Here is a 54,180-nt window from a genome sequence, read left to right as displayed (position 1 = left end):
AAAATTTGCAATATTGTGTTGAACTTGTAAGTTTTTTTGTGTAATGAAATGATGTTAGTTGAATTCGCTTGTGCAATGAAGTTGCATTCGTTTGCATTTGTGTAGTGAAGAATTTGCAAGGCTTCTCTTATCTTATTTGGTTTTGTATCTTGGGATTCCCTATATTCTATACATTTAGTGTCTACATATACACATAAATCAACTAAAAGAGAACCAATATTGCTAAATGAACAGTGATCCATAAGTGCATAATCATTAATCAAAATAGTTGCCAAAATAATTACATAACTAAACACCACAAAATAAAATGCAGTCACAACTGTAAATTCATTTTCTTAAATATAAGGGAACTAAATAGAGAAAGTAGATGGGATCCCTAAAGTGGATTGCATTGTCTATCAACCAACAAAACATAATATGAACATTGCATTACCAACAAAAATCTACCAAAAGTAGTTAGACAGCATTAGCGCTCTCTTGGCTCAAATATGCAGCCTTAGACCTAGTCTCCATTTGTTTAATTCTCCTCACCTGTTCAAGTTGGCTTGAGGTCAAAGCTTGTTTACCCTTCCATTTCACACCACATGTTGGTATATGCCCAAGATCTCTAGTGACAACTGCTGAAGACTTCACATTTCTAAATCTTTCACTAGGCATTCCAAGCCGTTCAAATAAATATAGATAATCTTAATTTTTGATTAAATAAAAATAATAAGGCTATGATATTTAAGTGTAAAAATAGAAAAAACTTACATTAATAATAGTAGCACCACCTTGTGTGTGTAGTACACCCATTCCAACCATTCTTCTTCTGCTAGTAAAACAATCCTAAAAATACAACAAAATATTCAGTAAAACAACTTATTTAAAACATGTAAATAAAGTAAATAAAGAAAACTATATCACCTTTTCTATTGAACATCTTGGTCTACCACTCCCTCTTCCAGTTGGAACATTAGGTGTTGCTCTGGTGCAACATCAAGTATTGCTCTTGGGCCAGCAATCTGAGTTGATGTTGGTGCAGCAATAGGGCCTGAAGGAGGTCTTGAACTTGGTCCAGCAGCAGGGCCAGTGGGAGGTCTTGAACTTGAACTAGCAGCAGGTGCAAGAGTTGGTCCAGCAACAGGTCTTAAATCAGAAGCAGGTGCACTTGAACCAGAAGCAGGTGCACCAAGAGAACACTTTCTTTTGTTGTGACCTTTGTTATGACAAGTGCTGCATGACATTTCAATTCCTCTTTTGGATAATTTTTTAGTTTTAATGGTTTCACCTTGCTCTTTCTTTCTTTTCTTGCCAGGTCTTTCAAGAATCTTTCTATCACGAGGTGGTATGACATAGATGTTTTGTGATTCTGGCCAAATTTTTAGATTCATAACTAGCTGAATGAAGTAGTTGTATGTATTCATGTATGTTTCTTTGTTATACCAATGAGAAATGTAATTGAGTGGGTCTAATTTTCTATGGTGAAGAACAACTATTGCATGAGGACATGGTATGCCTTTCAACATCCAAGCTCGACAACTACTGTTTGCCTTTGAATATCTGCAACATGTTTGTATTGTCCATGAAGTACCTCATACCCTGCATCTGAATTCCATTCAATGCCGCATTTCATAGGCTTAGCTGTGTTTTCTTGTAGAACCTTCATTGCCATTGGAGAAATGTCATAGATCCAAGTATTGCAAAACTCTCTCATCCGCCCTATACTTTTCATTATTATCACTCTAATTTCTTCAAGCATTGTAATTATAGTCTTATTCCTTGCTGCTAATATCCATGGGTTGAAACATTCAGCCATGTTATTGTCTACAACATCACATTTTTAGGTAAAACTGAAGTAAAGCTTGCTTCATCTTTCGGAATTATAATACAACAAGTGATCAACTATGTTATTACCCAACTTTTTCATGTAGTTAATGTTATCTTTTAACTCAGCCTCAAAAGTAGACTTTGCACACCTCCAGAAACATTTCTTTCTCTCAATACCTCTTCATCTCTGTGACTAATTAGCAAGAATGTGTCTAGCACACATTCTATGCTCAACATTTGGCAAATGATCAAGTATGACAATTTCAACGCCCTATATAAGAAAATTCAAGTTATGAAACTAAGAAACTAGGACATTCATAAATAAAGACATGAAATAAATTAAAAAATAAAGAAATGTTCTAACCTTTTGCATATCTGATATGACTGTGATGTCTATACCATCTCCTGACTGAAGATCTTCCTTTATAAGTTTGACAAAGTAAGCCCAAGTAAACTTATTTTCGACTTCAACTACCACCCAAGCCAGTGACAGTATTGATTGTTCCTATTCTTACAAACAACAACCAATAATTGACCTCTAGATATTCCCTTTAGAAAACAACCATCCAAATCAATTCACTTCCTACACTCAGCCAAGAAAGACTTCTTCATTGCATCAAAACATATGTAGAAGCCTTGAAATATTTTTCTATCATTTTCAAATGTTTCCTCATGAAGCTTGAATACACATGTACTCCTGGATTAGTTCTTAGCAACTCATCTTTGTAGTCCAAAATCCTCCCAAACTCCAGAACATGCTCACTCATTAGCTCTTGTAATACATTTTTTTTTGCTCTCCTACACACTGTTCTTCCAACATATAAATCCAATTCTTTCTTAATAAGCCCTTGAAGCTCAAAGATTCTAATGTCAGGTTGTTCCTTTATCCTTTCACTATAGTGACTAGATAAGAACTTGCTATTAAAAAGTTTGTTCCTATTAGTAGGATCACATTTGTGAACTGGATTGTATGGCTTTACAACAAAACTGTTTGTCCTAGAATCAAAGCTAGCAAATAAAACTTAAGGACAACCAATTGTACACCTAACCCTTACCCTTGTTGGTTCATTAATATGCATTTCAATTTTAACATGTTCAACACCATCATATTTGGTAACAACAGATCTAAATTCATTAACACTTTCAAATACAAGACTCAATTCCCAAACTATTTTCTATGAAGATGCATCAAATACAACTCTATTCACCTTTTTTCTCCTTTTGGCTTAACTCTCTCTCTTTGTAGAACCTCCTCCCCTACATCATCACTAAAAGCATCTGGATATGTTTCAAAATTAGCACCTTCATCTAAGGAATAATAAGTCTAAGAGTGGGCAACAGATCAGAACGAACCGGTACTGGACCGAAATAGGACGTGTTGACCGATTCATTGATCGGTACTGGGATGAACCGGATCAGAATTATCGAGACGGATACTCGGTTCCATTACGTCCCACTATATATCAGGAGGGAATCGGAATGAACTGGAATGGAACAGAACGGACCAGAATGGAACGAGACGGGATAAACGGGATGACACATCTAGTTATTTCAAAAATGATTTTGGATTACGAAAATATGAATATTTTTTTATTTTTCTAAGTTTAAATTAATAGTTTTTAAATTTATAATGTATATTTTTTTCTTAAGTTTATTTTAAAAATATTTTTTAAAAATTTTTTACTTATTAAGTTTGCAAGTTAAGTCTAATAAAATTTTCAAGATTTATATCTTTTGAAGTTTATACTTTATAAGTTATTACTTATTATTCATTAATATTTATAATTTATAAATTATATTTATAACTTTTTTATTATAATCTTCTGAAGTTATATAAGTTATTACTTATTATTCATTAATATTTATAATATATAAGACTTGTGTCTTGTAATCTTTTGAAGTTTATACTTTATAAGTTATTATTTATTATTTTATTAATATTCATAATTTATAATTTAAATTTATAACTTGTATCTTGTAATATAAATCAATTAAATTTGTAACAAATTACAATTTCAATTTACAACTATTAGTAGAGTACATAGTTTACGCAGCCACCTTCTAGGAAGGGTTCTATTTCAACTAAGTCTCGAATGTAATACTAATAGTTGTATAGTTCCGTAAAATCCTCTTTCTAACTCAGCTATAGATTGATTGTAATCAACTTCTGGTCTTGGTAAAGCTCGTTGACGATCTTGAAGTTCGATGCCATCATCACTACCATATCTAATAGCGGAATTTATGAAAAGTTCAAATTGACTATCTAACTTTGGAAGTCCTTGATTTCTCCGCTCAACATTTATCTAATCTCTAAATAACACTGATATCTCCAATCTGTCTACTGCTAACGAATATCTGTAGTCTCCAATTTGAAATCTTGCCGCGCTGAAAGCTGCCTCCGAAGCTACTGATGATCCTTGAATTGCAAGCACATCTTTTACCATCCTACTAAGTTTTGGAAATTGAGTTCCACGAGTCCTTCACCAGTTCAATAGTTGTGGTATACCTTCATCGTTTGTAATATCATCGAATACTGTTCAAGATACTTAACAAATTCACATTTATTAGAAGAGTCAAGACCAAGTTTATGTTTCATTCCTCCATGAGCACCTACTTGAGGCATAGACGTTTGAGGAGTTTCAACATTATCTAAGGAAGAATATTTATCATACATTTCTTTAGCAAAAAAATTTATATTATTTTAACATGTTACCAAATCAGGTTCTTCTTCAGGTTGAATATCTAAATTCTGATAAATGCATTCAATTAAAGCTTTTGCACCATATTCTTTATATTCGGGGTTGAAAAGAATTGCAGTTAAATAAATTTGAGGGATAGGAAAAAAGTATTTCTTAAATTTTGTAATCATAACTTCAATAGCAGAGGTAAATAAAGTATATGTTTTATATTCAGAAAAGATAGATAAAATTTCACATATGTGTATTAAAATTTCAGAAATAGTAGGATAATTATTCTAGAAATTTTTTATTAACATCATAAAATGATTTCAAAAATATTCTAAGTTCATTTACTTCATCCCAGTCACTATTATTAAGTTTTGATTCAGGATAAGCATTATGATTATTAAATAGCGTAGTAATAGGTTACTTATATGCATAAGCAACTTCAAGCATATCATAAAAGGAATTCCATCTAGTTTTTACATGCTTCAGAACTTTTCTAAACGGAAGTTTAAATGCATTACAAAGTTCTTTAAATTGATTAATTCTACCACTACTATTCATATAAAAAATATAAAAACAAGCATTATCAATTTTATCACAACTATTTTCAAATAATTTCACACCGTCTCTAACTACCAAATTTAATATACGCGTAGCACATCTAACATGAAAAACATATTTACTAATCGGACAAAGTCTAGGTTCTAACATATTAATAGCATTTAAATTAGCAAAAGCATTATCTAAAGTAATACTAATGACTTTATCGGAAAGACCAAAAAAATCTAAAATTTTCAACACGGTAATAGCAATATACATTTCATTTTTTTCTTTTGACAAATTTTATAACCAATAATTTTTTTTTGTAAATTTCAATTATAACCAATCCAATGCGCAATAACAGTTAAATAATCAAAACCATTAGGAATATGTCCCATATCAGTAGTAATAGCAACTCTACAATCCATTAGTTCAAAATAGGCACGTAAATATTGACAATGTCTTTCTTGAAATTTAAAAATATCTCTTTTTACCATGTTTCTTGATAAACCTTTAAAACTAGGATTTTATGTTTCACGAATATATGCAATAAAACCCGGATGTTCTTCAAAACTAAAAGGTAAACCACAAAAAATAACCATTTTAGCAAAGTATTTATGATCACGATCTTTGTTATAGGTTCGATGTGTAAGAGGACCACTTGCGTTCAAAGTATTTAATTCACGTTGAACCATATTTGATCCTCTAGCCGATGCTTCAACACTAGAATTTTCACCAACTTCTAGAGAAGACATACATGCAAATCACTCTTTACTATGCTTGTTAACCAAATGATTTTTTAGTCCCCCGTTGAACCTCCACTCCCACCAGATGTATATTTAAAATGTTGTTTACAAATATTACATATACTAAAAGTTTTTTCTTCATTCAAATAACAGAATTTCCACACATGTGATTTTAAAGAACGTTGTACCTTGATCTTACCTCTAGTTGGAATAATAGGGGGATTTTAAAGAAAGTTGTACCTTGGTCTTACCTCTAGTTGGAATAATAGGGGGAACGAGTAGTTCCAACCAGAGGTGGAACTTCAGTGCCTGTACTATTGAGATCGGGACGAGTCTGTGTATCATCTAAATCTACTTCTTCATCTAAATTTATTTGTTCATCAATTTCCACTTCTTCATTTTCTTGATTAATACCAAAATGTCTTTCATAGAGTTCATAGGGAATTATAGGAGTATCCGAATTAATATTTATTAGACAGGGACGGAAAAAACTAGATTCATTCACATGGGTAAATTCATCCGTATTCATTCTAACCAGAGGATTTTTAGATTTAGAAGAACTAGCACCTTTATTAGTATTTTTAACTAAATTTTTTATTGATTCTACTAGACCTTTTTTACTTCCACTTTTTTTAGAAGAATCCATGATATAAAATTATAAATTATAAAATACGGAACTTAACAAAAACGAATAATATAATAAAAATAAATTACAAATTACAAATAATAAATACAAAAAATAAGTATAAGATTAGAGAGTGGAACGAAGTTACCAAATGTTTGTGTAAGAATAAACAATTATAATGAAAATTAAAATATTGATGTCGAAACTTGAAATCTTAAGAAGAATCCTCTTTCAAAATACACCAAATGACCAAATCACCAAATGATATTAAGAATTTAGAACTTGAATATTGAAAGTCCGAAATTTTGAGAAAGATAATCTGTAATCGTTAAAACTTAGAAATTTGAATGGAAATATATATTCTCAAACTTATGTATGTATATATAGTTTTTAGAAATCGTTTGTGAATTGTAAAATAAAAAATATAGCCGTTTGAATTTTGACCGTTTCATAAATGGTTGTTGGCCTATTGGAAAAGAGGATAGGTCGATGGGAAATGGGACTCGAGAGGGAGTAGGACACAACTTTATTAAAAGCTGCTTGGGGCAGAGGGGAGGTGACAAATTTTAATTAAAGCTGCTAGGGAAGGTAGGGGAGTGCTGTAGGGGTACTAGGGGTAGTAGGGGCGGGTACTGGGTAAGTGGGTTGTGGGTAGTATAAATATTAATTAAATATAATTTATATAAAATATAAATTATAAATTATAAATTAATCAACATATATTAATTAAATCGGACCGAAACTGGAATGAATCGGTATAAACCGATACCGGTGTATTACGATTCTGTTTCGTTCCATGTACCGGTTCAGAATGTCCCGTCCCATTCCGTGTGCAATCAAAACGGGACGAACCGGTACGATATCGAAATGGTACCGATACGTCCCATTCTGTTGCCCAGTCTTAAATAAGGCTCTTCATCAGCTAACTTTCCTTCTAAACCACATGTAGATTCATTATACCCAGCATCTAACCCTTTTTTTCCTGTTCCTAACTTGATATGATCAGGATACAATTGAGCTTTTTCTCCTCTTTTCGTTCTCTTTTTTTTTTTACTATTTTCCTCCTTAAAACTTCTTAGCTCATCGTCACTCCCATTAAATTTCCTCCATGTAATGATTCTCTATCTGAATCTTGGCATTAAAAGAATGACTATGATCAAAAATTGGATCGGAGAAAGAATGGACAGGGTCAAATGTTGTATTAGTAGAAGGATGTATTAGGGTTGAAGTTAGATGAGCAGGAGGAATATTTGGAGCAGTGAAAAAATGTACAGGAGAAGATGTATTTAGATTAGCATGTGCAGGAGCATGGACATGTGCAGGGGCAGGGGTAGGGACAGGCTTTGAGGCATTTTCTTGGGCCTAAAGTGTTAGTTCTAATTCAACATCAAAAGATGTATTAGGCCCAATGTTTTGTGATGCTCCATCACCTACTACACTTTCCCCATATTCCAATGGAAGTGGGACCAAAATTGGTTCAGCAACAAAGTGACATACAAAACACTCCAATATATTTCCACGACTTAAACACTCACCAATTAAATAGTATCATAGTCGGATTTTATTTCTAAGATAGCGAGACTTCTAGGAAGTTTCACATACACCACAGGTTGTCCAGGTTCATACCGCTCTAGGAAGTTTCACATACACCACAGATTGTCCAGGTTCATACCGCTCTGTATAAAAAGATGAACAAAGCGAAAGAAGCAACAAAGAGTGATAAAAATTAAAGAATAATATACTACATGAATACTAACAAACGCTACTAAATAAGGAGAAGATGAGTAGAGTAGACTAGCCCCGGCCTTTCCTACGAAAAGTATGACAACACTTAGCTATCTGCTTCCCTTCTACCCTAATTCTTGACCTTCCAACCTTCCTCTCTAGGATCATAACTACTTCCTTCATATCTTCAGTAAGCTGAAAAAATATTATGTTTTGTCCAATCATATCCACCTTAGTTATTCTTCAGCCTCTCTCCACCTCTCCTAAAACCTGCTATAGCCAACCTCTCACCCTCCTTATTAGTGCACTTGTGCACCTTCTCTTCACAGGTTGGTACCATCTCAGTCTCGCTTTCTCATGCTCATCTTGTCCACCACAGAAGTCACTCACCTTGTCCTGTATAACTTCATTCTTAATTATATCTCTCCTTGACTCCTCGTATGTCACACATCTATCTGCGCATCCTCATCTCTACTATCTTCGTCTTTTGGATGTGAGTGTTCTTGACTAGCAGTCTTCCCCATACAATTCCATATGAGTGCAACTAATGATGAGTTTAATCTTATTATACATACACATTTAAATTTTTCCCTCCATGTATATACATCATTCTAGCCAAAGACAATAGGTCCATAAGACAACTTGCAGCCACTGTTAGTTCTGTTAGAAACGATTTCAACTCATCAATGAGCCAAGTGTTGAAATTCCTAGGAGAGTATGTGAACCCGATGACAGTAATAGTTCTCTGAATCCAATAATCATGAAGTAGTAAGTATAAAATTTTCAGTATTTCTCTTTCCATATCCTTGATATTAGGTACCTCAAACACAATCTGCACCACCTACGTATGACGAGAACCAGAACCTTCATTATTTCTATCGTTCAAACCTGCAAGATGTGTTTTCAATTTCTCAATCAATCTGCACATGCCAAAAGTACCATGTCCACCTAGCAATAATAGTTCTGCATAGTTCTTTAACTACAAGCATCACACTTGCATAGTATTTCAAATTCTAATAGGAAATGTAGCACACAACAAATAGTCTGTCTATTCAAAACAACGTTCCACCATAAATTCCATAAAGACACAAGGGATCACCACAGATATTTCTATCACCAATTCTGCAGTAAAAGAAAAACTACTTCTGGAGGAAAGAATGTAAGGAAGGCATGCAAGCATACATCTCATTGAATAAAAGAGAGAATACCCACGGAATCAGTGGCTAGACCAGGATTTAATACAACCCGATTCAATAAAGTTAATTAGAACATGTGAGCTAAAGCGATTTTTTAACCCTCTTTGTCCCTTGCTAGAATTTTTCTCATGTCAAGGGAATTTAAGATTTCAACAGCTTCTACATAACCAAACATCTTGTTCCAACACTATTTGGATAGTATAACAAAAAAACTTGTTTTAGCTTCTCCAAGCTAGCTCCGCCACTGCGTGCAATATTCTTCCATCTCACAACAAGGAAAAGAAATGGACTAAAATATAAACAGAAGAGGAAACAAGATAATTCTATCCATAGCTTTTAATGCTTAAGAAAGAGAGCGTTCCTGAGTTGCAGCGATCATTTTCACAAGCATTGATTGCGATTATTATTTATTTAAAAGCCTAACAGTAGCCAAGAGAAAAAAAGGCTTTTGAGATGTCCTGTATCAATTCCTTGTGTAATCTACTTATTTAGGGATTACAGAATTTGATAAGAATGAGGAAGATGACTACAAGTAACTTGATGACCTCAATCGGCAGTTGACATGGTTCTCTGACACAAAAAGATGGATGAAATTGATAGGACCACCAAATAAGTGCCTTCCCTGAGTCAAGAAAATTGATCTGAAGAGCATACTCAGCAAACAGTTATTCTAACAGGTATCTACTGCCCACCTGCCCCGCCATGGTCTGTTGCTTAGCTCTTCCATCTGAAACAAACTAGGCAGGTACCTTTTCAAAGCAAATGATGCAGAAACATAAGATATATGAATAACTAGCATAATACAGAGCTAAAGTAGTGCCTCTTGCAATCAATCATGTCAGTCACACAGGTTACTGGATGACAGACAACAGATCAAGCTGTCAAAGAAAGGAGATAAGGAAAGAAACAGATCAATGTGGCGAATCGTGCCCAATGCTTTCACATAAAAGAGTTTACCTTTTCTCCCAATATGCCTTGGAGCTTCCTAAGTTTCTGTTGCCACTTGATCAGTCTCATGTTCACCCTGTGCTTACATGAATCAATAGCTTATCAGGTCTAGAGGACGGTGAATATCGTGATAATTTTATCAGAAAAGGAGACATGAGTTGCTGATAGTTTTGAACTACGAGGAAATGCCTAATGAATTTCACTTCCACAAGTCCTTTCAAAATCATAGATACCTATGCAGATCTCTAGCACCAGAATATCTTTATTTTATCAGTAAAAGTAGAAGATATGATGTACCTGATTTGAACTCTGTTTCAACATAAGTACTATCCTTCACCTATATTTTTAATGAACCTGACTATCTTAACCCATTCTCAAGTGGCGAATTTTCTTTGCCAGCAAGTTAAAACTTACAACTAATATGAAGCTATGAACTAGTATCATTTTAAGCATGAGATCAAACCTCTTGAACTTCTTATCTTAATCAAATGCAATAATAAGATTCTACTTCATTATCTTATTAGTATATCTTGACAGAAGAAATCTCAGGATAAAATATCATAAGAAAAAATTTATCAAAACTATAGTTCAATAAAAAAGATAAGAAATAGCAATATTTGCTCTTTTTCTTACAGAAAAAAAAAAGTTTAATTAGAACTCATAATGGGTCTTCAAGGAACCACAATTAAGTTCTTGTTCACATTGAAATATCTTTATGGACACTGTATCACAAACAATTTTATATCCCTAGCACCAAAAGGGAATGAAAGAAAGAAAAAAACAGGAACTCAGATGAAGCTTAGAAGTTTGACTGTAGACATCCATAAATAATTTTCTTCAGAAGAAAAGCAAATTTGCATCAGCTGATAAAGATGCAAATATTACATATATGCGCACAATTTCTGGGCTTATTGGTGGAACCAATTTGTCAGATAAAAATCACAAGTAGAATAAGCAAGTCTTCAGGAACGATCATATGATAAAAAAATTGTATTGATCTCCAGAGAGAACAATGAGGTATATCCATATGATTTTGAAATACTCATGACAACAAAGAAGAATCAGTAAAATATTTGAATTACATACAAAAGTATGGTTCACATGTAGGTTAAAATCCAATCACCAGTAGTCACCACAAGAACAAGTGCCGTTCTTGAATCGATGAAACCTGCTGGCATCCCTAATAACAATTTCTCGTTTAGTAATCATGGCTATCAACTTAATTGCATTGTGGCAATTGTTGCAAATCCTATGACTCTGAACAAGTTGCAGTGAGGTTGAACTGGATGTGCTTATGAGCCCAAAAGATATTGCCAACTTTTCACTGTGATAATGTGGTGATTTTTGTTCCTGTTCATCTACGTCGGGTAGTAAGGTTTTCCCCCCCGTAACATAGCCATACTTAGAGATCTCCAGCATAAGCTCATCCACTTTTTCATATATCTCCTTGGTTTGCACATGGCACTTATCTCCAGACAGAAAGACATGGGGTTGCTTCTTTATTTCTATCCATGTGCATGCAGGCTTTATTCTGAGTCCTTTTCTCTTCAATGTTTGAACAACTGCTGCAGCTTCATCTTGCTTGCCTGAGCTGTTATAGATATTCAAAAGCATCACATAGTTGCTGAGTTTTTCTGGTTCCATCCCGTAAAGTTTCTCAGCTGCAAATTTTCCTAGCTCAAAATTCTTGTGGACTCTACAGGCTGTCAGTAAGGCCGCCCACATATTTATAGTAGGTCTAAAAGGAGCATCTCTGATTAATGCAAAAGCTTCATCTAAAAGCCCTTCTCTACCCAACAATTCAATCATACATGCATAGTGCATTGCACGAGGCTTCACCTTGTAATCTCTACTCATTGATTCAAATATTTCCCACCCATAATCTGATAAACCTGAATAGCGACATGCAGATAAAACAGCCAAGAAAGTAACATGATTTGGCATCATTCCTTCGTGAACCATACGCTCAAATAGTTCAACAGCCTCAATCCCTCGGCCGTGATTACCATATCCACCAATTAAGGCATTCCAAGAAATAACGTTCTTTTGGGGCATCCCCTCAAAAACATTACGAGCATCTTCTATCCTCCCCCATTTGATATAGAAATCCACTAATGCTGTATTAGCAACTATATCTAATCCAAATCCATGTCGAACTAGCCCTGCATGAGCTTGTTTAGCATGCTCCAGTGAAGCTAATCTCGTGCAAACTCTAATAATGATTGAAAATGTGAAGTGATCCATTTTGACACCAGCATCTCGCATCTCATAGTACAAACATAAAGCCTCCTCACTATAGCCATGGAGAGCGTAACCAGCAATAATCGTATTCCATCCTACTGTGGTCTTCTCTGGCATATTATCGAAAACAAACTGAGCATCCTCTATGCTACCGCACTTGCTATACATATCAATTAAAGCACAAGATATAAAACGATTGTCGCCTTCCCCCATTTTCAAAGCACAAGAATGCAATTGCTGTCCCAAAGAAATAACCTCTAATCCAGAAGATGCTCGAATCATTGTCGCAAATATCCGAGGATCAGCAGCAGAATTCTCTTCCCACATCATAAAAAACAACCTAAATGCCTCCAAATAATCCCCCAAATCAACTAGCCCTCCAACCATTGTATTCCAAGAAATCGAGTTCCTCTCGGGCATTTCATCAAATATGCTACGTGCATCTAACATCATCTTACATTTGACATGCATCATTAAAACCCTGTTCCATAAGTACTGGTCTAATACCAATCCAGAACTAACCATATGATTATGCACCCGCTTAACCCCTCTAATCGATCTTAACCCAATACAGGCAGTTACCAAAGCATCATACGTGCTACTATCTAACTGACAATCACCTTCACACTCCAACAGCTCAAAAAAATCAAGAGCCTCATGATACCTCTTATGAAAAACTAGCTTCTCTATTTGAGCACTAATCCCTGAACCTGGATCCCCAATCTGATTTACTTTTGAATTGGTTTCTTCACTTAAATTTTCCTCCCTCTTGGAAGGTTTCATCATGGGTCTTGGCTTTATAAACCCATGTTCAGAAAGAGAACTTCTAATCTGAGAAAACACATTTCTATACCTTTTCTTGCTGAATAAGGAGAAATTCCCAGAAAGGACAAGTCTTTCCTGCAGAACATGTGGGTCTGTCAAGAAGGCCGCATACCTACAACTACTCCGTAGCTGATCCAGCGGCAATGATATGTCCATGTTCAAGATCATACAACACCAAAAGCTGACGAGGGTGTTTTAAAAAATCAATTATAGATACAGTTACCTCCAATTCTTGAGAAATTGAGCATCAATCAATCATCCCTGGCTGGCGTGAAAAAACTCTCAGTCAGTTCAGTGACAATGGTGAAATTGATGAATTTGCTAATCTCCAGAACGGATACCGCAAGAATGTTGAAATGAAACGGAAACCTTATAAGTTAGTTGTTTTCGGTATTTCCAAAGAAGGAAATCGATATTCGCAGCTTTGGAAAATCCGCCTTTGGGACGTTGGGTAGTTGATAGTTGGTATCTAACCTCTCCATGCTTTTTCAAACTTTGGGCTTAGTGAGGACCAAATGATTGGGCTCATTAAAATGCCCCATTTCAAGAAAATTGGGCTAACTTACATAAATCTTATTAGTTTATGAGTTGATTATTTGGATACACTCCAATTCACAATATTATTTAGGTATCTTATTAGTTTTTGGGATCTCCAGTTATGTAGAGATACATGTATCTCGGATACATATGGTCATATTTAAGTGTAATTTGTTCTAAATATATTGTAATCAAGTGAATTCTCATGTATATGGGATACATAGCAAATCTCGCTCGCCTTCATCGCCTTTCTCCCATCCTGCTCATCACTCTCTCATGTATTTGATATCTCACGTACATATGAATCACTTCAGATATATGTATCTAGTTTCTCTCTCTATTTTTGTGTATCTATTAACAAAAAGGGAAAAATTACATGAATTAACACATTTTCAAAATAATTACTGATTTTAGTGATACTTTTTGTTTATTACCATTTATAGCAATATTGTAATAAATCTGTAATATGTATTAAAAGTAAATTATGTATGCAATATATTTGAATTATAATTGTTTTTGAAACATATTACGTTTGTTTGGTAAAAAATTATCACATTATATTATATGTGTATTAAAATGTGTGATAAATGTATTATCCATTATTAAAACTTGTATTATATTTGAATAATAAATTTATCTTTGTAATATGTATTAAACTTGTATTATAAATGAATTAAAAGTGGTCAAGTGAAAAAAAAATGTTATTGCTATAAATGATAAATATTTTTTTATTATAGTATATTTATGTAAGTTTTACATGTATCAAAGTGTAAGTTACATAGAAAACTCTTCGTAGTAAGATATAAAATATTTTAAAAGCATATATGATAATAATATATATTGTACGGAAGCATGTCTAATCGTCATATTTTTTCAGAGAAAATTTAACAAAAAGCGGCACTTTGGTATCTAATTATCATACAAGTAATACATTTGTTGATTATCAAACATAACAATTTTTTTCCTTAAGCAGGACCAAGCATGTCGTCGCTAGAAGCAAAACCCTCATTTTTTCTAGAGAATCCTAAGTAGAGCAACTAGCAATAGATTTTTTAACTAAAAAAAAAATTGTTTCACATGTAGGATAAGTATTGAGAAGTTTTCATAACTCAATCATAAAATGATGTAATCATCAAAGATTTGAGCTTTCTAAAGATTTTTTCAAAATTGAACATCAATTGCAACGATTCAACATATGACTCATTGGAATAAGATGTAGATGAACAACACTCCCACCCCATCTCCATTCGTATGGGAAGCTTTTTCCTATACAACTCGAGAAAAATGATTGATTCATAATTTTATCTAGATTTGTCAAAAAGGACCGACCCAATTCCATCGGGCCGAAGCCTACGGCCAAGAAATTTGAAGGGCCTAAAAATGTTCAACACAACCCAATTCTAGAATGACTGAGGGCTGGGGCGGACTAAGAATGGTCAACGGACCGGAATCGGTTCATTGGACCGGAACGAATCGGTACCGGAACGGAACCTGTTGACCGGTACCGGGATGAACCGGATCGGAATTACCGGAATGAATAATTGGTTCTGTCCCGTTTCACTATATACCAAGATGGAACCGGAACGGATCGGGATGGAACGGGACGGGATAAACGGAACGATATTTTTTGGGATTACGAAAATATAATTATTTTTTTATTTTTCTAAGTATAAATTAATAGTTTTTAAATTTATACTATAATTATTTACTTAAGTTTATTTTAAAGATATTTTATTTTATTTTTTTGTTGTTAAGTTTGCAAGTAAAGTTTAATAAAGTTTTCAAAATTTAAATCTTTTCAAGTTTATACTTTATAAGTTATTACTTATATTCATTAATATTTATTTTATAAGTTATATTTATAACTTGTGTCTTGTAAATATTAAATAAATAAAATTTGTAATTTTTTAAAAAATAAATTGAAATAAGGATAAAACAATTACAAAAATTAAAAAATATCAATTTAATTTATTTAAATTTGTAACAAATTACAATTTCAATTTACAACTATTAGTAGGGTACATAGTTTACACATCCACCTTCTAGGAAGGGTTCTGTTTCAACTAAGTCTCGAATGTAATACTAATAGTTGTATAGTCCCGTAAATCCTCTTTCTAACTCAGCTATGAATTGATTGTAATCAACTTCTGGTCTTGGTAAAGCTCGTTGACGATCTTGAAGTTCGATGTCATCATCACTACCACATCCAATAGCTGAATCTATGAAAAGTTCAAATTGACTTTCTAACATTGGAAGTCCTTGATTTCTACGCTCACCATTTATCCAGTCTCTAAATAACACTGATATCTCCAAGCTGTCTCCTGCTAACGAATATCTGTGGTCTCCAATTTGAAATCTTACCGCGCTGAAAGCTGCCTCCGAAGCTACTGATGATCCTTAAATTACAAGCACATCTTTCACCATCCTACTAAGTTTTGGGAATTGAGTTCCACGATTCCTCCACCAGTTCAATAGTTGCGGTATACCTTCATTGTTTGTAATATCATCCGTACCCTGTTCAAGATATTTAACAAATTCACATTTATTAGAAGAGTCACGACCAAGTTTATGTTTCACTCGTCCATGAGCACCTACTTGATTCATAGACGTTTGAGGATTTTCAACATTATCTAAGAAAGAATATTTATCATACATTTCTTTAGCAAAGAATTTTATACTATTTTGACATGTTACCAAACCAGGTTCTTCTTCAGGTTGAATATCTAAATTCTGATAAATGCATAGCTTTTGAACCATATTCTTTATATTCGGGGTTGAAAAGAATTGCAGTTAAATAAATTTGAGGAATATGAAAAAAAATATTTCTTAAATTTTGTAATCATAACTTCAATAGCAGAGGTAAATAAATTATTTATTTTATAATCAGAAAAGATAGATGAAATTTCACATATGTGTATTAAAATTTCAGAAATAGTAGGATAATATATTCCAGAAATTTTTTTTAGTAGCATCATAAAATGATTTCAAAAATATTCTAAGTTCATTTACTTCATCCTAATCACTATCATTAAGTTTTAATTCAGGATAAGCATTATGATTATAAAATAGCGTAGTAATAGGTTGCCTATATGCATAAGCAACTTCAAGCATATCATAAAAGCAATTCCATCTAGTTTTTACATGCTTTGGAACTTTTCTAAACGGATGTTTAAATGCATTACAAAGTTCTTTAAATTGATTAATTCTACTACTACTATTCATATGAAAAATGTAAAAACAAGCATTATCAATTTTATCACAACTACTTTCAAATAATTTCACACCGTCACTAAAAATCAAATTTAATATATGCGCGGAACATCTAACATGAAAAACATATTTACTAATAGGACAAAGTCTAGGTTCTAGCATATTAATAGCATTTAAATTAGCAGAAGCATTATCTAAAGTAATACTAACGACTTTATCACAAAGAACGAAAAAATCTAAAATTTCCAACACAGTAGTAGCAATATAAATTCCGGGTTTTTTTTGACAAATTTTATAACCATAATTCTTTTTTGTAAATTCCAATTATTAATCGATCCAATGCGCAGTAACAGTTAAATAATCAAAACCATTAGGACTACGACCCATATCAGTAGTAATAGCAACTCTATAATCCATTAGTTCAAAATAGGCACGTAAATATTGACAATGTTTTTCTTGAAATTCAAAAATATATCTTTTTACCATGCTTCTTGATAAACCTTTATAACTAGGATTATATGTTTCACGAATATATGCAATAAAATTTGGATGTTCTCCAAAATTAAAAGGTGAACCACAAACAACAACCATTTTAGCAAAGTTTTCACGATCACGATCCTTGTTATAGGTTTGATGTGTAAGAGGACCACTTGGGTTCGAAGAATTTAATTCACTTTGAACCATGTTTGATCCTCTAGCCGATGCTTCAACACTACAATTTTCAACAACTTCAAGAGAAGACATATATGCAAACCACTCTTTACTATGCTTGTTAATCAAATATTTTTTTAATCGCCCCATTGAACCTCCAGTCCCTCAGATGTGTATTTAAAATGTCGTTTACAAATATTACATATACTAAAAATTTTTTCTTCATTCAAATAACAAAATTTTCACACATGTGATTTTAAATAACGTTGTACCTTGGTCTTACCTCTAGTTGGAATAATAGGGGGACAAGTAGTTCCAACCGGAGGTGGAGCTTCAGCACCTATACTACTGAGGTCGGGGCTAGTCGGTGTATCATCTAAATCTACTTCATCTAAATTTAATTGTTCATCCATTTCCACTTCTTCATTTTCTTGATTAATACCATAATGTATTTCATAGAGTTCATGGGGAATCGTAGGAGTATCTGAATTAATATTTATAGGATCGACGGGAAAAACTAGTTTCATTCACATGCGTAAATTCATCTGTATTCATTCTAACAAGAGGAATTTTAGATTTAGAAGAGATAGCACCTTTATTAATTTTTTTAACTAAATTTTTTACTGATTCTACTAGACCTTTTTTATTTTCACTTTTTTTTAGAAGACTCCACGATATAAAATTATAAATTACAAAATATGAAATTTAACAAGAACGAATAATATAATAAGAACAACTTACAAAGTACAAATAATAAATACAAAAAATAAATATAAGATTAGAGAGTGAAACGAAATTATCAAACGTTTGTGTAAGAACAAACAATTATAATGAAAATTAAAATATTGATGTTGAAACTTGAAATCTGAAGAAGAATCCTCTTTCAAAATACAGCAAATGACCAAATCACCAAATGATATTAAGAATTTAGAACTGAATTAAATATTGTAAATTTGAAATTTTATAATTTATATCCGTAATCGCTAAATCTTATAAATATGAATGGAAATATATATTCTCTTAAACTTATGTTTGTAACTTTGTTTATATAACTTTTACAAATCAATTCTGATTTATAAAACAAAAAAAAATAGCCGTTTTAATTTTTCCGTTTTAAAATGACCGTTGGGAAAAGGGAAGGCCAAATGGGGGGGTTGCAATCGCTGGATTGGAAAGGGGGGCAAGGGGCTGCAACTTTTGATAAAGCTGCAGGACAGCGGGGGCGGGCAGTCGGGCAGGACGCAGGGCAGCTTTTAATGCCAAGTGTTAGGGAAAGGGAGGGTGTGGTGGGTAATTAATTTTAATATATAGAAATTATATAAAATATAAAATATAAAATATAATTTATAAAAAATATAAATATAAATTATATAAAATATAAAATATAAAAAATAGAAATCACGGTTCCGTCTCGTTCGGTGTACCGGTTCAGACTATCCCGTACCCGTAGGCAATCGAAACGGGACGAACCAAAACGAACCAAAATGGTACCGGTACGTCCCGTTCCATTGACCAGTCCTAGGGCGGACTAGCCTTTTTTTATTTATTTTTCTTTTCAAACTTATTATTTTATACCATCAAGACATTGAGAAGATTTTCAAATCAAATATGACAAACAATGATGTTGTTTCAAGAACACTAATAAAAAATCTAGTGTAATTACTGTGTATCTCACATTCCAGATATGCGAGCGAGATATATAAGAATCTCACAAGCAAGATGTGAGGGAAGCGAGGGCGTGAGATTTGTCTATGTATCTAGATACATGCGAATCTACTTGGATAAAGTGTATGTAGAACAAATTAACCTAATTTTGAGTCTATATTTTTCGAGACACATGTATCTAGACGTACCAAAACCTCATAAGATTCACAATACTACAACATAGTGTGTACGTAAGTGATTAGATTATTACTAGTGAGATTATTGTAAGTTACCCTTAAAATAAGTTTTGGCCTATAGATCGACCCCGACCGCACCTTGATCAAATCTCAAGGGCCAAGGACTTATATGAGTCGGGCATATAAGCACTAATTTTAAATGGGTTTGAAAAATTCTATCTCAACCATACACCAATAATGAGTTAGGTCGGACTGGCCCCATTGGCTAAGTCCATTCTGACAGTTCTATTTTGTCTCTACGTGAAATTCTATCTAAGAAATGACAATTGGATCTGTATTATGATAACAACAAATAAAGATGTAAACTACGAGTGATAAAGTGTATTAGTCCAACTACGAGGCTATATAAACAATATATGGTTCTAAATTAGTAGTTAATCGTACCAGAGATGTTTTATAAAATGTTTTAAAATTAATAAGGCACGTCCATAACTTCACTCTAAAATGGAATAGGTGATTTGAATTCGATTATTCAAACTCTTATCCAAGTTAGGGTTCAAAATCAGTCAAAAATTGCATTTGAAACTTGAATAATGAAATTGATTCAATTGAGCAAAAAATGAGTGATTATTAAGTTGAAGATTTATGAACTATACGTTCAGAAATTTGATTACACAAATATTTTAATCATTCATTCGTTATTTTAGAGTTTACTAAGTTCAAAAAATAGCAATCAGAACAATGTTGATTCACATCTCGCCAATGGAATATGAAAAATGTTTATATCAATCACATTATAAATGGTATGGTTATCAAAAAAATTATGATTCATATGAAGACGTTATTGCTACAATTTCAAAGCTACTAAAAAATAACGATACTTGTTTAAGTTAAGAAATCAAATACATTGTGACAGATAATTGTATACTTATGGAGAAAGTGAAGGTCTTTTTTTAAAAAAAAAAATGATAAATGGCAGATTGAATGTATAGAGATATACATGTGAACATTTAATTTGTTATAACATCATATCCTAGCACATGAGGCCCCATCAACTTTTGATGAAGCAATAACGATAGAAGAAAGAGGGACATTTTATAATTTCATATCAATAATAAAAAAAGAGGTAAGAGACAAAAAGGATAAAGAAGATCTACAAGTTAAGATGGTGCACCTAAGTCATTGCTTAAAGAATTTAATTTAGAGTAGCTAATAAATCGGTTCCGAAACTTAAAGGGTACAAAATATTAACAAAAATTCCAAAACGGTATATAAAATTTTATATTAATCAAAACGGTAAAATCGCTGCAGGTGCAGCGACTTACCTCACCTGAAAAAGTAAAATCGCTGCTGAGGCAGCGATTTTGCAAAAGTTTTTTTTTAATAAAAAATTGAAATCGTTGCCTAAGCAGCGATTTCAAAATTTTGCTTCTTACAAATCGCTGCCTTGGCAGCGATTTCATATTACTTTTTAATTATATTTTTTTTAAAAAAATAAGGTATATCGCTGCCAGTGCAGCGATTTATAAAAAAATATTATAATATAAATCGCTGCCAGTGCAGCGATTTATAAAATAAAAAAAAAATTATAATATAAATCGCTGCCAATGCAGCGATTTATAACCAAAAAAAAATTCTTTTTGATAAATCGTTGTCGTGGCAGCAATTTATTTTATAAAAAAAAAATTTATTTTTATAAATCGCTGCCTTGACAGCGATTTTTTTTTTTTTTAAATTATTTATTAAATCGCTGCAGGAAGCTATTTTTTTTAAAAAAAATTAAAAAATGTTAAAACAACGATTTTATATAAAAAAATTTATAATATTTTTTAAAATTTAAATATATAACTTATAAGAAAATATACATTATTTTAAAAAAAATTAAAAATAAGTAAAGTAATAAATATATTAAAGGCAGAAAAATTATTGAATTTCTTTTAAAGCGAAATGTTATATATATATATATATATAAAGTTAAAGATGATCACATGAGAATACTAGAAAATTTGTTTTTATTGTAAATAGTTGAACAAAGTGTTCACATGTAAATAGTACTGATATACTTTCAACGGTAAAGGGCCTAAAATACCCTTAAAGTATTGGAAATGGTACAAAATTACCCTCCATCCACCTATTGGCTCCAAAATACCCTTTCCACCCACCTATTGGGTCCAAAATACCCCTGTCATCCACCTGTTGGTTCAAAATTGACCACTTATTTAACGGTTTTATATTTAAATTATTTAAATATATTTTAAAATACGTGACGCTCAACTATTTGTTATAGTTAAATTAATAAGTATTATTTATAAATCAATCCACTACCCACCCATTATTAATTAAATTCCTCTAAATTAATAAACCCTTAATGCAAGCTACTGCCAATTGATTGTTTTTAAAAATTATAGAAGCAAATTATCATACATTCAATTGGCTAAATAAAAATCACCGACAAACTTAAAAGTCTGACTATGTTCATCTTAATTATTCTTACGTCTCAATTATGTGATATTACTTCATAGGTAACTTTTTTTGAAAATAATACATTAAAGGTATTAAAACAAATCAAAAATATTTATAAAATTATATTTAAAAAAGTGCATGAATTAATTCGGGATGTATTACATCTTTACCTTTAATCATAAATTTCTAATTCAAGTTTGAAAGAAAGTGTCCTCCTAAATAAGCGTCTCAACCTAAATTTAATTGGGGCTTCGATTCGGACTCGAATAATTTTCAATGTCATTTTCAGGAATCTATAATTTCATCGTGTTTTAGTAGTGTTTATGACGATTTTCTTATAATAATTGGATTATTAATTGGGTGAGGTTTGTTAGTAATGAGTGGGTAGTGGGTTGATTTATAAATTATATTAATAAATTAAAATTATAATCAATAGTTCAATGCCAAGTATTTTTAAAAATATTTAAAGAGTTTAATTTTAAAATAATTAAAGTAGTCAATTTTGAACCCAAAGGTGGATGATAAGGGCATTTTGGAGCCAATAGGTGGATGAAAAGGGCATTTTGGAGCCAATAGATGGATGAAGGGTAATTTTGTACCATTTTCAATACTACAAGGGTATTTTAGGCCATTTTCCGTACTTTCAATGCTATCAATTGGACTTATCCTTCATATTCATATTACTTTCAATTTTCCAATCTACCAACAATCTTTCAATCTTCCAATCTACTTTCAATCTTCGACAATCTTAAAATTCTTGTTATTCTTCAAATTTTCTAAAGTTTTTAAAAGCATTTTCTTTATAAGGTGAGTTTAAATTTATTTTATTTTTAATTTATTTTAATTAATTTTATACTTTTATATGATATTGTTGATATATTCAATCGTTTGATACTTATATTAATGTTAATATTTCTTTTTATTTTTTGTGTATAGATATGCATCTGTCAAATTTATACCTACATCCTGATCCAGTAGAGCATGATGTATTAAAAATTCAAGTTCATCATCGTTCTGAAGGAATTTGGAATGGTAGCATAAAAGAAAAGAGGACTTGCTTATATACGCGTCGTGGTGATATTGAATTTTGGCAACATTTAAAATATCATCCATTACATTCTCGCATCCTTCAATATTTTGAAAATTGTAGATTTAAAGTAATTCTTGATGTTGGATGTGTGTCGTATGACTCCGGATTAATTTCTGCTTTAATTGAAAGTGGCGTCCGGAAACTCATACTTCTCACATGCGAACTGGCGAGGCTACCATAACTTTACAAGATATTGAAATTTTATTCGGAATGGTAGTAGATGGTAGTCCTATAATTTTAAATGGAGCTGATTCTTTAGGGATTATAGGTAGACAAGAAATGATTTTTCAATTAACAGGATGGTTACCCGATACTAGTTGTTTTTCTGGTGTTATTAGATTGTTAACATATAAATTGATTGAGTATATCGAAGGTTTGGAAGTTATTAATGATAACTCAACTGAGCATGAAGTTCAACAAAGATTTAGATTATATTTATTATGGTTATGTGGTGGATCAATATTTCCGGATAAATCTAATAATAAGATTAATTTGGACATTTTGATTGACATGAGAAATTTAGATTTAATGTCAACTCAAGCATGGGAATCGGACACATTATCATATTTGTATAATTGTTTATGCCGTGCGTCAATGAAAAAATCAAATGAAGTTTGTGGATTTCTCTCTTTAGTGCAGGTATACATATTTTTTAATTAAATATTTTTTATATACTAGTAATATGCACTTTTAAATTTAAGTGCATTATAAGTAATGGTGAATTTATTTATTGTAGATTTGGGCATGGGAAAGAATTATTCCCCTGCAACCATTGCCAAAGCCTCTAAGAACCAATCAACTTGAGGCTTCACCTGCGCTTGCACGTAAATGGACGCGAGGTAGAAATCATCGAAATGAGGCATGAACTGTAATCGTGTGATTAGGGATGTACTAGATAATCTAACTGATGAACAAGTATTTAATATTATTAGTATCTTAAACTATTCATAGTTTATTTTATTTTAAATAAGAATATATTTGGTAGATCTTTAAATGACACAATGGTACAAAAAAATTATTTTGTAAGATTGTTCATTTTCACGTAAATATTTTTTTCTGCCAATGTTGTTTTTATAATTATCTTACTTAATTATTTTTTAATAGTTTATTTGGCAGCCTTATTCGGAAGATGTTATTAATGGATTGCCTGAGTGGTGTCGGTCAGGACAACGTGTCTGCATGGCACAGGTGCCACTGATTTATGAAATTTATCGTGAGTGGCACATGATTGATCGTGTTGTGAGACAGTTCGGTTATTTACAACATATTCCTGAACCGTGTACCCAATTTTCTGAATATCATTTTAAGTGTGATAAACGATCCAAAATAAAACAAGAAGATATAGATGCATTTAACTATACACAATATTTATGGGAACAACGTCACAATCGTATATTTCGACCTCCATTTGTAAGTGATCAAACAGATTACTTTCGTTGGTACATGAGGCATACCCGCATGGTCATTGGAAATCCACAACATGTTGTACAAAAGAGTATCAACACATGGCAGGAAGACATGAGGCATTAGTATGTATATTATGTAAATTTTAAATTATTATGTCAATCTTTAATAATTTTTTTGTTATTAATATTTGTTTATTCATTATAGGTTAGGGGTCATGAAATGCAGTATCGTCAAGCTCGGATGATTGAAAATGATGAAAATCAATCTAATGAAATGAGACAATATGCAGAGGAAGTCGCTCGTATTTCAATGGAGTCAATGAATGCGGCCTTTCAGGGAACGCGATTGAGCTTTGATCCTGATTGCAATCCTCCCACTCAATACGATGAACCACCACCAGTACAAGTATCTCGCCGATCACGACAAACAACACCGAGAGAGGGTGCTCGTCGAGGTAGAAGGACCGCTGGTGAAACAACTGATTTTTCTGCAGGGCCCTCTAACGCTAATGTGGCGACTCCCGAGCCTTATTATCCCACGTTTGATTTTTATGCAGGGCCCTCTAACACTAATTCGAATTTTTCTAGTCAGCAAACAGTTGGTTTTGTAACTCCGCAGGTTCCAATATCTGGGTTTGCGTAATTTAGTGGATCTCAATATGGTTTTCAACATGGTATGCGTGAATTTCCTATACATAATTCTCCATTTGGTGGAAGATTGAATTTTTCGAATGTAAGTATAATAATTTTCATACAATTTTTTTAACTTTTTATAATTTTTTTTATTTTTATTGCATGTTTATTTGATTATATTATGTTATATTGTATTATAAGTAACTGTATTTGATGATTCAAGATTTAATGCTGGGGCTTCACAAAATTTAGTTCTTAATAAACAAAATTCACCTCGGAGAACATCTAGGCTACACAAATCAACTAGATGTGGAACAGGCAGTCACTATCAAAATGAGGAAGATTTTGAAAATGAAGATGTAGAAGATTCGGATTCAGAAGAATAATTTTTTTTATGCACCTTTATTCTAAAAGGCTGAAGATTCGAATTTTGACATATGTAAATTTTGTTGTTTCGTGCAAGTTTGAACAAAGTAATGAGATTCTTTCCCTTTTTTTTTTTTATGTTTGAACAAGTTTGCAGGATTTAATTTTTTTATGTCATAGGTCAAATCAATACTTTTTATGTTAGGTCAAATCAATACTTTTTATATTAGATCAAATCATTATTTTTAATAGAGTTCAAATCAGTAATATAATAATAATGTAAAGATATTATACGTACAATATTTAAAATGTACAAGACAAATTAAATTCATGTCAACAAATAAATATAAAAGATATATCATAGGTCAAATCAATAATTTTTATGTCAACATTTTTTTATGTTTGAACAAGTTTGCAGGATTTAATTTTCTTTATGTCATAGGTCAAATCAATACTTTTTATGTTAGGTCAAATCAATACTTTTTATATTAGGTCAAATCATTATTTTTTAATAGAGTTCAAATCAATAATATAATAATAATGTAAAGATATTATACGTACAATATTTAAAATGCACAAGACAAATTAAATTCATGTCAACAAATAAATATAAAAGATATATCATAATATTAATAACAAGATAATAAAAACACATTAACCTTAAAAACATATACAAAATATTTAAAATCGAGAAGGACATCGTGCCTTTGTGTGACCTGTCTCCTTACAAACACTACATTTTCCAGTCATGCGAGCCGGAGCTATATCCATATCATTCTTAAGTCGGCTTCTTCCTTGCGTACCACTTGTCCGCAAATATTCAGTATTTGCAATTAAATTAAAAGAAGCTGGTGGCCAATACATTTCATCACCCACTTGATTAAATGTCTCACTGTATGTTCGTTTGTCATATTTTGCACTGTAGAATTTACTTACATAAGATTTTGGCTCGATTCCGCGAAGTCCACAAAATTTGATGGCATGCGAACAAGGCATATGATAGTTTCTCCACTTTCCACAAGAATATTTCTTACCTTTTGCAGTAACCTTGTGGACATTTTCACCTTTACCATCATGAGCAAAAGTAAGAATTTCAAAAACTCCATCAACTGTGTTGTAAGTCATCATATCTGTGTGCCCTTGAGCTCTTTGATAATAATCATTAAATTTTTTTATCTATCGCAAGAGGTCATGACATATTACTTTGAAGTAATGCAATTGCTAGATTGTTTCTTTCGACAAAACGATCAACGAGAGCTTTGAACGTCATTCGAACCATGGCAGTCACAGGAAGCCCCCGAGCTTTTTTCAATAAACCATTATATGACTCAGACACATTTGTCGTCATGGCACCCCATCTACGACCACCATCCTTATACATTGTCCATTTTTCCAAAGGAAATTCATTTAACCATTCATATGCTGCAGGAGACAATGTTTTGATTTGTTGCATCTGTTGCATAAACTTTTTCTCCTGATGCTCAGTAGCAGCCAACCACATTAGATTTTCGAGTTCACTATTTATAATTTTTTTATTAAAATTTGCTTTTAAGTGTCGAACACAAAATCTATGATATGTGTCGGGTGGACTCAACCAATCATAAGATTGAACGCACTGCAAGATTTCTTGATGACGGTCAGAAATAAGACCAATTCATTGTCATTCACAAACTACATGTGTCCATAATAACTTGAGAAACCATGACCAAGACTCAAAACTCTCACGTGCAACTAAAGCATATGCAAGTGGAAAAATATTTTCATTCGCAACAATTCCAACCGCAATTAACAATTTGATATCATACAAACCATAAAGATGTGTGCCGTCGATAGAAATGACCGGCCTACAACTTTTGAAACCATCAATGCTCTGTTTAAAAGCCCAAAAAAGAAATTTAAAAATTTGCTCACCTTGCATTGTTGTAGAATGATGCTCCCACTCAATAATAGTGCCTGGATTGAATAATTGTAGTGCAGCCATGTATCGAGGTAATGCCTTAAATGAACTTTTAAAATCACCATAAACCATTCGAAATGCTTTTCTTCGACCTTTTTGTTCTTTTCTATAACTAGGAGTATAGTGATGTTTTCCTTTGATAATTTCACGGATCATCTTAATATTTATGTCCGGATTTTATATAACATATGGTATTAATGAAGTGTCAATCATGTGATCATTCAAATTGAAATAATCCTCCTTATAGTTATCTGTAAGACAAGTATGCGGTTCAATCATTTTTCCTGTCTTCCACATACCGCTTGAAATCTCTCTAAACCTAATCATCCAATCACACCCTAACTCATGACGCTTGCAAATAACTTTCCAACTTTTACTTTTGGATTGATCACAAAGAAATTCTTTTTTAATAGCAAGACTGTATGCTCTTACTACAGATTTCATTTGCATCTTATTCATAAATAACATACCTAGTTGCATATACAAATTAAATTAATCAACATGAAATAAATAAATAAATAAATAAACAACTATAAAATATTTAGTTTTCAACAATCGAACCTGACTGGATATGTTTAGGATTGTTTGGATTCCAAAGTGTCGTTCGAATGGAACCATCATCTCTCGTGTAGATAAAATCTTCTGCATTTTCGTCAGTGTGATCTAAGTATGGAATCGCTGTAGAATGATAATTAATACTTTGATCTTCAACGGATTCATTAGGTGCATTATCCACATTATCATCATCGCCGTCATACATATCATCACTGTCTGTTAATTCATGCTCGGAAGGTTCATCATTGTGCAACTCACCAACTCGTTCATCACCCATAACATTATTATTTACAATTTGTGTACAATAATTCACTGCATTTTGAATTTGATCATACCTATAAAAAAAATAACATAAATATATTACATATAAGAAAAATAGTTTTTAAGAAATAAGAAAACATTACTTTATTTACCTATTAATGTAACGACCTGTTTAGTCGTTTGGAGAAGCAGAGTTAATTTCTGAAAATCACTGTCTGGGTCGACGGATCCCACGACGGACCGTCATGGGCACGACGGACCATCGAGGGTGTCTCGTTCCAAAACACTTAGAATTTAGAAATTTGGGTACTGAGATCGACTCTCTGAACTTCACGACGAAATGGCAGGACGGACCGTTGAGGGCTCGACGGACCGTCACAAATCCTTCCGCAGAATTAACTCTCTGAACTTTGTGACGGACGTGCAGGACGGACCATCACAGTTGTGACGGACCGTCACAGGCTGCGTGACCCTGACTGGGTCGGATTTCTGTTGAATATTTGAAGGGGCGTTTTGGACTATTCCTGCTTATAATTATAAAGTTAGTGGTTTAATGTTAATAATTTAATTACTTGGGGGTTAAAAAAGAGAACCTTGAAACAAGTAGTGGGGTATTTTATAATCTTTTATACTTAATTATATGCTAATTAGGGTAAAAGAAAGAGGGTTTGAATAAGAAAAAGAAAAAGAACAGAGAGAGAGGGAGAAACGATCGATTGAGAGAGAGGAAGAACGCAGCTTTGGGAAAGTAGAGTGCTTGATCACAATTCTTTGGTGGAGGTAGGTTATGATTTATGCTATTTCATAGTAAACTCTTAATAGCGAATGATATGTATTGGGTAGTATGTAAAGTCTCCTATGTTGCTTTATTGTGTGTATGTATGATATGATTACATAATTTTGATGAATTAGCATGATGAAGTTGTTGAATCTTAAACCCTAAAATCTTTTTGTTAATAATGATGCCTTGGTATAAAAGAAGGCTTGATGAACTAAAAGATTGAGAATAGTAGATGGATCGGGTGTCACGTTCCGACACCAGGATAGTATATGGATCGGGTGTCACGTTCCGACACCAGGATAGTATATGGATCGGGTGTCACGTTTCGGCACCAGGATAGTATATGGATCGGAAAGACACGTTTCGACACCAGGATAGTATATGGATCGGGTGTCAGGTTTCGACACCAGGATAGTGGATGGATCGGAGTGTCACGTTCCGACACCAGGATTAGTAAAGAGAATGAATCTTGAAATATGTTAATATACTCAATCTAAAGAACCTGTTTCCCAAAAAGAGTATGATGTGGAGGCTTGAGTCCTCATAGATGTGTTTGGTGATGTTGTAAATGATTCTTATACTTGTCGCTATCACCTGTTAAGAATATTAGTTGATTTTATGTTATTATCTGAAATATATTGTTTTCTATTTTGAGTTGGCCGATGATACCTACTCAGCACTCGTGTTTTGTACTGACCCCTACTTGTAATTGTTTTTCTTTGTTATTTGTGGAGTGCAGCAAACGTGCCATCGTCTTCAACTCAACCGCAACTCTAGCCAGTCTTTATCACGTCGGATCTCAGGGTGAGCTAATGCTTCTAGCTTGGACTGGATCTTCTTCTTCATGTCTTGATGCCTTGAAGTTCCGGCATGGACTAGCTGTTTATTATTTTAGCTTCCTAGATATTCTTAGATTTAGTATATTGAGGATAGATGTTCTTGTGGTGATGACTTCCAGATTTTGGGAATAATAAGTATTGAGTTTTTAGAAGTTATTTAATCGATTTGCATTAATGGGTTTAAGTCTTCCGCATTATATTATGTTATTTATGGTTGAAATGTTGGGGTTTAGATTGGTTGGTTAGCTCACATAGTAGGATAAGTGTGGGTGCCACTCGCGACCCGTTATGGGTCGTGACAAACTTGGTATCAGAGCATTTGGTTCGTTGGTCTCATCACACAAGAACGAGTCTAGTAGAGTCTTAATGAACGGTAGGGGGACGCCTTTACTTTTCTTTGAGAGGCTATAAGACCTTAGGAAAATCCCATTCTTTCTTTCGTTCGTGCTATTACTTTGATCCAATTGGTATCTAGGTGAAACAAATTGGTATCTGACCATCTTCACTCTATTTCGCAGATGGTTAGAACTAGAGCAACAACTACGCCAACACCAGCACCGGCAGGAGAGGGTGCGTCTGAGCCAGCCACTGGGGCTGTAGCTCGAAGAGGAGCAGTGACAAGGGGTCGTGGTAGAGGTCGTGGGAGGACGTTCTCTGGAGGAAGAGGACAAGCACCTGTCCCATCTAGTACTAGGGCGGTGACTCCTCCACCGACTGAGAAAGTAGTAAGAGAGGGTGAGGAAGGGTAAAGTGAGCAAGTGCAGAATGAGGAATTACCACCCCAACCTACCCCAGAGATGATTAATCAGGTTCTTGCTTATCTTAGCGGGTTAACTGATCAAGGCCAGACACCTCCAGTGTTTTCTGCACCAGCACCTCAGGTTCCGGAAGTACGACAGGCTGCTGCTGAGGCTCCCCGCATGGATGCCTCATTGGAAATAGGCACGTTTCCTCGTTTGACTACAGGGCCTATAATGACAAGCGATCAGCATGAACTTTTCAGTAAGTTCTTGAAATTGAAACCTCCAGTCTTCAAGGGTGCTGAATCCGAGGATGCCTACGATTTTCTGGTTGATTTTCATGAGTTACTACATTAAATGGGCATAGTGGAACGATTTGGCGTTGAGTTTGTAACCTATCAGTTTCAGGGAAATGCCAAAATGTGGTGGCGGTGACATGTTGAGTGTCAACCCGCACAGGCACCACCTATGACTTGGGCGTCATTCTCTAGCTTATTTATGGAGAAGTATATCCCCCCGGACCTTAAGGGATAGGAGGAGAGATGAGTTCTTGAGCCTAGAGCAAGGCAAGATGTCGGTGACTGCGTATGAGGCTAAGTTCCGTGCATTATCCAGGTATGCCACCCAGCTTTGCTTCAGTCCACAAGAGCGGATTCGCCGTTTTGTGAAGGGGTTGAGGTTTGATTTGCGGATTTCAGCCTTACAGGTAGCGGCTACAGCAAAATCCTTTCAGGAAGTGGCAGACTTCGTGATAGAGGTGGAGAGAGTGAAGCCAGATGACTTCACCATGGCATCGACATCTAAAAGGTTTCGTAAGGGAGGTGAGTTTAATGGTTCTTACTCCAGAGGGCAGGGTTCAGGAGGTTATCCAGCCCGACCTATTCAGTCTTCACTGCAGACTGTAGTTGGGGGTCCACCGCAGACCGGTCAACACTTCTCTGAGTTTGGAGGTTATCCCCAGACTTCGTCATTCTCACAGAGACCTATGCTTGAATCCAGAGAGTGTTATGGATATGGGGAGACTGGACACATTAAGAGGTATTGTCCAAAACAGAGTTACAGACCTCAAATAGTCAGAGGTAGAGGTGGTCATGGAAGAGGCCGTCATTCTGGAGGGCGTGGTGGCCGAGGTAATGGTGGTCACCAAAACGGCCGGGGTGACGGACAAATGGGAACTACTGCAGCGCAACCTGGTAGAGGCAATGGGCAGACAGGTGATAGGGCCCATTGTTATGCTTTCCCTGGGAGATCTGAAGTGGAGACATCTGATGCTGTCATCACAGGTAATCTTTTGGTTGGTGATTGCATGGCTTTTGTATTATTTGATCCTGGATCCACATTTTCATATGTATCTTCCTCATTTGCTACTGGTCTTAATTTACATTGTGAATTGCTTGACATGCCTATTCGTGTTTCTACTCCGGTGGGTGAGTCTGTGATAGTCGAAAAGGTGTATAGGTCTTGTCTTGTGACTTTTATGGAGAGTAATACTCATGTAGACTTGGTTATCTTAGAAATGGTTGATTTTGATGTAATTCTGGGTATGACTTGGCTTTCTCCAAATTTCGCAATCTTAGATTGTAATGCTAAAACTATAACGTTGGCCAAGCCTGGGACAGATCCGTTAGTGTGGGAGGGTGACTACACTTCCAGTCCAGTTTGTATCATCTCCTTTCTTCGTGCTAAGAGAATGGTTAGTAAAGGGTGCTCAGCTTTCTTGGCACATCTCCGGGATGATACTACCCAGGTACCTTCAATTGAGTCGGTTCCGGTAGTCCGTGAGTTTCTGGATGTGTTTCCTGCAGACCTTCCTGGTATGCCACCGGATAGAGATATTGACTTTTGCATTGATCTGGAGCCGGGTACTGGCCCCATTTCCATACCTCCTTATAGAATGGCTCCAGCAGAGTTAAGGGAGTTAAAGGCCCAACTTCAAGAGTTGTTAAGTAAAGGTTTCATTAGACCAAGTGCATCCCCTTGGGGTGCTCCGGTGTTATTTGTGAAGAAGAAGGATGGGAGTTTTCGGATGTGCATAGACTACCGGCAATTGAACAAGGTAACTATTAAAAACAAGTATCCCATTCCTCGCATTGATGACTTGTTCGATCAGTTACAAGGTGCTTGTGTCTTCTCTAAGATTGACTTGATATCCGGTTATCATCAATTGAAAATACGGGCAACGGATGTGCCAAAGACTGCTTTTCGAACCATGTATGGGCATTACGAATTTGTAGTAATGTCTTTTGGTCTTACGAATGCCCCTGCTGCTTTCATGAGCTTGATGAACGGGATCTGGATCTCTTTGTGATCGTATTTATTGATTATATACTGATATACTCCAAGAGTAAGAAGGAACATGAGGAGCATTTGAGAATTGTGTTGGAAGTGTTAAGAGAGAAAAGGCTTTTTTGCCAAATTCTCCAAGTGTGAGTTTTGGCTAGATTCAGTGTCCTTTTTGGGGCACGTGGTTTCTAAGGATGGAGTGATGGTGGATCCTTCTAAGATTGAAACAGTGAGAAATTGGGTAAGACCTACTAATGTGTCAGAAATAAGGAGCTTTGTTGGTTTAGCCAGCTACTACCGTCGATTTGTCAAGGGATTCTCTTCTATTGCTTCCCAATTGATGAACTTGACTAAGCAGAATGTTCCATTTGTATGGCCGGATGAATGTGAAGAAAACTTTCAGAAACTCAAGACCTTGCTGACTACTGCACCTATCCTTACCTTGCCAGTAGAGGGTAAGAACTTCATTGTTTATTGTGATGCATCCTATTCTGGTTTGGGTGCAGTGCTAATGCAAGAGAAGAATGTAATTGCTTATGCTTCGAGGCAATTAAAGGTGCATGAACGTAACTATCTGGCCCACGATTTGGAATTGGCCGCAGTTGTGTTTGCATTAAAGCAATGGAGACATTATCTATATGGGGTCAAGTGTGAAGTCTATACGGATCATCGTAGCCTACAGTATGTCTTTACTCAGGGGGATTTGAATTTGACACAGAGGAGTTGGATGGAACTACTGAAGGATTATGATGTTACCATCTTGTATCACCCAGGAAAGGCTAATGTTGTGGCAGACGCCTTAAGTAGAAAAGCATGGAGCATGGGTAGTTTAGCCCACTTACAAGTTTCTAGACGCCCACTGGCTAGAGAGGTTCAGACTCTGGCTAACGACTTTATGAGGTTGGAAGTAAATGAGAAGGGAGGATTTTTGGCCAGTGTGGAGGCGAGATCTTTTTTTCTTGACAAGATCAAGGGAAAACAGTTTGATGATGAGAAACTAAGCCGAATTTGGGATATGGTGTTGCGAGGAGGGGCTAAAGAAGCAATAATGGATGAGGAAGGTGTTTTGAGAATTATGGGAAGGGTATGTGTGCCCCGTGTTGATGATTTGATCCACACTATTCATACAGAGGCTCATAGTTCCGGATATTCTATACATCCTGGTGCAACCAAGATGTACCGTGACCTAAAGCAACACTTTTGGTGGAGTAGAATGAAGCGCGACATTGTTGATTTTGTTGCCAAATGTCCAAATTGTCAGCAGGTAAAGTATGAACACCAGAGGCCCGGAGGAACACTTCCGAGAATGCCCATTCCTGAATGGAAGTGGGAGAGAATTGCAATGGACTTCGTGGTTGGTCTTCCAAATACATTGGGGAAGTTTGAATCTATTTGGGTAATTGTGGACAGATTAACTAAGTCTGCTCACTTCATCCCGGTCAAGGTGACCTACAATGCAGAGAAGTTAGCCAGACTCTACATCTCAGAAATTGTTCGATTGCATGGAGTTCCACTTCCCATCATATCAGATAGAGGTACGCAGTTTACTTCTAAGTTTTGGAGAACATTGCATGCTGAATTAGGTACTAGGTTGGACCTTAGTACTGCATTTCACCCTCAGACCGATGGTCAGTCTGAGCGAACAATTCAGGTGTTGGAAGATATGCTTCATGCATGTGTGATAGAATTTGGGGGTCATTAGGATAACTTCTTACCCTTAGCGGAGTTTTCATACAATAATAGCTATCACTCAAGTATTGATATGGCTCTTTTCGAAGCATTGTATGGGAGAAGATGTAGGTCTCCCATTGGTTGGTTTGATGCATTTGAGGTTAGACTTTGGGGTACTGATCTTTTGAGGGATTCATTAGAGAAGGTGAAATCTATTCAAGAAAATCTTTTAGCGGCTCAAAGCAGGCAAAAGGAATATGCAGATCAAAAGGTTAGAGACTTGGAGTTCATGGAGGGTGAGCAAGTCTTGCTGAAGGTTTCGCCCATGAAAGGGGTGATGCGGTTTGGAAAAAGAGGTAAGCTAAGCCCAAGGTATATTGGACCATTTGAAGTACTTAAGCGAGTAGGGGAGGTGGCTTATGAATTAGCCTTGCCCCCAGGACAGTCAGGAGTGCATCCGGTATTTCATGTGTCTATGTTGAAAAGATACCATGGGGATGGAAACTACATTATTCGATGTGATTCAGTTCTGCTTGATGAGAATTTGACTTATGAGGAGGAGCCTGTTGCCATTCTAGATAGAGAAATTCACAAGTTGAGATCAAGGGAGATTGCATCCATCAAAGTTCAATGGAAGAATCGACCAGTTGAAGAGTCCACTTGGGAGAAGGAGACTGATATGCGAAAAAGATACCCACACCTGTTTACAGATTCAGGTACTCCTTTTCGCCCTTGTTTTTCTTCTTGTGATCGTTCGAGGACGAACGATGGGTAAATTGGTATCTATTGTAGCGACCTGTTTAGTCGTTTGGAGCAGCAGAGTTAATTTCTGAAAATCACTGTCTGGGTCGACGGATCCCACGACGGACCGTCATGGGCACGACGGACCGTCGAGGGTGTCTCGTTCCAAAACACTTAGAATTTAGAAATTTGGGTACTGAGATCGACTCTCTGAACTTCACGACGAAATGGCAGGACGGACCGTTGAGGGCTCGACGGACCGTCACAAATCCTTCCGCAGAATTAACTCTCTGAACTTTGTGACGGACGTGCAGGACGGACCGTCACAGGCTGCGTGACCCTGACTGGGTTGGATTTCTGTTGAATATTTGAAGGGGCGTTTTGGACTATTCCTGCTTATAATTATAAAGTTAGTGGTTTAATGTTAATAATTTAATTACTTGAGGGTTAAAAGAGAGAACCTTGAAACAAGTAGTGGGGTATTTTATCTTCTTTTATACTTAATTATATGCTAATTAGGATAAAAGAAAGAGGGTTTGAATAAGAAAAAGAAAAAGAACAGAGAGAGAGGGAGAAACGATCAATTGAGAGAGAGGAAGAACGCAGCTTTGGGAAAGTAGAGTGCTTGATCGCAATTCTTCGGTGGAGGTAGGTTATGGTTTATGCTATTTCATAGTAAACTCTTAATAGCGAATGATATGTATTGGGTAGTAATGTAAAGTCTGCTATATTGCTTTATTGTGTGTATGTATGATATGATTACATAATTTTGATGAATTAGCATGATGAGGCTGTTGAATCTTAAACTCTAAAATCTTTTTGTTAATAATGATGCCTTGGTATAAAAGAAGGCTTGATGAACTAAAAGATTGAGAATAGTAGATGGATCGGGTGTCACGTTCCGACACCACGATAGTATATGGATCGGATGTCACATTCCGACACCAGGATAGTATATGGATCGGGTGTCACGTTCCGGCACCAGGATAGTATATGGATCGGAGTGCCACGTTCCAACACCAGGATAGTATATGGATCGGGTGTCATGTTCCGACACCAAGATAGTAGATGGATCGGAGTGTCACGTTCCGACACCAGGATAGTGGATGGATCGGAGTGTCACGTTCTGACACCAGGATTAGTAAAGAGAATGAATCTTGAAATATGTTAATATACTCAATCTAAAGAACCTGTTTCCCAAAAAGAGTATGATGTGGAGGCTTGAGTCCTCATAGATGTGTTTGGTGATGTTGTAAATGATTCTTATACTTGTTGCTATCACCTGTTAAGAATATTAGTTGATTTTATGTTATTATCTGAAATATATTGTTTTCTATTTTGAGTTGGCCGATGATACCTACTCAGTACTCGTGTTTTGTACTGACCCCTACTTGTAATTGTTTTTCTTTGTTATTTGTGGAGTGCAGCAAACGTGTCATCGTCTTCAACTCAACCGCAACTCTAGCCAGTCTTCATCACGTCGGATCTCAGGGTGAGCTAATGCTTCTACCTTGGACTGGGTCTTCTTCTTCATGTCTTGATGCCTTGAAGTTTCGGCATGGACTAGATGTTTATTATTTTAGCTTCCTAGATATTCTTAGATTTAGTATCTTGAGGATAGATGTTCTTGTGGTGATGACTTCCAGATTTTGGGAATAATAAGTATTGAGTTTTTAGAAGTTATTTAATCGATTTTCATTAATGGGTTTAAGTCTTCCGCATTATATTATGTTATTTATGGTTGAAATGTTGGGGTTTAGATTGATTGGTTCGCTCACATAGTAGGATAAGTGTGGGTGCCACTCGCGACCCGTTATGGGTCGTGACAATTAGTTGAATCCGATGAGAAAAAATACAAATGACTGAAATTTTTGCTAGACTCTCCCATAATATTCAAATGACTTTATTTACCTAAGATTGTTGGTAGATTGGAAGATTGAAAGTAATATGAATATGAAATATAAGAGTCCAATTTATAGCATTGAAAGTATATTAGTACTATTTACATGTGAACACTTTGTTCAACTATTTACAATAAAAACAAATTTTTTACTATTCTCATTGATCATCTTTAACTTTATATATATATATATATATATATATATATATATATATATATATATATATATATATATATATATATATATATCATTTTGTTTTAAAAAAAATTCAATAATTTTGCTGCATTTAATTTTTAATTTAAAAAAATTAATTATTTGAATTCAAATATTATTTAAATTTAAATTCAATATAATATCTTTTTTTAGAAAGAAAATATATTTATTACTTTACTTATTTTTAATTTTTTTTAAAATAATGTATATTTTCTTATAAGTTATATATTTAAATTTTAAAAAATACTATAATTTTTTTATATATAAAATCGTTGTTTTAACATTTATTTTTAAAAAAATAGCTTCCTGCAACGATTTAATGAAAAAAAATTTATAAAATAAATCGCTGCCAAGGCAGCGATTTATAAAAAAAAAATATTTTATAAAATAATTCGCTTCACTGGCAGCGATTTATATTATAATTTTATTTTTTTTTATAAATCGCTGCACTGGCAGCGATTTATAATATAATTTTTTATTTTTTATTTTATAAATTGCTACACTGGCAGCGATATACCTTATTTTTTTTAAAAAAATATAATTTAAAAATAATATGAAATCGGTGCCAAGACAGCGATTTGTAAGAAGCAAAATTTTGAAATCGCTGCTTAGGCAGCGATTTCAATTTTTTATTAAAAAAAAAAATTTTTGCAAGAGGCAGCGATTTTACTTTTTCAGGTGAGGTAAGTCGCTGCACCTGCAGCGATTTTACCGTTTTGATTAATATAAAATTTTATATACCGTTTTAAAATTTTTGTTAATATTTTGTACCCTTTAAGTTTCGAACTCCTAATAAATCTGAAGAAATGATCTCTATCCAATATAACGGTGTTGTTGACAGTAATAAGAGCCAAAAAAAAAAAAAACGTCTAGGAGATGAGTTGATGGCTATTATTTTCCCAAACTAAGATGAGGATTTGAACTTGAATTAAAAAAGACAAGCTCAAGATGTTCCCTCATAGTGTGTAATACATTATACATTGAACATGAAGAATTTGCTTTTTGTTAATTGAGAAACAAAATAGTTGAATTGTCAAATCATCAATATATGCATCTTTTATTTGGGCTTTTGTTTATTAAACAGTAGGCTTAATTTTGTAAGTCCAAATATGATATTAAACATAAAAAAGCAATTTTCACATATAGCAAATATAAAATTTATATTTGTATCTCATAGCAAAGATTACACGATTACGCTTCATAGCAAATATAAATTTGTATATTTCGCTATACATATACAAAAAAAAAGTTGTATAATTCAGTATACATATACAAAAGAAAGCAGTTGTATACAAATCAATTGTATAATTTGTGTATGTATAAAACGAGAAAGAGAGAAAGACAAAAGAAAATTGGGTTGGAGAATATTTGTATTGTATAATTATACGTGTATAGCACGAAGATATATGTATTTGCATATGTATATATAATTTTCTCTCACTTTATACTAACAGAAACACAATTTATACATTTCGTTTATGTTTATATAGGCGATAGAGGCGAGAGTGACGAGTGAGATCTGGGAGAGTGGCGAGCAAGATCTGGGAGAGGGGAGAGATGAAAACAAAAATATATGTATATATACAATTTTTTTCTCGCTTTATACAAACACAAACACATTTTATACATTTGTATTTGTATAAAAGCGAGAGGGAGCGAGCAAGAGAGGGAGAGTAGCGAGCGAGAGTTTGAGGGAGAGAGGTGACTGACAAAACAATTTGCTACAGAGCACAATTAAATCAAAGTGTGGCTATATCATTTAATTTGATTTATTAGTTTGTCATTATATACAATCTTCCCAACATAAAATTATGAGAAAGTCCAAGAAAAATATATAAATTATAATATAATAAATATTTTATATGTAAAATAAATCTCATCTTTTATGTTTTATATTTATATATATAAAGACGGATTGTATTGATTTCGGACTGACTCTTTGAAAATAAAATATCAAATCAATTAGATTAGAGTCAATTTTTTTTTTAAAAAAATAGCAAAATAAGTTAAATTAACTAATTAGTTGATTAGTGTTCAATTTTATTCGCCCAATAATAATAAAGTATACATATAAAAAGGAAAGACAGATGCGTCACACATAAATTTATTACTGCATTGTAAGAATTTAGAATGTGCACAATCTTTGGGAGATATTTTTTGTTTTGTGGTCGATCAAAGTTGCTAAAAGCCATGCAAAATTATTTACTACTACATAGATAGTGGACGATTTGCTTGAAGTTTTCATCTCCCTTCTTCACATTTTTTTTTGAAATATTCCTCTTTCATTTTTCGGTTGATGTTGACATTTTCTTTTATCCTTTTATATAATTAGTTAATCATAAGGGTAATATCAAATAAATTATTAATTCATAAAAATGAACAAATAAAAATCAGGGCCGGCTACCGATAATAAATTGTGTTATAGAAGAAATCAAGAAGAATTATTTTATTTTCTCACGGTCTCTAATGTTAATATTCACATATTTTATTCTTTTAACTCCTTTTACACTCTCTTCTTAAATTTTTTGATAAGTTGGAGTAATACTCTATCAAAAATATGAATCAACAGTTGTAAAATGTTGAGCAAAGTGAATTGTATTTTTTTTTTCTATTTCTTATTAGATTTTCAAGTGTTACAACAACCATAGTAAAACAAGGATTATACAAAATTAACAATTTCTTGAATCAAATTCTATGTTAACACTTCATATAATAATTGCACGAGTAAGCAAATGTTTTTCAACAATTGATAAAATCGAATAAATCATTTATAAAAAAAATATTAAGTATATTTTGCATTTAAAAATGCAAGCTTTTTTTCTTTTTTCTTTTTTTTTAAAAAAACAATGCATATGAAGTTGGTTTAGAATTTAACCTCCAATTAAAATTTGCTTTAGGCCTCCGATAACATTAAGCCGTCCCTGATAAAAATAATGAAATAATTTATTTTAATAATATAAGAAACTATCATTCTAATAACCCAACAGATTCATGGCGTTGTTCTGTCCCACAATAATTAGACTAGTCTAGTCCATAATTAATTTGACGTTAGTTGCATGTTTTATAGTAATCAATTAATCTCATAGTTATTATAATTTAAAAAATAATAATCCTATTTCTTTTTAGTTTGTTTAAAAAAGAATTATTTCTTTTTTTTTTATAAAAGTTTAAATTTACTTTTCACGTGACATGTTTAAGATCACAACATTAAATAGCAATTTTATATAGTTAACATAAGTTTAATTTATAATCACAGAAATAAAAAGTTTCTTTTTTTCTTAAATTTCATTCCAAATCAAACTAGTTTATTTTTTTTTAAAACGGATGAAGTATTACTTATTAGAACAACTTATCTATAGTATTTTATTTTCATCTATAAGGTAGGACGAATAATAGACTCAAAACTTTGGTCGATGCATTTTTTTTACTATATAGATGACAAACCGCCAATAAGCTCAACATTATTTACAACTTATTAGTATTTGATATTGACATTAACAAGTATGTTTATCATGCACGCATTTGTAACTTGATCTAACATTCATTCTCACCTTTACTTAGATATAATTTTTGATTTATTATAAATATCTGAGATTTCAATAATTGAGTTTGCACAATTTTCAGAAGCTAATTTTACAAAAAAAAAAAAGTTTTTTCTTAGTGGAAAATAATGAAACATCAGAATATATTGTTTTCTTGAATATTATTTCATAACAATGTAATGATCCTCTTAGTCGTTTTAGAAATTTTAACCAGCATTATTATATTAACCTTTTTAGTAGATTTTTTTTAATAATTTATATGACTTATAAGAATGAGTGACATAATTTTTAGATTTAATAAAGGATTATTTTGTTGCTAAAATAATGAGAAAAAAAAAGAAAAAAATAGAAAGAAACAAAAAAAGAAAATCAAATAAATAAATAAATAAATAAATAATAAAAAAAGGGGCAAAGTGCCCTAAATGGTGCCGCACACGATCTGTGAGAAAAAAAAAAAGAATGAACGATCTGTGAGTAAAAAAAAATACGCAGAGAAGAAAAGAAAAGAAAGGGAGAAAAGAAAAGGGAAAAGGAGGAGAAAAATCAATATTTTCATCTCAAGGCGTCAGGGTAATTATTCTTATCCTTTCTATTAAACTTTTGTGTAACTAGGAATAGATTTTTAGGTTAAAACGTGTATAATTTATACTAATATGTGAACTTGTGAACTTGAGATTATAAATGTGTATAAGTATTATGGTTCAATCATTGGACAATGATTATTCCAAGATTAGGATTATTAATAGTGGAACGATAAATATGAATTGGAACATTGAAAATAAGTGGTTTCAACAGATAGTTTTGTAGTTCGCAATTGATGTGTTGGGCAGTTAGTTTCGGCTTTAATTATTTTCATTTGATTATCATATTAGGATTCAAGTTTTGATATATTGAGATATGTGTTAAATAGTGGGTGCATTATGATATATAAAAATCATTATAATTTTATTCAGAGAATTAAGATTTAACCCTAAACTTGAAATTCAGAAAATATGAGATTTGATCAATTGGTTGGAATAAAGATTTAGAAATTTTATTATAAATTTGGATGAGTTTTGGGTCTAAGCTAGAGATATAGCAATATGAATGTTGTTAGTTTCGAAATCATATCGTGGTTATTTATTTGAATAGATTTTATTGATTTGGAAGTCAACCAAAAGAGGAAGGCTCAAGTTTTGGAGTCATTGTTCGACTATTTGAGGCAAGTGGATTTCTAAACTCTTGTTAAGTGTATGAAATGTGTGTATGTCCTTGTGGTATATGTTGGGAGTAACGGGATTGGTTATGTGTTGACTTGTCCACATTGATTAATTCTAATAATGAAAAGAATGGGGATAACAAAAGGCAATGTGATTAATTGTTTATGTCTGTTGTGTTGAGAAAGGGTTGAAGGCTTGTTGAATCATTGTTGATGTAACTTCATGTTTGTGTGGTTGTGAACTGTGTGATGTTATGAAAATGGTCATCTCCTCATTATATGTGTAAACTTGTTATCTGCATTATTCTGAGGCATTGGTTGTGACAAGTGTTATGTGCATTGAGAAAGAATGGGTACTTAAGAGGATGTACCATTTCGAGGGACGTATCGCGCGCCGCGATGGATACTATATTTTGAGGGACGTATCGCGCGCCGCGATGGATACTATATTTCGAGGGACGTATCGCGCGCCGCGATGGTTACTATTATCGAGGATCGTGTCGTGCGCCGCGACAGATGCATGGACAGATATGTCCCCCATGGGTCCCGGACTGAGAGACAGCGGGTGTGTATCGTTAAGAAAGACATGCATCACGATATTTGACATTGCATCTCATGGCATTGCACATTTTATTATTGATGAACTTGAACATGTGTTTTGCTAATCTTGTGAATGTTTCTCTGTGAAGTTTGTGATTGTTGAATATTGAGTTGTTATTGAGAATGTGTAAACAGATAGAGTGTGGTTATTGAGTGGTGTGTTTGGTAAACTGTTAGGCTGTAGCGTGGAGGTTTAGATAGGGTGTAAGGAGTACCCGTATTTTGTTCACTTAACTTGTATTTAGAGGTTTGCTTGTTGGGTACCGCGTGGTTTGGTACTCACCCCTTGCTTCTACAAATTTTTGTAGGTTACGAGCCTGGATCTTTGTGATACCTTCTATTCTCTTCGTTTCCGAGGCATCTTGTGGAGGATTGTGAGGTAGCTGTTTGTCATCTCAGCGAACTTTCCTACTCCAGTTTATGATTTTGTTTTTACTTGAAAGACAACTTCATGTTAGACTTCTATTTTGTTTCAATTCTAATGTTTACATTAGAGGCTTGTGCACGTGACAACCTGGTTTTGGGGATTGAATTAATATGACTTGGTTTCATACTAGAAATTGTTGTTGGATTGTCATTTACTTCCGCACTTTGTTAGATATTTAGTTTTAGGCTGACTTGTCTTGGTGGGATAAGATGAGTGCCATCACACCCATTTTTGGGTCGTGACAAACACACCGAACACTCAAAATAGATATATAATATTAGAAAATTTTCATATATGACGAGCAGATTTTTATGAAATAAGATATTCCCTCTTATTTAATATTTTGTCTATTTTAATTTATATGATTTGTTTTTTTTAATCGGTCCCTAAAAAAGCAACACATTTCTATATTTAGTAATAATTTAACTAAAATTTATATTTTACCTTCAATGAAATGATTTCTAACCACATAAATCTAACTTATTTTAGATCACAAATTTTAAAAGTCATTTTTTTCTTTTTAAAACTCTCTATCAAATTAAACTAACTTATATAAATTGAGACCGAAATAATAATAAACATACACAACTATTATACAAAACATGTCTCTAGGGAGCGTTAGGTAGCTCAAACCATAGTCCACAAGGGTAACAATCTAAACGCGCTCAATTGTATCAATTCAATGAATGCATGTTATTTTAATTTTATCACTGAAATATAGTTAACTGACACATATTTACTTTAATTTATGACAAATTGATAATGATAAGATTTAAATATTTTTTTGCGCCCATAGATGATATGGAAAAAACAAGGAGCTACAACTAGAAAAGACTATTGCATCAAAATAACAATTCCAATTTGTCATTAATTCACTTGGCTAATTAAGATTACAAATCTTCCCCTCTTATTGAAACTTCAGTAGATGAACTTTTTCCAACCATGACAAAAACAGATATCCTCATCTAGTCATGGCAAAAATCAAGTGAAATATGTACTTCTCATGATCATATAACACCAATACATGGAAGATTGACTCTTCCAAAAAAAAGAAAAAAGAACTTGAGAAGAATCCGAATTTTGCAATTCCAAATGAAACAGAAATCAATCTACAAAAATAAAATAAAAATGTGAGACACTTGGATGAATATATAATGATTCAAAGTACTTTTTCAAGGGTGTTCATATATACCTCATGTATGTTTCAAGAAGCCAATCATATCTCTAGTACAATGACTGCAACAAAAAGGAATGTAGCGGAACTTTTAGATGAAATGATTACAGTGATCATGAAGTGGTCGAGTATAAGAAAACTTACAATCAGAATCTGACTTATCCCATTTGCTCCCATTCTTCACAGTAGTGTCAAATGCTTCGTCGTCTTGATCAGTATCACTCTCAATCACACATGTATTGTCTATGTATCTCTTTCTTGTGGTACTGCCATTACCCCTTGGACTATTTGCTTGAGGATATATCTTTTTGTGTAATATAGCCCTCAGAATCTGATATATTTAAATTTAAATTTTAGGTATTACTTCATAAAGATGTGGAGAATGCATGAGTAAGAGTGCAAACCTTTTCCATCCTTGATTTCTGAATTTTGGAGTGTGGAAGTAGTGGATTATCTCTCAAAGGGGCTGCGAATCCCGCGCTACAGAACAATGTCTTCTTTAGGAGATATGACAAAGATTTCTTGCTAATGCCAGTATTTGTCATGTTGTCCAATTTAGAAGATTGTTCTTGGCTTCTAACATGAACAAGAGTACTATTACTCCTTTTGAAAATGTTTTCTTTATTTTCAATAACTCTGTGATCATCATCATCTACCAAGTTTTGAAGACAGTCAAAGAATTTGTCAAGATCCTTATTTGATCCTATCTTATTACTTTCTTCATGATCAGGAAATAGATGTTTTAGTTCTTTGTGAAGCTGTCCAACTTCTTCAACTGTAAGGCTTTGATCTTGTTGTTTCAACTTCCCATCATTTTTCAAACTTCCAAATGTACCAATAGCAAGTAGTTCATTAGGCCAGTCACTGAATTCTTGATGCAACATATGATCTATCAAGTAGACAAGACATGCATTTGAGTAAAACAGATAACATGTATGATGTATTCCCCTGCACTGCACATATAAATACTTACGCGTAACCGCCACTGGATTTGACTTACAAGTAGTTTGTTTTCCATTGAACTTGGTTTGAATCCAACTAAAAATCTGTTATCATGAGGCAATGACATTACCATCTAAACAAATATAACAATCATTTCTTCAACATATGCAAAAAAATTAAAATAAAAATGAGAACTTACTTTCATGTTAAGGGAAGGATAAACTTGACAACTCTTTAAATCTAGCTAGCTAGCTACAGAGGAAGAGATGTTTATAAGTATCAAGAGTGGGCTTGGACAAATTTCTTAAGCCAAAGGAAGACGAGCACCTTGCTCTTTTATATAGAGATTGGAAGGAGAAAGAATCCAGGATTTAGTTATCTTGTTCTATTTTAATTGTTAATCATATTATATTCTTAAAATAGTTTTGTACACATAGTTCGAGCCGAAAGCACTGAATTTAATTTTAACATGCAGATCAACTGGCTATAAATTTCAACCTCTAAGTAGGGTCATTATATTAGTTCAAGTTCCCATGCTTCATATATATATATACTATCTTTGTCTACTTTTAATTATCATGATTTCCTTTTTTAGAATCAGACTATAAAAATATTGACTAACATTTTTTTAATCATATTAATATGTAAAATATTGGAATTTATTGAATATTACCTATCGAATTAATGTAATCTAATTAATTTTGAAAATTAGTCAAATTTATTTTTAAAAATCACAATATGACAAGTAAAAGTGGACAGAAAAAGTATATTTTAATATCCTTTGCTTATGTCATTTCCCTTTTCGACCAATTCAAAAGCTAAGGTACTATTATAATGTAATTGGGCGACTCAATCCAATTCAAAAGCTAAGGTACTATCATAATGTAATTGGGCGACTCAATCCAATTCAAAAGCTAAGGTACTATCATAATGTAATTGGGCGACTCAATATAATTGGAGGAGGGATAGTATATTATGATTAGTTAGATGTGGTGGCAAATGTGTGTATGACAGGATGGATTAATGTGAATGTGAAATATATATGAACATTTTTGTAGTTTGTCCTTATATATGGGATAAGTTATATAATACCATAAAAAGGAAAAGTGATTCATGGGCCAAACAAAAGCAGACATGGCTTTGAAACAGAAAGTACATAAAAAGCAACCTAAAAGTGACAGGGTCCATGACCCCGTGGGGATGTTTCTCACTAACCGGACCCTCTAAAATTCCTTCACCACCTAAACAAATTGACTTCTCATCAAACATACTATACTGCCATCAAAATTATTATTATTAGTTTCTACATTCATATATCCTTATTAATTTGTGACCCTAGAGTTAACATGATCAAAATATCTATTCTTCAATTCTTGAATAAAGGTAAGTCAGGAAAGAGTTTTATGTATTATGACTAGTTATTATTTTGTTTGTTACTTTATCTGTTCAGAATTATTTATTATTTTGTATTTTTTGAAAGAAATTAGATTACATTAATTATATGAAAAATATTATAAATTATAAACTTTTTGCATATTAATATGATGAAAGAATATATCTTAAAATGTTTTAATCAAAATTTTTATAGTTTGACCCTAAAAATAGAAATCATGACAAATAATATCGAAGGGAGGAGTAATATTCTATTCTTCTCTCCTTCTCTTCTCATTCTTTTGACACCTAGTCTCTCGCCTACTTGAAGGATTGGTCCCTTTTTTTTCGTTGTTCTTATCTAGACACTCAACGAACTTCACTTTTACACCACACTAATTGCATTTTTGATTGACAAATTACTACTACTAGTTAAAGGAAAAACTAGATTTTATTTATTGTCATTTGTTACTTGATTTTAGCAAAAATGGCAAGAAGGGTACGTAAATATGACATTATTGAGATGTTTACAAATTATTTTTTACTCTAATTAGAAGCTCATCAAATATCAAAAAGTTCTCTACACAAGCTCTTCATGATACGTGCAATTCTGCACATATTTCAAAATCACTATTTCTTCACTTTTACCTCTTCTACTGTTCCTATACTTTATTACTGTTGGAACCAAAATAATTAAATGTAATGTGAAATCTAACAAAGTAATATTTTGAATGACCATGAATAAGAAGACAAATGAGAAATATATCAAAAAATATATAGACTTAACATGATTCGCCTGATTAAACCAATTTAAAAAAAATTAATTCTTATTAATATAATGTGATATTGTTTGATTCTAGTCTAAGTTCGTACGGTCTTTTACTTTTTTGAGAGACGTACATCTTATTCTTTTTTAACTTTTTCCCCTTATAAACCCTTAATGTAGAATTATTGTGTGCAATGTTTAACACTTTCACTCAACCTCCTTTTCACTTTATAACCTTCCATTCACCTTCTAACCCTCCATGAAATCTAGCATACTTTTGTCAAAAATCTCACCAAGATTGCCAATTTTTTTTTACTAGGAACTCTCAAAGAAAGTCACCCAAGCACGTGAAGTTTGTCCATATCACATGGGTCATTGCTATTTTTACATATAGATTAAGTATGGTTTTGTCCATCTATACTTGCTTACTTATTGTGCTAGCTGTGATTTGGTTTTCTATACTCAAAACCAACGTGTCAAAGAACACTAATTTGATCAACTTTAATCATACATTATCCAAACAACACGTGTGAATGTCAATTCTAAAAAGATCCAGGAGCTACACTTTTTTCTATGTTTAGGTTCCATGTCATTAGTACAAATTAAAAATGATCCTATTATTATTGTTATATATACCTTTCATGTGACAACCTTGCTACTTTTAATGTTTCTTGTTTTACTAAATCCATGTCCTTACTCCAATAAACAGCTCATTCTATGAGAAAATTCACACACAAATGAATTTAGCCAATAATCTCATTCTTTTGTATCGTATCGTATCGTACTATTTATTTTAATAAATGCAATATTTGAATAGACTATATCATTTCAATCGTGATAGAAATAAATATTAGATAATAATATTTAAATAAAAGGAGAAAGTCATAATACAATCACATCATATTAATCGTTAAGACCTTTAAATATGCTTAAAGGTCCAATCATTCAGCAGCAAATGTTACTTATGGCTTATCCTGTTTGTGGTCCTTTATCTTACTTAACAAGTAATTAATAATTAAGTATAGGTTTTAGCTTTCTAATTATTTACATAACAAACCATGTAATGTTTGTGGTCCATGAACATTCTCGTGCAATGCTGATATTAACAAGATTTAGTCCTCAAATATAGAAAAAATTAACATACTTAGAAAGTAGTCATATGAAAAGCATATTCCAGTTTAATCAAACAAGAAAATTCACAATGATTTTTCTTTTTCATAAATTGTACTTAAATCAGTAAAAACTTTCTTCAGAATGGTAAAGATCGAATCTTCCGTAGATAATTTCTATACTCACATGCTTATTACTTCCTCTCTCGGTCCACTTTTATTTGTCATGTTACATTTTTTAAAATTCAATTTGACTATTTTTTTAAAATTAAATTAAATTATATTAATTCGATATTTTAAACAAAAAAATTTAAATATTTAAAAACTATATGAAAAGTACTATAAATTACAATTTTTTCCATATTAATACGATGAAAAAATACATGTAAAAATATTAATCAAAATTCTTATAATTTTACTTTAAAAATAAAAATCATAACAAACAATAACAAACAAAAGTGAATGAAGAAAGCCTAAATTAAAGTCTTACTGGATGGCGATGGGACTGGGCGTATACTAATTATGAAAATCATCGTAAATAGTTCTTTGCATCTTTTTACACTGATTTTGTAGTACACTAATCTTAAGTTTTTAGAAAAGGCTTAAAATAAAAACATAGCTATAACAATTATTATAATGGATACCATTATGTATACATGAATAACACCATTTATGTAAAATTCATCGTAATGACTTCTTCTATTTTAAATTTCTAGATCGAATTTAATAACTTCTTTTGTGTGTGTTATTTCGAAATTTCATTTTGTTTGGCTATCAAGAAAATGATTAAATAAAAAAATGCTTCAGCATATTAGGAAATGATTTGTTTTTTCGAGGCAGCTGTCTTAATTGTTGAAAAAGTTAATAGAATTTTAGTGACAAGTTGATAGGATATGTGAAAGTTTGTTATAGGTCGGTGAGTGTGTTAAAGTTTTATCGAGATTTTCTTATTTTTATTGTTCTCTTGAAGGAAAGTCAACTTTATTGTAAATGCTTTGATTTTTCTTTCGTATATATATATATATATATATATATAATTTTTTTATTTTTTTTTGAAAGAAATGTTTCAAATTACATAAATTGAAGACTATTTTTCTCATATCATAACACAAATAATATACATAATGTAGTCTTTTAATAGTTTTGTTTATGTGAAAATTATTCTCCTAATAGAGTTTATGTTTTTTAATATCAGTTTTCAATATGCGGGTTACTTGATCAAATTAATATTAATAATATATTTTTAGTATGCTTTATTTTTCATCTGATTTATCAACTATATGATTTGTAATGGTAAATTTTCGCATGACACTATAATTATTATTGAACCAACAAGTGGTAACAGAGTTAATGATTCAATGATCCAGGTTCATCGAGGTTGAAGATAGGGTTCAAAAAATTTTCAAATCAATTTGCAATCAATTTAATGATAAGGAAGATTTTTGTCCAATTACACGTGAAGAAGAAGTTTAAACCATATTTTCAACAATCCTACTGCTTCATTCATAAAAATAAAATCAATTTTTAACTCGTGCCAACTTTCACCCCTTGAAAACTTTTAATGTTCGGGTACCACTTTTAACTCATGCATCTTACTTTTATCGCATGAACTTCACTTTCAACCATACTCATAACTTTTACAAGACTCCAATTTTCAAAGTATATCAATTTTAATCATCATAAGCAACAGTGATCCATGAAGAATGTGTGAAGAAGTCGGAACAAATTTTTTCAAGAAAAACCAATCAAAAGGAGAGTTTTTTAGGGTTTTATCTTGATTTTCTTGCCTTATTTGATTTTTATTCTTCTCTTGAAGGAAAGTCAAAGTATTACTATAAATGTTTTATTTTTCCTCAAAGAAAAGTTTAATTTCCTTTCATATTTGAGTTATTCCTTCATTGGAAGAAAGGGTTTAAGATTCAAATATGCTATCGAACATTTAGAAAATGCTCATTTATGCAATCAGTTAAAAGTTTGACTCATTTATGTTATTACTGTTAAAGAAGAGACTCATTTATGCATTATTTTTTAACGGTGGTTTTGCAAAACCATTTTTGACACGTGACCAGTTATAATTCGTCCACATCATCAATTTTTAAAATAAAAAAATATCTGAAAAAAATTGAATTAATTTTTTGATTTTTTTAATTAAATAAATTGATGACTTGGCCAAATTATAATTGGCCATGTCATCATTTTTATAAATAAAAACAATCAAAATTCTGAATAAAATTAAATTATTTTTTTTGATTTTTTTAATTAAAAAAATTGGTGACGTGACCGAATTATAATTGGTCATGTGTCAAAATGGTTTTGTAAAACTATTGTTAAAAAATAATGGCATGAATGAGTCTTTACTTTAACTGTAATGACAAAAATGAACCAAACTTTTAACTGATGGCATAAATGAGTCTTTTTTGAAAGTTCAATGACATATTAGACAATATAAATTGAATACCTTTCTTCTTTTACCACAACACAATAGCATCTACAATAAAATTTTTAATAGTTTTATTCATGGGGATCAAATTATTCTCCCAATAGAGTTTATATTTTTTAAGAAGAAGAGTCTAAAATATCCTTATAGTATCATAATTGGTACAAAAATGTTCTTCGTTAACCTTTTGACTGTTGGGTTATGGGTCTTTTTTCCCTTCCTATGTGGATAAATAAAAGCCCAATTTGGACCAACCCATTTTTGTCCATAAGCCCATTCTTATGAGGCAAATATAAGCCTATTTTAGATCTTATTTTCAGATTTTTTTTAGAGAGAGTTTTTCAGCAGCCAAAAGAGAGAAAAAGAGAGAAATTCGCAGTAAAAAATCCAGCCATAACAACCAACTTCAAATTGCGATTCCCGCTTCGTTTCTTGTCCGATTGAGCTGATTTTTGGACAGCATATTATCTTCATCTCAATCTTTGATTAGGAACTGACAGAGTTGGATTTGGTGGTCTGCAGCTTCAGTTTTGCTATCGTGAACAGTAGCTGCGAAATTGGTGATTTTGCTCCTTTAATTCTCTAGATTTGGTGCAATCTTATTTTATTGTTGCTCGTTGTTTGGCACTTTGTTTTGTGGTCAATTTTGTAGAACAATATTGTAACTCTTGGTGATTATAGTGGAGCTTTTGGTCCCGTGGTTTTTTACTCTTCACATCGAAGGGTTTTCCACGTAAATCTTGGTGTCTTGTGTGATTGGTTTATTATTGTCTTGTTATATTTGTTTGGTTGAATTACTTGCTGCCTTACTATCATATTGCTTGTGGTTGTTTGTTTTCTCTTGGTTCAAATCGAAAAGGGAAAGTATAGACTTGGGTATTCTTCCGCTGTTATCCTGTCAGACATTCTTTGTTAGTGCCTTGTCTTTCCCAACAAAGTGGTATCAGAGCATTGGTTATTGTTGATTGTCGTTTTGAATGATGGAGGCAAATATGAGCAAAATGGTGTGTTTAACTGGTAGTAACTATCATATTTGGAAAGGCAAGATGAAAGATCTTCTATTTGTCAAGAAGATGCATTTACCTGTGTTTGCTTCTAATAAGCCTTAGTCTTTGAATGATGAAGAATGGGAATTTGAGCATCTGCAGGTTTGTGGCTATATTAGACAATGGGTTGAAGATAATGTTAGAAATCATATTGTGAATGAGACACATGCCAAAAGTTTGTGGGACAAGCTCGAGACACTTTATGCTTCGAAGACTGGCAACAACAAGTTGTTCCTATTGAAACAATTAATGAATATCAGGTATAAAGAGGGCACTCCTATTTCTGATCATATTAATGATTTTCAGGGTGTTCTTGACCAGCTGTCCGGAATGGGTGTAAAGTTTGATGATGAGATACAGGGACTTTGGCTTCTTAATACTCTGCCAGACTCTTGGGAAACTCTTCGAGTTTCTTTAACTAATTCTGCTCCCAGTGGTGTTGTAACCATGGAATATACTAAGAGTGGTGTCTTGAATGAAGAAATGAGAAGAAGATCTCAAGCCTCATCTTCTTCAGCTTGACACTCTAATGTTTTGGTTACTGAAGATAGGGGGAGAAACAAGTCCAGAGGTCAAAATGATAGAGGTAAAAGTAGAAGCAAGTCAAAGTCTAAATACAAGAATACTACATGTGACTATTGCCACAAGAATGGGCATATCATGAAATATTGTTACAAGCACAAGAGAGATATGAGACAACAAAAGAGAGAAGGTGATAATGAAAATCGTGTTGCTGTTGTTGCTAATAATGATCTTCTTGTTTCTTGTGATGAAAATACAATTAATCTTGTTCGTGATGAGTCTAGCTGGTTTGTGGATTCTGGTGCTACTTCTCATGTCACGCCAAAGAAGGAATTATTTTCTTCTTATACTCCAGATAATTTTGGAACGTTGAAAATGGGCAATAATCATGAAGTTGAAGTTATTGGCATTGGGACAGTTTGTTTGGAAAGTAACAATGGTTCCAAACTAGTTCATAATAATGTCAAGCATGCTCCAGATGTTCGCTTGAATTTGATTTCTGTGGGATATCTTGATGATGAGGGTTATGTTAATACACTTGGTGCTGGCCAGTGGAAGCTTACTAGAGGTTTGATGGTTGTGGCCCGTGGTGACAAGTTGTCTAACTTGTATGTACTTCAGGGCTCCATGTCCAGAGACTCAGTAAATTTGGTGGAGAATGATACTTCATCAGAGTTATGGCATAGAAGGCTGAGTCATATGAGCGAGAAGGGGATTGATAGTTTGGCTAAGAAAAATTTGCTTTCTGGAGTGAAACAAGCAAAGTTGAAGAAATGTGTTCATTGCTTAGCCGGTAAACAGAAAAGAGTTTCTTTTCAGAGTCATCCGCCGTCAAGAAAGCTCGATTTGCTGGAGTTGGTACATTCTAATTTGTGTGGTCCTTTTAAGGTAAGATCTCATGGTGGTGCACTTTACTTTGTGACTTTTATTGATGATCATTCTCGCAAACTCTGGGTATTTCCTTTGAAGTCCAAGGATCAAGTACTTGATGTGTTCAAGGATTTTCAGGCCTTGGTTGAAAGACAAACAGGGAAGACATTGAAATACATCCGCTCAGATAATGGTGGTGAGTATATTGGTCCTTTTGATAGATATTGCAGAGAGCAGGGTATTAGGCATCAGAAAACTCCTCCAAAGACTCCTCAGTTAAATGGTTTAGCAGAGAGGATGAACAGAACTCTAGTTGAGAGGGTTAGATGTATGCTTTCAGATGCTAAGCTGTCAGATTCCTTTTGGGCAGAAGCACTTAATACTGCTGCTTATGTTATCAATTTATCTCCTGCTGTTGCTTTAGATGGTGATGTCCCTGACAGAGTTTGGACTGGTAAGAATGTTTCTTATGATCATCTTAGAGTCTTTGGGTGTAAAGCCTTTGTACATGTTCCTAAGGATGAAAGGTCAAAGTTGGATGTTAAAACTAGGCAGTGTATCTTCATTGGTTATGGTCAAGATGAATTTGGCTATCGTTTCTATGATCCTGTTGAGAAGAAACTTGTTAGAAGCCGTGATGTTGTGTTCTTTGAAGACCAAACAATTGAAGATTTTGACAAAGCTGACAAGGCTGATTT

At 33.1% G+C, this 54,180-nt stretch overlaps 3 protein-coding genes across 4 annotated transcripts; all 3 read right to left on the bottom strand.

Moving 5' to 3' along the window:
* Positions 1-9,591: 9,591 nt before the first annotated feature.
* LOC101248795 (pentatricopeptide repeat-containing protein At5g50390, chloroplastic) lies at positions 9,592-13,774 on the bottom strand. Its single transcript, XM_069286960.1, has 3 exons — positions 11,360-13,774; positions 10,283-10,349; positions 9,592-10,074 (listed from the first exon to the last, which is right to left on the bottom strand). The coding sequence occupies exon 1, from the start codon at positions 13,505-13,507 to the stop codon at positions 11,393-11,395; it is 2,115 nt and encodes a 704-aa protein (XP_069143061.1). The 5' UTR covers positions 13,508-13,774; the 3' UTR covers positions 9,592-10,074; positions 10,283-10,349; positions 11,360-11,392.
* A 12,443-nt stretch (positions 13,775-26,217) lies between these two features.
* LOC138337524 (uncharacterized) lies at positions 26,218-27,037 on the bottom strand. The gene is made up of 2 exons (XM_069287439.1): positions 26,740-27,037; positions 26,218-26,600 (listed from the first exon to the last, which is right to left on the bottom strand). Exons 1-2 carry the CDS (start codon positions 27,035-27,037, stop codon positions 26,218-26,220), a joined length of 681 nt encoding a protein of 226 aa, XP_069143540.1.
* Positions 27,038-44,087: 17,050 nt separating this feature from the next.
* Positions 44,088-45,712, bottom strand: LOC101261934 (protein DEEPER ROOTING 1-like). Of its 2 annotated transcripts, none has more exons than XM_010325686.4 (6): positions 45,561-45,712; positions 45,393-45,465; positions 44,824-45,308; positions 44,564-44,750; positions 44,438-44,481; positions 44,088-44,354 (listed from the first exon to the last, which is right to left on the bottom strand). In XM_010325686.4, exons 1-5 carry the CDS (start codon positions 45,564-45,566, stop codon positions 44,462-44,464), a joined length of 771 nt encoding a protein of 256 aa, XP_010323988.1. In that variant the 5' UTR covers positions 45,567-45,712; the 3' UTR covers positions 44,088-44,354; positions 44,438-44,461. The 2 variants fall into 2 exon arrangements, with proteins under 2 accessions (XP_010323988.1, XP_010323989.1); XM_010325687.4 differs by having other exon boundaries at positions 45,420-45,465; positions 45,561-45,699.
* Positions 45,713-54,180: the final 8,468 nt, after the last annotated feature.

This window comes from Solanum lycopersicum, chromosome 7 (assembly GCF_036512215.1).
Source record: "Solanum lycopersicum chromosome 7, SLM_r2.1".
NCBI classification, from domain to species: Eukaryota; Viridiplantae; Streptophyta; class Magnoliopsida; order Solanales; family Solanaceae; genus Solanum; species Solanum lycopersicum.
Note: the sequence above shows the minus strand (reverse complement) of the source record. Positions and strands in the feature narration are given on the sequence as shown.

Coding starts and splice junctions, on each gene's coding strand:
- LOC138337524 (XM_069287439.1), bottom strand. CDS start 27,037: ATGTGGTTGGCTGCTACTGAGCATCAGGAGAAAAAGTTTATGCAACAG. Junction 26,601..26,739: donor AGCAATTGCATTACTTCAAA/GTAATATGTCAT, acceptor ATGATGGTAAAG/GTGAAAATGTCCACAAGGTT.
- LOC101248795 (XM_069286960.1), bottom strand. CDS start 13,507: ATGATCTTGAACATGGACATATCATTGCCGCTGGATCAGCTACGGAGT.
- LOC101261934 (XM_010325686.4), bottom strand. Junction 45,309..45,392: donor AAATCCAGTGGCGGTTACGC/GTAAGTATTTAT, acceptor TCTACTTGATAG/ATCATATGTTGCATCAAGAA. Junction 44,482..44,563: donor GGATAAGTCAGATTCTGATT/GTAAGTTTTCTT, acceptor TTTTTGTTGCAG/TCATTGTACTAGAGATATGA.